Here is a 72,089-nt window from a genome sequence, read left to right as displayed (position 1 = left end):
AAAAAGAACCTCAAAATTAGCCTGGATAGATTGTACCACCATGTTAAGAGATTAACAACTTTTTTAGATAAATGTAATGTCATGAGGTAAGCTACTTAATTTCAGTAAAATGTTTAATATAGCAAGAACCTGTTCTATACATTGGAAAAGATAGGCTTTAGTACAAGACACACCAAATGCCAGAGGACCTCACTAGAGAAGAGATGATGTAGGTCATCCCAAACAAACAGCTGTCCTGGAATGAGATCAATAGCTGAGTTCTCCACGTTTTCTTTTAGGATCAATCTTATTTAATAATTGTACTACTAACCTTGGCACACAACAGTTGGATGCTAATTACATTTCTTCATGATACAACATTCAGTGGGATCAATAACAGCGAGAGAGATGGATATATCATAGAGGAACTAATGGATGGCATTGAAGATGGGGCACAGTATGAGATGAAATTACCTAACATAAAGTGTGAGATTTTACAGTTTACTAACAAGAATTATTTTCTATTCTCATTTCTAACGACAGAGAAAAATATGGATACAACAGTGCACCACAGATATGGAAATTTTAGCTATCCTGTGAAATGCTGATTTTCAGATACTGTGTAATACGGTCATGCAAGAGACGAACGTAATCCAAAGGTACATTAGACAAGATATTTCCAGTAGAAATTAGCAAATGATAATACAGCTATTTAAGTCACTGATGAGATCTTAAATTTTAATTTTGCACAAATTTCTGATAAGCTTTCTTTAAAATTAAAAAGAACTTAAGTTGGATCAAATGAAGTGAAGGACTACTAGAATGACCAAAGGAATATAAAGTGCATCATAAAACAAGAGCCTTTTTAGCCTTGGCTTTCTAGTCTAGCAAAATGGCTATGAGGGAGGTAAATTGGCTTATAACGCTCTCAAAAGGAAAAGACTAGAAAGGAGGTGCATTTATGCATACTAAAGGAAAATAACAGGGTCCAAACAAATGAGTACAAACTGACTGTGAGCAATTTTAATCTGGAAATTAGAAAACAGTTCCCAGTTTTCAGCAACGGGAGAAATGATGGTTAAGTGGCTCCCTGTTTTGTGCGCCATGAGTGGCGGGACCTGAATGACACCTTCTCTCCTCCATAGAATGAGAACTTAGGAGTAATTGCATAGATTTTTTTAAAGAGAGGGCATGGTAAAAGTTGATCAAATTTGCACACCAGGGCACACTACTCACAGTGATGCAAGTGCTATAAAGAGGCAAGAGTAGCTGTGATAGTCACTCTTATACGTCAGTACAACTTCTCCTTCAGTGTGTGGTGACCTATCATGGAAAAGGATGAAAATCCACTCAGGTACTTTCTTTTAATACCTCTGGCACATTGTTTTGATAATCATTTATTTTAGCTGAAGCATGTTCTGAAGTGACTGTTTATGATCACCTCCTGCTGCTACCAAACAAAAAAACCCTGCTTCCCTGATGCACAAATTTCAGATCTCTTAAAAGTTCTGTTTTTGTTCTCATTTCACTCCTCCTCATGCTTTGTATGAGCAATAAAAATACTTTACAGTATTGGCTCCCTTGTTATCATTTAATCCACACCAAATATAGTCACACACAGCCAGAAAGGCTGCATTTTGCATCGCTCTCAGTAAACAACAATGATGGAACAATAAATGGAAGCCATCCACTCACACTGGTTTTAATCCATGATTTCAGGGTGAGATAGATCAGAAAGTCAGAAATAGAGATGAGCATTCTGGTCCTCATTTTTGACTTTAATTTACAAGCTTTGAAGAACAGGGTTTGATTCACAGATCGGCTCTCAAGTGAAAAGCCTGCTATATACCACATGAATAGAAAAGTAACTGTGTTTTTAATTTATAGCAAGCATAAAATGTGTTTTTACTTGTTTAGTGGAGGAAGAGGATAAATACAAATAGGGAAAGAATATATGACAGAAAATATATTTCAGTGTATTATAATCAGAATGTTTAGCAGATTATTATAATCATTCCAAGGAGAATTTAGCTCTTTAGATCCTTACAAGGTGCCATAGATTGTCTAGAGATTTCTAATGGCCCTACCTATTGTCTAATGATAACCAGTCCACTGAAATGTTAAAAAGGCAGTCTGAATCATTCAATCGCCTTTGTAACTTATCCCAATGAGCTACAGTATCCTTGATCCTGTGCCTATTATTCTGCCCTTTCATTATAGTATTACTAGTCATTGAAGCCCTTTTTTTTTAATGAACTGAAGAATTTAGTCTGCAGGAGCACTATAGTATAGTCCATAATTGAGATGCTTTCCCATACTTTATATTTTGATCATGCTTAGCCACACAAGGGCAATAGTCAAGTTAGCTTAATAATAGCCAGAAGTAATGCCTCTAATCCAATTGGTCACAGGGCACATATCACCAAAACCAATTTCTTTATAATTAAAAGGTGCTTGCGGGCACAGTGAAAGCTTGGAAGTTGCCCAGGGATTTTGGGGGAAGTGTGGGGATTTTTTTCCCATAGACAGCAACCACACTGAAGCAATTTCTGAAACACACTGATAAGCTTTGCCTTTGAATTTACATTAAAGAGCTCAATAGTTGCTACCTGTGAGAACAGCTCATGCTTCTAAACTGACTTGTGTCCTGTAGAGATTAAGGACACAAGGCCTCCAGGAGATTAGCACGTCACTTGGTTTAAGTGACATCCAATCCATTTTATTGACATGGACTCCATCCTGCAAAACAAGCACTTTTTAAGTGAAACATAATGAAAATTTTGTGTGGCTTTATGGGCCAGTGTATAATGGCTTTTCATGGGCCATTGCTAGCCGCTATTGGCAGGTCTGTAAACGAAACCAACAGCACTTGTTACAGATGCCTTGTCAGTACATGTCACTGCATACTAATACAGTGGAGCAGGCCCAAAGGAACCTTACATTGCTTTTTAATTTTACTGGAGCACTGCCACAGACTAAGGACATCAAACCTCATTCATTGCATCAGGCAGGCTATTACTTTGTAGTGCTACAATTTGTATTTCAGTACAGTTTTGAATCACAAGGCCACAAAGGTCTCTGATTTGACTACTAATTGTTTGTTTTCAGCAACAGGAACTTGGGTCTTTACTGCAGAAAGAAAATCAGTGTGTAGGTGAAGAGTTCTCTCACTTTTCTCTTCAAAGCCATTCTAATCACGGAGTACAGTTTGGATGCTCAAGTTGCAGCCGAGGAGCTGCAAAGCAGGACTGAGAATAATTGTTGAACTGAAACTGCGCACCAGCGCTGCAGATCTGACAGTCTGAAAGTCAGCCTGCCAGCTACCTGGACTCCATTATTCTGGAGAAATAAGCCTTTTGCTGATACTTTGGAAAGCAATTTGCCATTCTTTTCTCTTCCTTTTGATCTATAATGTAAAGAGACCACTTGTACTGAAGTTGATATAATGCATGAAGCTATGCTATGCTGGTGAGAAAACAGCAGTAAAGCAGGCATATATCCACACAGACATATTATCATTAGAAAGTTCTGCAGCAAACACAAACTACAGCTAACTAAAATTCAGAGATATATATTAACCCAAAATGAAAGGAATGTGATACGTTTCTGTGTTAAATCTTTTCATGTTAGCAGAAGTACAGAAGTATTCAAAATGAAGATGGCCTCCTTCAAAATGCTTGTCTTAAAGCAGGAATGATTTTTATTATTTTTTGTTGTTAATTGAAATGAAACTTTTCATTTTGGCTACCCACCTCATCACCAACTAGTAATGAAATGTTAAATAGGGAATATCCATGTGGATTCCTCCTGGTTCAGGAAATTATCTGAGAGAGACACTGTATCTCATAGAACTTATATAGACACTGCATACACTGTATCTGCAAGGAGACGTAAGGTGTTTAAGTCATTTACGTTAATGTCACAGTCCAATGCTATCAGCATCTGCCTAAAAGCAGATGTTCAGGAAAGGATCTTAGGTGCAAATTAGCACCTGGACAAAGTAAGAATTAATTCAACTATTCACCTGAAAGTAAAACAAAGTTAGTAAAATATAAAATTGTTCTAACTAATATACATAAGATTTTAGAGCTTCTCTGAGTTTCCTGCATCAGAAGCACTTTGCAGTAATATTGAAAGCATGCATAGTACTTCCATCTTGACTAAAAAAACAAATTTGGGGGCAGATTTCTAGCCTGGTTTCACTAACTGAAATTTTTACAAATAACCAAGAATGAAAAAAAAAAAATTCTCTATCATGGTTGCTTCCTGATTTTGTAAAAGAACAATTTCAACAGAACATCAAACCCCAGAGCGCCTTTTCAAAAGTACCCCGTCACGTGATCACTAGGAAGGAAGAAGGCAACATAATCAAGCTTTGAGTTGGTTTGGCTTTCTTTAATCTTTCTTGAAACTTCTTCTGTGATTGTGTAAGATATTGTCAATACTTCAAAAATTGATCTTAAAAAGTAAAACGTGCTGGAAGAAGCTGAGTTTGTAATTCAACTGTAGGCATCATTTTTCCAAGGCAGTATTACTTCCAAATTTCTCATGATGTCAGGAGATTCTGAACATAGCTGACCAAAATATTTACTGTGAATTTGAATATCTCTGAGTCCTCATATATATTTTGACAAATTGTCCATTTTCAAGACGCTGAAATAGCTACAAATCTTAGAAACTCACTAAAATGTTTGCCTATGATATACTGAAAAATACTCTCTCAAGTTTCTCAAAAATCAAAAACTGGAACTTGAAAATTCATGCTGCTTAGTTGGTAAAAGGAGGAAGCAGGGCAGAAGCAGGAGTAAAATAGTCATTACAGTTCAATCCAAAAGTCTAAAAGTGAACACAGAACACAGATTATCTTGACTTTTTGTCCTAATATTCTTTTTTTCTTGGTTTCTGAGGAAGAATTTTCCAATACCTTTGCCTTTGTAAAACGATACAAGAAATGTACCAGTTCAACCAGTGGCTAGCTTATATAATGAGCTGCATTAAGATAATATGTTATTTAATCAGGGAGTTTAACATCCAGCTCACAGAATTCATTCTGCTCTTGGGGTCTCTTGGAGAGGCTTCCTGAAGTCTGACTTAATGGCAACGCTAACTTTCTTAAAGGGTGTGAAAAGCGTGATTAGTGTTGCATGTGAGGGTTAGGCAGAAGCATATCACGCTAGCTGCTTGGTATTCTGGTGCTGCAAGTGAAGGCAAAACATCTTTCCATGGTTGAGCCAATTGGCTATCACAACGTTTGTTCTGGATGCACTCATGTTTGCTTCATTGCTTCTGTTATGTGAAAGAGGAGAACACATCTCTTCAGGGACTTTCTGCACAATGAAAATCATGCTTTATAGAGAGGTCAGAGATAAATATTTAAGTAAATATGAACTGATAGGAAAAGATGTTCTTTTTCTTATCTAACTCCTTTTCTATTTAATTTCCTTAACACACTGCACGCTTTGTACTATTTATGAATTTTTGTCCTACTTATTAACTAAGAGAACTCTTGTCTTTCTTGGCCGGAGAGTATGAACATTTTTATCTATACAACCATTGTTACAGCATTTGTCCCACATAAAAATATCTATAACCTCAACTGTAGTTCCTCTGACTTAGAATGAACTAGTGTTTGAATAGCACAACAGAACATCCTTCTCATGTATTACTCAAAAGATAGCATCCTAGAATCATTTACAGGCTGTGGATTCAGAAAAAAAAAACAGTCTCATGTCAGGACACAATATGTTTAAGGCAGTAATAGTTTCAAGCACAAAACGGCCAGAAACCTGCATGCTTTTTGAAGCTTAAATGCTCAAAGGAAAACTCCTCCTGATGATGTTTGACAATTTCCAAAGGAGAGAATGAGAAAGGAAGGAAAAGAAGGAAAAGAAGGAAGGTGGCAAGAAAGGAAGGGGAGGATGGCAGGACGCAGAAGTAAGAAAGTGGAATAGGAGTCTCCCCAAGACCCCAGTGGAACGATTCCAGATGAAGCACCACAAAAAAATGAAGTAAATCTCTGCCTGCGGTTTGCCCCTTCCAGATCCAGGATTTCCCAATAACAGACTCTTAGTTTAAAAGGATGACTTAATCTTCTGCTACATCAACAAGCCTATAGAATCACAACAGCAGTTTCTATGAGTGGCATCAGAACTTATATATAATTTTATGCTACCTCAGAAAGAACGCATGTGGTCAACGGCCTTTATCTGCAGATTCCTGACCCGGCAAATTTGCAGAGGGAACTTAAAGTATTTCTGCTTGAGATCTTTGGGCTCCTGTTATGATCAATTAAATACGAGTAACAGTATTCCCTTCTGGGTTTTCACTGCATTGTTTTCATTCTTTTCACAGCTATACACACAAATACACTTGCACATGTGTGTGCACGCACACATGCACACATCCATTGGGAAAGTAGCTGTAGTGCACTTGCTGTCTGAACGGACTAAAGCCATGCTCTCATGCTTCACATTGACAATACTTTTCAAAATTTCCTAAGTAAATTATCTGCATAAGTTATGGAAGAGTAAGTATTAAAATGCATCCTTTAAGTCCATTGATATTTAATGTTTGTAAAATAACTTTAAAATTATAAACACCTTTACAAAATAGTTTGCATTTGGACATGAGTTATATAAATAGTTTAAAATAATTAAAATTATTCCTCATCTGCATTTGCTATAAAGCATTCTGAAAAGGTTCACAGTTTAGAAGACTATCTTTTTTCTAATCACATTGCCTAGAGTGCATAGACAGTGCTGGTTGAGAAGAAGTACAAATATAATATACTTCGCAAATCATAGAAATAAATAAGCACGAAATGCAGTGAAATAAAAATCTTTCATAACTCTAAGAAAGAACAGCAGTTTTGTACTGGCGATATGACACAAATATTACAAATTCAAATTTAAAATATGACTTGCAAGTTCAATCCAGAACTGACAAATTATCTGCTAACATTATGGAAATGTACTCAATAAAATAGCAAATATCATATTTTCAAGAGGGTGCATAATATGTTTCTTTATAAAAAATGTGTTCATCCTGTTGTGAAATTGCAAGGAACAATGGGGAATATTTATCCAAAGCTCTCAATGACATTCTATTTTCTTGTGGTATTTACATGAACCTTCTTAGTATCTTACATATATTTTCAGGATTAGTTTCAAAGGATGTCTGACAGCCTGGGAGAAGTGTAATAATTCTAACTTGCAAGTGCTTCAGTAAGCTTGCCTGTACTTACTGAAATTAAAAGACAGGCACACACAAATATACAGGCACAAATAAATAAATAAACACTAGCTTTTTACTGGCTCCCAAATAAAGAGGTTTTGTGGAAGAAATATTACCTTAATCTCTCCATTTACCGCAGTTATTCCAAATACATATACTGCCTCTATAAATAAGAAGCTTAAGAGCAATGAATATTATAAAGCAGTAATAAACTTTGCAAGCAAATGTCGGTGAAATTTACATGACAATCTGAAACCTGTCGCCCCAGTTATTCTGTTATCTGGTAATATTTGAAAAGCAGGATTTGGGGAGAATTTTATTGAACCCTTCATGTTCAGATTGAAGAATCACAATGGCCACAGAAGGCTCAGAAAATCTCAGCTTTGCAAAGCATTAATAGAGGGACAGAAACCTGCCTGTGTCACATTACCTTCTTCTCCGTTGTAATTATAGGAAGCTTTGTTCGTCTCCCCTATGCACCAGTAGTCCATCTCTCCCCACAATGGCTCCTCTTTAAAGGACCAGATACACACTTCATATCATACAGGAATTATAGAGCGGCAGCTGTTATTTATGAAACTATTACACAGAGGTATTTGGCAACCATCTATTTATTTAATCAATAACACAAATGTAAATGTTGCTCTGAAATAACCTCTTTAGGAATGAAGGGGAGCTCTTTTAGCAGATTACACAACCACATCAGCAAAAAATCGTAGCCATCTATTGATACCTGCATTGTAAATGACTCTTCTTCTAAATCATTGCCAGGTGAACCTCAGAATAGCTTATAAATTAATTGCAAACTATTTTGATTTTCCCCCTCCCTCAATCTATTCTAAAATGGCAAATCATTTATCGATGTGACAACAATGAAGCTGTTCTATTAAGGGTTCGACCTCTGTATACCAAAATCCTCTGTGACTTCATAAAAGGAATACAGAACATGGCCGGTGGTCTTGAGGAGGATGATTTAATCCCTCTGATAACCTGCATCTCTAAGAGCCAGGTTTACTCTTTTAGAAACACAGGGTTGTGGAAGCCTCTGCATTACATCAGTACTTTACTCAGGGGCGCTTTTCAGGGTGTCTGAACTGGAATAGTTGGAGAGAAGTTAATGAGGTGAAGGGAAGGATGGAGAAAAGAGTGCTACAGTTAAGCACAAAGTCAAAAATTGGCAATGGATAAATAGGGGTTTATTTTTGATTTCAAAATTTCTTCTTACAGCTGTGATCCACAAGCAAACTTAATTCAAACCTCACCCAGGTGACCTTCAGAAATTCATCTGAGGAGTGAAAGGGGGCTTACTGGTATATATACTGGTGGTTACCTGGCATATGTTGAAATGTACCCTCTTTAGGTTAAAATTGTGTCTTTTGCAATTATGTTTATACTTAAGTTAAGAAAGGCTCTTATGTTCATCAAATTCTTTCTTGGGAATTGATTGGATTTTTTTTTTTTTAATCCATTTTGGAAAGAAAGGAAAAGAAGGATTAGTTGGCAAATTAGGCTTGCACAGGCACAGTTATTCAGAATTACTAAGATTTTTCCTCTTTATTAACTTGTTGTTCTTTGGAATGAACAGAGCAGGTTATGAGCAAGAGAAAAACAAGCTGCACTTTTTCTTGAGGTCTCTTTTTCGTCAATTAAGTGCCAATGCCTTAGAGATAGCTGCAGTGAAATGGCAAATATCCTCATCTCATGCAATGTAGCATATCATATTTCTTATCAGGAATTAAATCTAACCTTCCAGTTCCACAATTCCACAACAAGAAAGTAAAAAAGGAAGGCAGGATAGAAAAAAAGCCATATTATTATTTGTCATGGTACTGAAAACACTGTAAACAGCTTTGGATATTATCATGACATACATAATAAACCAAAAGCAACTAACTAGCCTGCATCCACTTTTTAAAAAGTCAGTCTTTGTTTAGGTTCAAAATGGTTAGGCCTCATTTCACAGCAAGCTGCTCCGGAAGGGCCAAGCAGAATCAAGAGTACTCATGCGATATTTGCAGTTTCTCAAAATACAGGAATAGTGGGAATTTATACGCAGCCTAATGCAGCCATACAGCAACTCTTACCAGCCCAAAAGACTCATTCTGGGGTAATGCCGAGATAGCCTAGCAAAACAGTAGCACGTACCACAGGGAGTAAAGAAGGTGTTTTGCCACAAGAGAGATTATTTGCAGTAGGACTTAAGAGACCTACACTTCAGTTATCCTTTGCAGTGGAATTCAGTAACATAAAAATGATTTCAGCCCTGTATCTATGCTAAAATGAGACCTACACAAAACTGCTGAGAAGGAAGTTGACTGAGAAAGTGATTTTAGGCACCTATTCTTTCTACCTCGTTCAGAAAAAAAAGGTCTATGGACACTACTGATTTCTTGTAAGTTCTTCAAAACTTCCTCATGGGATTGCCAAGAAATGAAAAAACGAGGTTTTAGCTTCACTGTGATTTCCACATAATATTAGACATGATCGCAAAGAGCATTTGGACTTCTCAACACCTGCTTGAACTCAGTTCAATATCCAAGTGATATATCAGAACTTGTCACTAATGAAGCGCTAAAGTGGATATACTAGAAAAGAAAAGCAGAGAAAGAAAGGAGATTAATAGGAAAAGAAAAAGCTGATTTAGATATTCTAAATTAACTTGAATCAACTGTAGTGAAAAGTTTCTAATTACTCAAATTGGACTGAATTAAATAAGTTATCTCACCTTTACTTCTTGGTGTCACTCAAGCTAGGCTTTGTACTGAACTGTAAGTAAACAATCCATGCTGGAGATTCCTCTTGTAAATTGAAATAGACATGAACTAAAACCAACAGTGTTCTAGAAAGAATTAAAATATAGGAATTTCATATACAACTGTACTGATTCTACAGAATGCTTAAAAATAATAATTTCCACATGATTCTACAAGTATTTGTATATTGCATTTTGTATAATTATATTTAAAAGCCTTGGAAAGTTACCCTTTTCTAGTAAATTCTTCAGAACGTTCTCATAAGGTTTCTTTGAAAAATCTAGAGTAACAACCAAAGGAAAATTATTCATAAAACTTCAAGTTGATTTTTACTGTAGAGTTTTGTAATCCCCTTTTACAAGAAAAATCTATTTTTTACTGGAAGTCTGCCCAAATCAAACTCATAAAATATTTGACTCTTACAGTAAAGCAGATCAGAATCCACCTCCTTTTGCATTACCAAACACTGTGAAGAGGGAATGAGTACAGGGCCTCCTGCTATGAGCTGACATATTACTTACATGATTGGTATCGTGACTTGGTGTGTTTATATCCAAATTGTATAAGCACTCTTAAGGCAGATGCAAAACAAGGAGAGGTAGCAAAGAATGACTGAACGCTGAGAAGGAAAAGACAAGACACAACGATGGCTCATGAAATCAGCTTCGTATTCTGACTACAGGTGCGATCTGTAAAGTAAAGGATAATGTTCAAACAGGCAGCTCTGCACCCAGTATTGATAACGGTACGAGCTGCAGAGTATAACGCACATGCTAGGAAGGTCCATGTTGGGAAGTTGTGAGGGCAAAAATCATGAAATTTGGCACGGAAGAAATACTGGAATGATCAAAGGTTTAGATCAAATCTTACTTGTTCGCCGTTCCAGAAGATTGCACCGTGCCAAAATTTCGAGGTAAGCAAGAAATCAAATACTTAGTATTTGGAGTATTCATCGAACATTATGTTTCTTAAAGGTAATGAGGGGAATGCTAGTTAAGCCAGCAAGTGCTCTTGCCAGTTTTGCACGTTCTATTGCACTGGTATTTGCTCTTCGAGAGAGATTTTCTCTGCCCCTGAAAAACCACTCATTGCAATAAATTCAGCTCTTGTAAAATAGCATGGCCTCAGCCAGTTTCGATGTCTTCTGTGGAAATTACTATGTGATTGAGGATTAATCTCATTAATCCTTTGACTTGGAATTTGTAAAAAGAACAATAAAAATGAGGTAGAACTGGCATTGTAACCTCGTATACATTTTAGCTGTCGAACTTCAATTCTCAAAAGCATTTTAATAGTTTTTTTAATATAATTTCTGCAGAAATAAACCTAAAATAGATATCTGCTCCTCCAATATTTCTAAAAATTTGAATCTCAAGCTCAAAAGTTCCCTTCCTCTTTGCAGGAAACAATAAACATGGAGCAGGCAACTCTCAGCATATGAAAGGGTAGAAAGAACAGAAACAGCTTTCTGCCATATTTTCTTTCTCTAATTGATGCAAAATTTTGCTGAGGTCCAAGTCTCCAGTCCAGTACCTCAAGAGACTAACACTCTTCAGTCATGCTCCTGACATATGCTTCTGCTAAGTCTTACTTTAGGTACAAGCAGGAAAAAAAAAAAAATAGAGAGAGAGAAAAAGATTGTGTTGGATTATGTCACCTGGAAATTCATTTGTTCAAGAGGAATCCTCAGATGAAACTTCAGAGCAATTTTCTACCTGATTCACAGACATTTCAAAATGACCAGAAAAGACAACTTTATGTGTGGTTTGTCACAAAACCAGCAACTGAGGTGACAAAAACGGTGTGTAAGGGAGAATATATGACTAGTACAGAGTTTTATTTTGCCATTATAAATTCTGAGAACCTTCTCAGAATTGTGAAGTGAACTTCAATGCTGAATGAAGGAAATAAATTCAGTCCCTAATTTGAGTATAAAATTGAATTCTAACATTATTAAAAGGTTCTTTATATAAATGGGTATTTTCCTTATATTTCTGATTGTGATAAAAAAGGTCTTAGTAACTCCAGTTAAAAAAAAGAAAAGAAACTTGGTTGAGATCATTAATTACTTTTTCCTATCAATGTAAAAATAAGCCAGATAAGCAAATTCATGTTCACTAATATAAAGCTACGTGTTTGCATATGTGTGTATGCCATATATCTTTGACCAGCAGCAGAAGCCTCATTTATTTTTGATTCCCATAGATGCTTCTGAACAAGTACAGCTTCTATTAAATTTCCCTGCAGCAAGTACGATGAAATTTCATACTAGAGGTGCAATTGCTAAATGAGGGATTCATAAGTTTAAAACTATGCATTAGAAAGAAATGAGAATAGTTATTAATCTGAGAAAAGTCTTTCAAATGAAGATGTGAGAAGCCAGATTAATGCCATTCTACAGTGCATATGCACAAAATAATAAGCAATAGGCAGTACGTAATTGCACAGGGTAATGGGGGAGTAGGAAACGAAAACCTTGAATCATAGTGTATCAGAGAGTAGAGGACAGTAATTTCAGCATCTCTGTAAAAAGGTAGTTTGGGCTCAGCCACGCTTATTGGCCTGAGTCCAGAGGTGGTTCTGTTGGACCTGGCTGCTGTGGACCTGATGAGCTTTTGCAGCTGGCTCCCAGCAAACTGTGCGCTAAGATTTATTAGCTATAAGAAATGCTGCCCAAATTCAGAACATCATTTTAGGTCAATTCATTCAGAACCTATGGCACTGAACACAGCACAGCAGAGTTCTGCAGGTGGCTTTCTGCTAGAGTCATCTCATCTCTAACAAGGCATATTAGCTCTGACTCATGTCCAGCCATGACAGACCCAGGCTCCTGAAGAGCCACTTGTCTATGCTTGTTTAGGCAAGAGAACTGATTATAGAAGACATGATCTGAACCAAAGCAGGATACAGAGGCTCGCATGGCATTGTGTTTGACTTAATTAGGCCTCCTAGAGTCACTACCTGAAGGAAGCTGTCTTATCGTTGGAAACAACATGGGTACATTCATACAGTGTTACCAGCTCTAATTTTTTTTATTTTTTTTTGCCTTGCTGACATGAATAATTCACAGCTTGGATAATTGAGACTTGACTCTACTGTCTTTCTAGTATTTCTGAAAATCTATATATTTCTTAGCAAACTGGATCTCCATGGCTGACAAACAGATATGGGCTGTTGTTAGGAATAATCTTGTACACAATCCACAAGCTACTAGTTCTAACCCACACATCACACACATCCCATCACTCTCTCCATTTCTCCGCTCTCTGAATATTTAAATATGAAATCTATGAACAGAGCAAATGAAGCCCTTCCTAAAAATAAAAAAATGCCCAAAGCGCAGCATTTTCAGTGGAGTCTTCCTCCAAAGATGTGTATATAGTAATGTACATCTTGCTAATAGATGATGGATAGAAGTATGAAATGATGGATAGAAAGTTGAAAGTTTGAGTTAACCTGACAAATGGATATTTCTACAAGTTTTAAAACATCATAAGGAACTCAGTTTTGACACTCCTTAACTTTCTAATATTTATCTAGACAAAGTTCCCTACATTATTTGAATGTACATCTCACGAAATATTTCCATCATTAAAAAGTAGAACACAAGGACAAATACATGAAACACACATCTCATATTCTTTTATTTTCTTTCTTACATTTTCTTTCTCTCTCTCCCTCTCCCTACGAGTGGATGTTGTGCAGACACTTTTAAAGGCCTGAAGCCTTACATTAACTTCGTGGGAATGTTCCAACGTCAATTTTTTGGCAAATTCTAGCCTCTCACATTCACAATCTGACTGAAAGATTCCCAGATTACAGATGAGTATTAAAATGCTCTTGAGTCTTGTACAGTACTATTATTTCTTGATGAGAGCACTTTTTGTGTATCTGTATATGTGGATTTGACTATTTCTCAGGTGTGGTATACAGTAGGAACTGTGAATTTAAAGAACTTCTTGTTAGAACTACGTTAGTCTTTGCTCATGGTCATGCCTTATCTTAGACTGCACAGAATGCTTTTAGCTAAATTGAAGCCCCATTGAGTGAAACAATTGGATTCATCCAAGAAGAGAAGAAAAATGATCCTCTTAGTGGCATTCCTTAGCACAGGAGAAAAATGCTTACCTTGTGATGGTTATTGGCAGTTTGTACAAATGACAGTGCACAGGGTTTTAAGTTAACCTGTTTAGTTTTACATGACCTGAGATATTAAAAATATCCTTATTCTGAAGGGCTGCCAGGCAGTAACTCAGTATCACATCAATTCTGTAGGCAATGTCATTGAAATGGTGTACGCTGTTATTGAATTTTTAGCATTCAGTGAATACTGGTCATGATTTATAATAATTTTGAAAAATCAGCATTTGCAATGGGATTCTCTTATCTCTGCAAAGCATATCTGACATGCAGTAGTGCATCACAGTTTTGATTTACTTTTTTTTTTTTCCTGGAACGTATGCCAGCTGCATAACAATATACTGAGATTTTGACATGCTGCCAGTTCTTGCTCCTTAAAGAAGAGGGAACTGTTTTTAACAATAATGATTGGAAAACAAGTAAATAAGCAAGCAAACAAACAAAAAAAAATCAATCTTTCTTGATCAAAGTAATACACTCATGAAGGAAGCTCAGATACTTCAGCCAAAGAAAGCACAGATACAGGTTTTGTGTCGTTATGTTTTAATTTGTTCAAAAATCACCTGCTTGCATTTCAGTGCACTCAGGACCAAAGACCTGGTGACGATACCACAACATTTACGAATGCGTCTCTGAATACTTCACCTCAATCCTCTACATTTTCAAAAGCTTTCATAGCTTCATGGGATATTTTAACTTTTTGGTTAGTAGAGCGGCTATATAATTCCTCGCTCTTTTTTTATGTTTTAAGTCTACTGGCTAACGATCTCCAAACTGCTGGGCGTTATGCCTTATCAGGTCAACAGCTCAAGACTCTAATCTTATTTTCCTGTGCTCATCCTGCAGAGCAAGTGACACAAAACACTCTAATGGCTCTCTCCTCTTCATTATGGTTCATATTAGCCAAAGTAAGAATAAAATGCTACTATTCCTTGCTCTAAGGAAATGCAGAAGTTTGCTACAATCGAGTTTTACATCTACTTTTCGTTCTCCTTACAAATACATAAATTACTATACAAAATTAACATTGTGGTGATTTATGCTGTGTCTTTTACGTAGAATGAAACTCTATTACTGTAGAAAAACTTCAAGGCTTAAGGTTTTTCCTTGCTTGGTCACACAGAGTTTAAATCTTCAGTATATACGACCTCCTGTACACTTTGTAAAAGCCCAGATCTGCTGGCAGAGGAGTATAGCCTTATAGCTTCTGGCACTCTCAAAATTTATTGTTTTCACCTTTTAAAGGACTTTTCAACACATGTTAAGAATCAAGTAGAGCTCTTCCTAAATAACTTTATTAATATAGACAGTGAGTGTGAAATAAAGAGAAAAGTGTAGCTCAATTTAAACACACCCTTTCTGAACAGCATGTTTTCGAAAACTACATAGAGCAAATCTTCTTGCATGTTCCTTTGTGAGGAAATCATACCAATATTTAGTGCCATGGCTAACTGGGACCCTATTTTTTACCTTCTTCACAAAACTCTACCTCCACATGACATTAACAACAGGTAAAATCATAAGTGCCTTGCAAATTAGAAGATTATGCACCGCTGAGGTATAGCATTGAATCTTTACTTTCCTTCTGGTTTTTGGCTTCCCCATGTTCACTAAAAACATCTGTTAGCAGATACTGTCTGCTCTAGCTGAACTGGTCAGGCATGACCTTTCTCATTATCCTTATATTCATCTGCCCCGGTTCAGATCAAAGGCAGTTATAATATGTTTACTTGTGTCACTAGATTGATCTTGGAACGCTGGAATCGTCAACGCTTCAAAATTGATTTATAGATAGAAGATAGTCTGGGAAGGACTTGCAGAAATGATCAGGCTTCTTTTTATTTAATCAACTCTTACATTGAATTCAAATGACAGAGGTTTAATTTTTAAGCTATTTACTTCACATCTGCCGATTACAATAAGTAAAATTTATATTTTCTAGGTACCACTTTTTTAAGTGGGTTTTGTCTGACACATTCATTATCTAAATCTGCCAAATTCAAGCAACTACGCTGTTTTGACTTCTTATAGGCTACAGCAGTATCTTTGTATCAGAGGTTTAGGGTTTTTCTTCCATATCCCTATTGAGATTGCAGTATGAAAGCAAACCTCTGTGAAGTTTTTTTGCTTTTCCATTTGCTTTTGACAGCATGAGAACAACTACTTTTTGATTCAGATGTTATGTTCCTTTCCTCTATCTTTAAACGAAATTAATGTAACACACTGGGTGAAGAGGTCCTTACTGAAATCACTGGAAACATATCTACTCCAGATAGCAACTCCCTGCTTACCAAACCCATGTTCACATCGCAAGAATTTTACACTGAACTCCGGTTTGCTCTGTAAGCATTGTGAGTGTTGAAACTGTAAGTGGGGCATCGCTTTTAATTTTTAAAGCATCCAGTACATTTTGATATTTGTTTGCCTGACAAATTTCATTTTTCCTTGCATGGAACTCAGGTGAGACCTAAGAGCTGAAACTCTGTTAATTTATGCAACACGGAAGTGTTAGTAGGACAATTTTTACTTGATAGGCTTTTCTTTTAAATGATGCCTTCAACTGAAATGTTGTCATTGACTTCAGATGGGGACAAGATTTCACACTTAAGATCTAAAACACACCTTTTCCTTATTTTCACTCAACCTGGAATTGTTGCCCTTCTGAGAACACATCATACCATGTAATTCTTCCTAAGAAATGAAATTTAAGGTGGATGGAGGGACATAGGGATATTCAGAAGGTTTATGATCATCACTCAGGAAGTAATTACCTGAGTAATGAAAAGTCTATTTGATTACTAGACTGATGGTGCTTTATATCCATTGTATGCATCAGGTACTCAAACAAATGAAGAGATAAAAAAATTAATTAGATATCTATGAAGAGAGATATATAATCAGAATGCTTTGTTCATTGCTCTGAAAAACTGAGTCAAATGAAAATGTCTGCATGGAATTCACAGAATCCCTGCATAACAAAAATATACATTTTGGCATGCGAAATCAGGTGAGTAACCTTATTTGCAGCAAACTATGCCAAATCCTTGGCAATAGACAATCAATAGTCAGACTGTTGTGAAAGATCAAAGGATTTACCTAATGATTTTGTGAAACCACTGAATATAAGAGGTAAAAATGTACTTTTAGTGCCACTAGATACCAAACATTCAAATGCATCTTATGTCTCATTCTAGTCTGCCTTTTAATATGCTGTTTAAGTCTTCCACTGGAGAACAGGAGTTATTTGTACCACTAAAAATGAAATTTTGTTAAAACTATCCAAAAAAGAAACCAGAGCTTTCTTGATTCTTGATTTTCACTGTGTGACGCACTACTATATCTTGCAGGCTAAGTAATATAGTTGTAGTGCATAACTAATAAAGAAACTCTATGTTGATAATAAATCCTGTTTCTCGAACTCAGTACATCTTTTTATGTTATTTAATTGGTACAGAATTAACAGTATTCCCTTCTTTCTTGTGCTTATGGGAAAAACACATGGAGCCAAAATGTATGGAAGAAAATTTTCTATGATTTTTTTTTAACTAATCTCGCTTTGCAAGTCTGTTTCAAAATCATCTGTGTGAGAGCTAGAGGGACAGAGAAAGATGAATATTATTTACATAGAAAGTTCACTATATCATTCCTTATTCACACCTTTCAGAAACAGTACGTGTAAGTTTGTACAATACGTCAGGTTTCAGAGCGGTTGAATTCCACTAGTAAATGAAGTTAACAACACATAAAAATTATTAAAACTCTATCACCACATTAAAAGAAGAAACTTATAATGATTCACAGAAGGACACATAGCAGATTATATACAATAAAAATCTAAAACTACTATGAATGGTAAAGAAGTCCCCCCAGTAATCTAAATAAAATCTAATAATCGGCTTATTTCACATAGAAGTTGATGTGCAAAATGCAGAGGCTTATGTCAATTAAATCCATGGCAAGTCTCCCATCAAATTTAACTGGAACTTCATCAATTCCCCAGAAACTTACAGACAATATTAGAGGACCTATTCCTCATTGTCGATAGCATACAGTTTTCAACCTGGTTTTACGCTGTGTCTTAGTGAACAAAGATGTGAATGTTGTTAATAACAGGTTTTTTTTTTCCTTCAAAGTTGGGCATGTTTCATTAATAGTCATAAATATCAGTAACTTGCATGAGAAAAACTTCACTTCAATTTATATAACAATCTCTCCTTTTCTTTCTGAAATTTAGCTTGGCATCAGTTTCTCATAACTGCAAGGAATGTCTTTATTTTTCTTTGTAGTCAAATCAGTTAACATATTTTGAAGGATATGATATAGTGCTTTCTATTTGATCAGTTTAATTTAAAGTTACCCCTTAGAGAATTCATCAAAGAATGTAGACATTTCAGTACATTAGTATTTTTTTCAGTGACAGTAGCTTTAAAAGGTAATGAATATTATTTACTTAAAAAGAAAGGTTTTCCCTTATGCAATTATTGCTGGAGGAATCATTAGCCACAACAAAGGTTCAATGAGTCAATCAAATATATATCTTATTTTATAATTTATATGTCTTTTAACAGTGTAGATCCCCTTAGTCAAATTTATGAGCCATAAAAAGGACACAGAAAACTGAATAATATTCAATATATAACAATGAACATGTAAATTAACTGAAAAATAGCTTGCTTTTAATTATAATTTTTAACATAATAACCCAGTATCTCTTCAGTCTCTCCTAATACACTAAGACATAGCATTGTGAATGTTTCTTAAGCGCCAGTTACAGCTCAGACTTAGTAGACACAGTTTACTGCAAAGATGCCAGGGTAATTGAGAATGTTCTTCAGATTAGGTTATAACACTGCACTAACTTGATTTTTATTAATTTATAAACTTATGATGTCATTGAAAAGCTCAATCACACCACATATGCCCTATGTAAACTATAGAGAAAGTGTTATGGTAGTTTCCAGGCATACCAGACTCTAGATACATTTGTCTAAACACAGGGTAATGAGATTTTTATTATAAGAGAAACTGAGAGCATTAATTTCCAAACCATCAATGCAAGACACATTCAGATTATTATATTTGCCATTAACAAAATCCTCCAAGCCATCTTGAATTTAAGTATTACTTACATTTATGTTAATCCTATCATGATGGCTACAATATTTGAATATGAATCAAAGTATTGATTAAAATATAAAGGATTAAGTCACTTTAGGATGTGATCAATCTGAAAAGACTGCTATTATTTAAAAAGAGCTAGCTATTAAACTGTACTTATTAGATACCCTTTTAAAACTGATTTCTTAATTTCATTTTTTATTTTATATATTTTTTTCATTTAACATTCATTGGCCTTATTTTAGCCGTCTTTCATTTTTCTATCATTTGAGGTCCACTGACCGTGAAGCTCCTTCCTACTGTTTAATGTGTTCACAGGAATACACAATTTTTATATTTCTGACGTTGTCAGTTTTTAAATGTTAAAATGTAATGAAATGTGATTACAATGCATTCAGCTATTTAGATATGAATCCTCAGTTTGAAAATCTTGATCCCTACAGGGTGCAGTCAGATGACAACTGTCTGCTTCGGAGTATCTCACATCAATACATCAATCACGCACATACCTATATTACTCTAAGATCTTGCAGCCTCTGAATTTAGAAACAGGAAGTTTTTGTTTATATAGCAAGCTAAATTCCCTACAAATATTGATTTGTTCCCCATTTTGTGCTGTCTCACCTTTTGCTCATTTTCATTTGTCACAAGTTTAGTATCTTTTCAGTATTTTCTTAGCAGATTTCCCTCTTAAAACATTTTCCCTAACATTCATTTAAGTATTTTATCTGACTAATTTAATTCATTTGTATTTACACACACCTGTGCAAAAATTGCTACCTAGAATGAAACATGCAAGAGATATAACAAGGTGTCTTTCATTTTGCTCTTACGAGCCATAAAACTTTTGGGGGAAATACATATTTTTTGCATACACACACACATACACCCCCAAGCAATGGGTCATGACTGCTACAGGTTATGAAGGCAAATTTGCTATTCTGTAAGAAGTCTCTACAAGAAATTCAAGGTCATCTGTCCCCAATAGTAACACAATCTTTAAGGACTGATCTGTCGTCTAATACTTCCTTTGGCAAATTCCAGACTGCGGTGACTGTAATAAAGTATATCAAGAATTTAAAGCACCAGAACTCTCTTGAAATAAATATGGGATGGCGAGTTTACACATAAACTTCCCTAGTTTCTGTTGATAAACACAAGTGAGCCTAAGGGAATCGGTTTAGGGTGCATCCTTTCAGTCTACATTGCATGCTTCTAATGCTAATTTATAATCAAATTCAGAAAGGAATTTAAAACGATGGTGTAGTATACACTACCTATGTATGTATGCTGTCTGAGACATAATTAGGTGACCGGCAAAAATTAAATCTTCATAAGAAGAATTTATTATGCTCAAAAATTATGTAGAGAAGAGTATTTTTATTTGGACGGTAGGATTATGTCCACTGTAAAAGCAGCCTAAGAAGCAGCCTGCACACTCCTTGCTGAAATGACAACAGGCAGTGAACAGACAAGTCCAAGCGTCTACAGAAGTATCCAAACTACTTAATACAAAAAAGTAACATACTGAGCTGTGGTGTAGCTCACCGTGCACACTGTACGCTCAAGAAAGGGACCTTCAGCCATACCTTAACCATGCATGGGTTTGGTAGATGCATAGATAGTCTGCTTGACCCTGAGACTTCTCCTGAGTCCTTCCACTAACACACATTGTCATCAAATGTAATCTGTTAGATTCCCTCTTCCGCTTCCATTTTTATACACTTGTGTAGTTTCCGATTTAGAAGATTTCTAGTAAGTCAGCTCAAATGGAAGGACATGCTCTCTAACCTTTAACAGACCTTTTGATACTTCTGCTATCCTTTTCTAAAACATTTAATCTACAATTTCTCTCTTTATCTGCTTTAGTCTTCTCTAAAATAAATATGTGAAATATTTCAATGGAATGTAAAAGGTTTTGCTTCCTATCTAGCACATTAAAAGTTGTATTAATGCTGCATAGCCATGCAATATACACTATTTTATACTATCTAGAACCTTAACAACTTTGTTGATTGTAATGAATGTGATTTTTAAAAGGCAAATGTCATGTAAAATGCTTAATTAGTACGTATAGAAGTGTTTTAATGAGGAGCAGCAAAGATAAATCCAAATGTAAAAGGGTAAATCATACTGTCACGTCTATAACAAAATGAAAGGGTTCTACCCTTCCCAACTTGATTCAGAATGAAGATGAAAACTTGAGGATGTATCTGAAGAAATAAGAAGCCAGAAATAAAGAATAGCTATATATTTCTATTGTTAGGATGCTAGGAAATCTCAGCTCAAATCCTTGTTCCAAATCAGGTGAATAAAAGGTCTGGAGTCTATGATGTCTTTTGGCAGTGACCTATTTACTGAGTTAATATTTACTAAGTTAATCTGAAATACGGCTCCTTCAGTCTAGTCACTTAGATGTAATGCTGTCTTTAAAATTCTTGGCTAATATTCCTTCAGCTGCACTGCACAACCTCATTCATATGAAGAAACAATTGTTCTTACATATGCAAAGCTCTTCAGCCGATTCTTCTTTATCTGCCATTTAATCTGACTACCAGGAACGTCAGCAAAGCTCATCTTCTCCGGCCACAATCTCCACCACTCTTTCCATTAAAATAAATCATTGTAAAGGGAAGGGATCTGACTGAACTTAATTGTCTATTCGGGCTATAATAGAAGACCACTCGGGCAGCACAGATATCCTTTGCTGCAGATGTTTCAGACAAAGTAGTAAGAGTACTTTCTCAGTAGAGAAATTGAACAGTGCAGTTATATTGCTTCACTTGTCGTCAATGCTCATTTTCCTCTTAGCTCATACTAAAGAACATAATAGATCTATAGTATATATATGAGATGAATAACTCATGGGCTCTATTTATATACATAGTGCTTATTATACTAGTTCCTAAGCACTATATAAACATAGCTGTACTGTGTATATTTGACATGAAGATGATCGATCAGGGCTTCATAGTAAACCTGACTGTTTGTAGGAGGCCACAGTAACTGAGACGGAGCGGGTGTAAATACTAAGAAAATCATTTTTAAATAATCATTTGCAATGGTCTCACACTTAAGCCTATAGCACTAATTCTGCCTTTCATTTCTTGCAACAGTTGATTATTAGATTTGTTCTAACCTTCTTCACAGATGGCACTTGAGAGAGAATTTGTTTTTTTTGGAATGATAGTGGGAGTGTGTGTTTATTATTTAGGATCAGTTTAACGACTATTTCTGTCTTGAAACATTCACAACATATTGAGCAAAGGAGAAAGAAGGGAATGGCAGTCATTGGTGAACTTCAGAACACAGCAGCTGGCAAATTTAGGAACTTCTGAAATGGTGCTTATCCTTCAAAGCAGACATACAGAGAGAATTCAGGCAACAATCATATCTAAGTTAGCTCGATGGTGCTGAAGTACATTTGTAGTTTTATAGGGCAATGTGCAATGCAGAAGTTATCTAATTAATTTGGCAGTGTTTTTTATCTCAATTATACTCAGCTCCTTTATACCAGGGTCTAATTTATTTCATTTCTTTTATTAACAAGACTTCTAAACTTGAGATATGCATCTCACATCTAGGTAAGCAATCATTTTCAAGTCAGATGTTGCCACTTACAACTGTGTTTTTTCTCTGGTTTGCTATTTTAAAGTGTGTATATATACATATATGTCTGTACGTATGTTTGTACATATCATTGCATACTAACATACTTGTTGGTTTTGTATTCCCCCTCCTGACCTCGGCAGCAAACTGTTGGCAGTTTGGTTTATGACTTAGTGTGACAGGTCTTAGTGCCATGATTTATAACTGGTGCTGCAAGGTCTTTTTTATTTCTAGATATCACTGCAAGTAGGCTTTCTGACTTTGTTACCCTCTATATCCGTATAGGAAAGAAGAGGAAGGTGCAACAATACTTGTGGTCATACTCTTCAAATGTATTTTTTAAACATGACAAATATCTTCAGTTAAGCATAAGGGAAACAGTGCCTATTTTCAGCATAGTCTTAACCATATACTAAAAAAAAATAAATCCTTAAAAGTGGGTAACTTTTGTACTTTTCCCATTAGATTTCTCTTAACACAATCATGGTCATGCTTCTGGACAGGATGTCCATATATTACCCTACTACATAATCACAGAGTGTAGTATGAACTGTTATTTGCCCTTAAAGTCTACTCCAGTAGATTAACCTAGCACTCCAAGCAGAGACAATGTAAGATGAAATAAGCTAACACCTGTGATAATATACAGCTCCAATAACTACTGGAGATAGCATCTACACTGTACAGATTACTTTTCTTTCTAATTAAATAAGAACTTGAAACAGTGAGAAATGCTTTATCAAAGGTGTAATTTCTATAAATGAAGTAGTCTGCAACCTTTCTTACTTCCACGGAGGTTTGCCTGTCATAAGGACATTAATTAGATACAGCTGTTATCTCAGGGGAGGGGGGGGGGGGGAAGTGCATGGACAAACTACCTGTTTGAGAAAACAGTGTGTTTTAGATCCCAAAGCTATTAACGATATTTCTCCCAGACTATGAAACAATGATGTCTTGGGAGTGCTCCCAGCTTCTCCTTCACAGCACCTCTTTAGAATAGTTTGTTGAGTTTTCCCTGTTTTTTCCCTTACTTTCTCCCAGTGAATCAGTTTGCCAGGTTTCAATAGTCAACAGGGCAGTAGTTGTTTTTTTGCATAAGTAGCTATAGTGTAGTTTTTAATATTCACCCCAAAATGAAATAATCCTAGCCCACTGTGTGAGGCTTTTACTTTCCAGTATATCCCTTTCTCAGTACCCTGGTTGCTATCCTTGCGGTACAGGTGTAATACTCAGCAGATTACTTATTAGTACCAAGTCACAGGTAAGCTTGGGTTCAGTTAAGCACTGTTCTGGAGAGATAAGTGATAGCTCGTAGAATATGCAAAGACAAAAAAAAGTATCTCCATATCACAGCAGCATGCGCTATGACTTTGGCCATCAAAAAAGATGTGTGTTTTACCCCTATCTACTACCTCTTATTTGCAAGGTGAAAAACTCTACTTGCATGTTTGAAAAATGGATATTAGAAAATATCACATAACTCAAAATCAAGCATCATTTCCTCAACTGTACAGATTCTTCTTCTGAGACCAAAAAATTAGCATTGAATGTTTCACCAGTACTTTCAGAACCACAGCAGTCCTGTTATCCTTCAGATATCATACACCAGCATCGCATTTGGCAATGATTCCAAATAAATCACATCAAATATTACAATAAAACAAAATAAGTACCATTGCACAGATTTATTCCATTGCCTTTACATTTTCTTCCATGTATGAGTTATTTAAGACTCCCATTTTAAAATGTTAATACAACCACTTCCAGTATTCCAGCCTGTAGTATATCAGAGATTTTACTAATATCTGCAATAGGATTTAGATCTGGCTTTCTGCAAGCATAAAGAGATTTGCATATCTATAAGTAGTGAAATATTTTTATTATACCAGCCATAGTTTCAGCTTTCTCAATTGTTTAAAATTGTTTAACATTTCACAAAAATTCAAGTGATATCCTGATTATTTTATATTTCTGACCATTACTTTACTTTAAAAGGATTTATTATATGCTTGCTCTCTTTTGTTTGTATTTATATAGCACAAGATACAATGACCTCTGCAATGAGAGACAACACAATCCAAGAGAGTATTTGGATTACTTGGATGACAGAGTCTTTTAAAAAGCAGTACTATACTGCTATATGTACTATACTGCTACACAAACATGTAACGGACACCATTGCTCAACTTCATAAACAGAAACACAAGCTAGTAAATGAATTCAATTATAGTCAGGCCTGCAACCTCGGTCTTTAATTTACTACTCAAGTGACCTGCCAGTGAGCTAGAGAAACACTCCCATCAAATCAATTCATGTTAATCAGAAACAATGGGCTACTTCAGAGCAGCTTCATTTTAAATCTTCTCAAGTTTTATCAATGAGCCCGCTACGGAATAACATAGGACCAAGAAACACAGTCTTCAGGATACATAACTCTACACAGTTATACAGTTCTAAAGCATCCTGAAAGTGTTAAAGTAATTAAATCACAGAAGAGTGCCATGACGTTACAAGGCTGTAAACTGAAAAGATCCTATAGCACAGACAGCCAGAATAGAAAAGACATCTACCCTTTTCTGTTTTTGTTGGAAACCTGCTACAGAGCGTATCAGTTTTATAGGGGGCTAGGCAGAAACGTGATGTAGTGTATTACTAAAATGCACTGCCTCCCCATGCTGTGAATGGAAGGCCTGTGGGCTAACTACTGTCTGCAGGAGAGCAGCAGAGAGCAGGGCCGTTTATAGCTCACTGACTCTTTGCCCCAGCCTTGGCCCTGGCTGTGGGCTGCTGTAATTTATCAAAATCCCCGAGGAACACTGTACTAGACAAGGTAAGTGTAGCCTATGTCCTTCGACCACTCCTCTTCCTTGACATTGCATGACCCTTTCTCCTGGCATAACTGTGTTAGAAATAGGACTTTCCCGCCTGCTTCTTTTTTTAAGTGATACAAAGTGATAAAGAGAATTTCTGTACAGAAAGGCAGAATAAAAATTTTGTATGACCCCATCCTCTCCGAAACATTAAGTTCTAACAAGAAAAGTTATTCCTGAAGAAATTCTGATGCAGAGACGTGGAAAAGCTCATGGATTTGTTAGGGAAAAAAAATCAATACATATGCATTTGTGTTGAAAGACTGAATGCTATTACTGATCTCTTTCTCAATTTATTACAAAATTGCCTCCAAACAATAACAGTAAACAAAATACCACATCAATAAGCTTTTTTTCAAAGTAACATGCAAATAGTGTTTTTAAATAAAGTTAATTTAATATTTGATTACATTATTTATTCATCGTCTACGGTCCACCCTTGCGGAGAAACACTGTTAATCAAAAATGACTTCTTTGAATGCAAACCACATTAGCATTCCAAAGGGACATTTTTTTCTCTTCCTTTCTAGTATTTCTCCCTTAACTTAATATTTGTTTTATGTATTTTTTAAAATATTACAAACTTTTATTTTTTTTTTTTTTACGTATTGAGTCCGAAGTCAGAATTTTGGCACTGCGCTGTTGATTTAGAAAGTGAAAGGTTTATTTATGGAGTAGCAGCAATGTGTGTACTGTTCTAGATTGCAGAACACAAAGACTTAGTAAGGTAAAACCTTCAGAACACTTTTTTTTTTTATTTAAATTAAGGATTATTTTTAATTACATGGTTAATTAACCCCTCTTTCTCCAACCTAGCTGCCAATATAGCCCTTATGACTCTCCCTCTCCACACAAGAACAAAAAAGAGAAAGGCTAAAAGACAAAACAAATGGAGAAAAAAGCAGGGCAGTCTTGCAGAGAGTGGAGGCCAGCACTTTGCATGGGCAGCTAAGCAAGAGGGTGGGTGCTCTTTCTAGAGAAGGGCAGAAACCATTGCTTTAGAAGGTGACATATGGAGGAGGAGCAAAACCTGCTTTTCCTCCCTTTCCTCCTCCCCTCGTGATGGCCAGGGAAAGGAGGGTCATGTCTGCCTGGCTGAAACCTGACTCAGCCAGCCCCAGGTATTCACAGCGATCTGATGGGCTCAGCATAGGGGCAGGAGATAACTCTTCTTCAAGTCAAACGTTAAAGATTTAAACATATAGATTTCAAAAGAATTTAAGCACACATTGCTTCTCCCTATTTAGCATCTATATGTGCCAGATTTCTGTTTTGCTAGATTAATTGACACTAGTAAAAATATTTTACTGCAAGCTTTACAAAAAGTTAATATAGTGACGTAAAATCCTTGTTGATAGAAGAAAATATACATGTTCGGCTCCTAGGTGGATTCAATAGACTGTTATTACAGGCAGTGTTTTATAGGCAGGCAAGCAAGAAAATATTCATTCTATCACTGAGACATCTAATGGATTTTCCTTGCCTAAGGGTCTGACCAACCAGGTCCCAAACTGCAGTAAAACCCCACCCTACTGCTTTTCTTTTGCTTCTCTAATACTTATTAGTTGTTCTAATTATTAGTAATGACTCAGGAGCCTGGGTAAGAGGCATGAGATACAGATCTACTAGGTAAGGCCTTGCTCTTACACAGCTACTTCATTAGCAACAAGAGACACAAATAATAAAGGAAGCCAACTAACACCAAACTGGTATTATTTTACGGTAGATTAATATTGTTTTACAATGCTTAAAGCATGAGAGGAAGAAAAGGGCTTGTGAACTTCCAAGTAAAGCATTTAAAGAGAATGCAGAATTCTCTGTATAACTACTGCACACAAAATATTAAAGATCATAGTATATGGTCAACTACATCACCATGCACTTGACTTATATGCTATTGGACAACTTTTCAGATTCTTCACATAGCAGAAGGAAGTTAACAATTATTTCTTATTTATTTAGTCATTTTTGAAATTGTGCCTACAATAAGTGCTTAAAACCTCTTAGAAAGGAATATTTTTCTTTGCAAACTGTAGAAAACCACTAATCACTACTACATTGGTTTTAAACTCAATGGATTTGGCAACAGAAATACAAGATTTTAAAGGTATTAATGAAACTATATGTAAAATACTTTTATTTCTGAAACATTGTATTTTCTTGTTTACACATATACTATACACAGCATGTTTGGAATTATTAGAAGGGCCTCAAACGTAATGCTGTGTGCTAACTACATCTGTTCTGTTCATAATAGAGAAATATAAACATCTTTGGATTCCATCTTTTAGTATGGTAAACACTTTGTACCTAAACAGCTATCCCACATTCCGAGTTTTCAGGTGGTCATGTCACTCTCAGTCATTTCTGACTGTCATAGGCACCCCCATCTGTATCTAAGGTCAACTATGGTGTTTTGGAGCTTCATTTGTTAACCTTTTTCTTCCTTGTTATTGCAACAAGCGTTTGGTTACTTATACCTTTTCCTGTACTCACAGTCAAACTGCAAGTATGGGGGGATGGATGTCTTCTTTTTGTTATAATCACTTTTGGAAAAAAAAATATATTTTATCACATATCACATAACATATTTTATCACATCTACAATTCTAAAATTCTAATACTTTTACTAATATTTAGCATCTACTGTTTGAAAAGCTGTCAAAGGAGAGAATCGTCACTAGTCTGCCTTACATAAACTAAAGGAATTAGTGGGTGCTGGGGATAGGCAGAAGGAAATTGTCTATTTTTTAAACTTACAGAACAGTGGCATATCAGTGATTTTGTACCAGATAAATTATTAAAGTTGAATTCATCCCAGACAGATCCAGCTCTAGCTCCATATTCTTCTTGTACTTTATGCCTCTGTCCATACATGTATAACACTAAGGGAAGCAAGCATTTTAAAGACTGTCTTCAGACAACAGATTCTTTTGGTTTTTGAGATCACAACCTAAATTTAAGACACTCCCTCTGTGCACACTGGTAATTTTGAATCTTCTAACTTCCCATTATATGTACTGGAATAAACTGAAGAGAAAATATGGAGAGATTATGGTGGAGGCTCAAGCTGAAACATTCCACTGTACGTTCTGAACTCTTTACTCTAATTCCTAACATGTGATGCTGAATCCTCTCAGCACCCCAGCTGTACTTTTCTCAAAACATAAATACTTATTTTTCAAGCACTTTACTTTTTACTCTTGGAATGTGTCACTCAACAATTTAGGACTTTTCTCTGCAAATTCACCATTTAAACTACTCATATTTACTGATAAGCTGCAGAACACTTGATCTTGTGATAGAAATTTTAGCCATCAAATTTAACAATACCGTAGGGCTCATAACCAATAATTTCCTTAACTGTAAATTGTCAAACTTCTTAAGAATAATGGTATGCAAGCACCTCAGCAATGTATTCATCCAAAAACGTCTGTGCAAATAAACCTTAAGCAATTATGTTGTCAAATCTTCAACATGGAATAACTTCTCTATATTCTTATCAACAAGACCCACCAGCAAATTACAGCTTCCACTTGATAACTTATGTCACATGGACAGCTGCATAACTTACCTGTGATCAAGCAATCTGAATTGCACCCTGATCCAGGACAATGCAAGTCATTTCTACATATTTTTCTCTTTTCCTATTGCTACCTGCTCATGTCTATTAGACTTCAGTGTTCTTGCATTAGGACTGAACAACTGAAACCCTCAAGATTTAGGAACACAAATTGCATTTTTAAGCTAGGTGGTTTCTACATATCTGTTTGTCATTTGCTTTTATTTGCAATTCAGAAATACTATTTCAGAAATGCTTAAGAAAATAATTACCTGGATTGGATAAAAACGCATCTCAGTAGCAGATTAAATTCCAGGTCAGCTCCAATATATCACATTTACAGCCTGAAAAGGTGCTGGCAAAATAAAGGAAAAGATAAGTCTTTTTAAATTCCAGAAAGGAAGTCTGAACATATACCTCTCCCCTGTACTTCTTTTTCAAATAAAAAAGTGAAAGCTAAAATACTTCTTTTTTTGCCCAGAAAAAAGGTATTCCAGTTTTCCCTGTCATCAATGATTGCCTTAGTTAATTCAGAAAATCTTAAGTTCCCTTGTCAGTATATTCAGGATTCCCATAATAAAAGATTCAAAAATCTATTCACTTACTTTTTCTGTATCTGTCATTACAGCATGTTAGATTTTGGGGAAAATGTCACTTAAAAGTCTTACACATCCTAATAAGGGAGAAAAGATGTGGCTCATCTTAAGTGACATAACTATTGTATATATTTAACTTCAGACACTGTGGATGCATACTAGCTTCATATAAATTAACAGCCCAAGAAAAGAGAGGGCTGGAGAACACAGATACACCTCAACTGTTCCCAGTACGGCCTGATTCTGAAAATGATCCAGGGAGAAGTTCTCCAAAAAGAAACAAGCTTAGGTTGAGGATTGTTTCATTATTTAGCAAAAGAGCAAGCCACAACGGAGAAGAATGGGCAGAGCGCTACTTGCGCAACAGGAATATTAAAGATATGGTGACTGCATATTAGCTACGGGCTATAGCTTCAAATTAAAGTAGGTACTGAAAGAGGTTACTAGACCAAATTTTGAAAGCAGTACCTCTGCTTTTCAGGGCAAGATATGATTCTATGTTACACAAAGACAAACGTGCTATACAGTTTGTATGAGACAGTGTGTTATGTTGCTTTCTTTATGCTGACAATTGCTCATTTTAATTTACATGTTCAGGCTGTAAGGCCAGCTGTCTTTCAGGACTATTTTCATATTTAACATTTGTGAAAATAGGGGAAAAAAAAAAAAAAAGCCTCCGTGAACTTTTAATATGTGTTTCACCCAGGAAAATACAAAGTCCAAACCTAATACACATTCAGCACCAATCTAATCAGTAAAGGACAATGATACTGAAGGATATAGAAAAGGAATAAACAAGGACACCTTGCACCATCCTTGTGGTAACCCCAGTACAGCCAGCATAGTTACACCACTCCATCTCATACACTACCATGCATTTTGGAGAAAACAGCTTAAAACTTTCAGGAAAAAAAAAGTTTGAAAAGATAAACGTTTTTATGAGGGAAGAGTTCCCTAGAAATGCACTCTTATTAACAAAAATAATTTCACTTTGCAAATATACATTGTTTTACAGCTTTCTGACTCAAACCATGAGGCAAAAGAGCACTAAAGGAGGTTTCTATGTTGCTGAGGTGAAACAGGCCTTCTACTGAGAAGAGGAAAGAAACTGGGTTATAAATTTACAAAGAATATGTTGCTCAGTCCTGCTCGGAATTATGTTTTGTCCCCCACCTCCTTCCTTTCTTGGACTCACTAAATTATTAACAGAAACCTAATCCATTGCCAGATCACCAAAGCAAGAACACTTACTGTAAAGAAAGACAAGAGAGAGGCAAAGGCTGCTAAGATAAAATAGCATAGTGCAGCTTCTATATACAGCACTCACCTGTATGAAATACATGTACATACTACAAACACTCACATACACATTTGTATATATACAGGAAAAATAACAGATGCCCACCTGTGGGAAAGAAGCGCTAAGCACAACATTGCAACTGCATAATGCAGTTTTATAGCACCACAACTATCTATTTGAGATGATAACACAGTCATGTAAACATTTTGGAGTTACAGTAGGTACCAAAAGACAACACAATAAACGTAAACACATGCCATACTTCTGGACAAAGTAACACACCAGAAGACTGTGCTGCCATTCAGAGGGACCTGGACAGGCTGGAGAGGTGGGCGGAGAGGAACCTCCTGAAGTTCAACAAAGGCAAGTGCAGGGTCCTGCACCTAGGCAGGAATAATCCCATGCACCAGTACAGGCTGGGGGTTGACCTGCTGGAAAGTAGCTCTGCAGAGAAGGACCTGGGAGTGCTGGCGGACAACAAGTTAAACATGAGCCAGCAGTGTGCCCTTGTGGCCAAGAAGGCCAATGGGATCCTAGGGTGCATTAGGCAGAGTGTTGCCAGCAGGTCGAGGGAGGTGATCCTGCCCCTCTATTCAGCCCTGGTGAGGCCTCACCTGGAGTACTGTGTCCAGTTCTGGGCTCCCCAGTACAAGAGAGACATGGCACTCCTGGAGAGAGTCCAGCGGAGGGCTACCAAGATGATTAGAGGGCTGGAGCATCTCTCCTATGAAGAAAGACTGCAAGAGCTGGGCCTGTTCAGCCTGGAGAAGAGAAGATTGAGAGGCGATCTCATCAACATGTACAAGTATCTGAAGGGGGAGTGTCAAGAGGATGAGGCCAGCCTCTTCTCCGTGGTGCCCAGTGACAGGACAAGAGGCAATGGGCAGAAACTGAACCACAGGCAGTTCCATCTGAACCTGAGAAAAAACTTCTTCACTGTGAGGGTGACAGAGCATTGGAACAGGTTGCCCAGAGAGGTGGTGGAGTCTCCTTCGCTGGAGATATTCAAAAGCCGTCTGGATGTGATCCTGGGCAATATGCTCTAGGTGACCCTGCTTGAGCAGGGAGGTTGGACTAGATGATCTCCAGAGGTCCCTTCCAACCTAAACGATTCTGTGATTCTGTGATTCTGTGGACCAAGATTGCTAACACACCAAGTCTCTGAAACAATTTCCCCTGCTGCTGGAATAGATTTGTGCAGAGTAAACATCTGCAATAGGCTCCGGTGAGCAATGCAGCGGGCATCAGGGTGAAAGCTGGCGACTGTCTGATTTCTGACATGTGAAGCTACCACAGGCAGCGGGGACTGCTCATGGCAAGGCTTTTAGGAAAAGGAAGGAAAAACACAAAAAAAGGATCAGTGAGTTTTTTTCTTCTGAAGGAGGGGGAGAAAACATTACTAAATAATCTGAAATCAAAATGCATCCTGATTCCTAAAGAGAAAACTATCAATTTTTGTAGTGGTAAGCCAGAGGATGTTGTGTTGTAATATTTAAACAAAGTTTGCAAGCAGCTGGTGTTCAGTTAGACACACAATCAGAAGGTCTGTAACAAAGGGGAAGCAAAAAGAGAATTTAAATAACTGTCACATTCTGAAAATTCTGGCAAGCAACCTGAATTCTGAATATTATTCTACATATTTTTAATGGCTCGTTTTCCTGTTATCTTCAACAATATCATTAGTAAAGGCCTGGTGGAAGAGAAGTTCAGCATATCCATTAATTGGGATAGCATATAATATTATGTTATGGTTATGTTTTATGTGTTGTCAATGCAGACTATTGGCTTTATGTGTGTGTGCGCAACATATGCAATAGGTTATGTTCAAATTTGTAATTTAATCAAACTCTATAATAGAGTACAAATATTTGGGGGCTACACAGGTGAATCTCAGTGCTCCAGGAGAAGTTTGCAAGTGTAATTATGGAATTTACCGCAGGAAAGACAGAGTCCACGTTTCTTAAGAATTTAGGGTCTAGTATTTGGTAACAGAGTTGAAGCAAAGTCTTTACACTGACCAAATTTTTCTTTCCTTCAATGAAAACTTGAACTTGAAATGAACTTTGTAAATAGAACACCTTGACGCCTGGTCTATTCCCATAGGAGCTCAACACATGATTGCACCGAGGACTTTATAAAGGAACTGGGAAGAGTCTTATGACTTAGCTGAAGTCATACTGAAATAGTCTTTACTTTTGGGAATGGTATGATGTTGATCAGGGTGGGTCGACAGAGAGACTGATTTACGTACTCCTTTTCAAAGGACTGTGTTTCAGCGATGTGTAACTCTCTTTACTGGCTACAGCGAGAGCTGAAGTGCCAAATTTCAGGTGGTCAGCGTTAGGCAGTGAAAATTGTGGCCTCCTTTTCACTTTAAGAACTCTCTTAAGACAAATTGCATTATTTGTGTCCTTGCATTTTTCTGGAGAGTTTCCTTTTAAGTAGGAGCTTTCAGACTGTACGGTTTACCCACATTTCTTCCTTTCTTTTCAGTACCTGCTTGCCAAAAGTAAAGCAGCACTACTTTTGGAGAGGATACTTGCTGTTTGCCCTCAGAGTCCAGGAACCTAACCTGAATTCCTGACAGCAGATCCCACTAGTTTACAGTTAAATGAACTTCAGTATGCAAAGCCCGTTTTTTAAAATTAATTCCCAGTTCAGCAGTTTTCAAGTTCTGAGTATCATAAAGTAAAGAGAAGCCAGCAGAGTAAGATAGGGAAGTTATCCTCATGGCCCTTCTTTAGAGATTTCATCTAAACCCTGGGGATTTGTTGTCAGAGTTCAGTCACATGAACCTGGTGGCACACAACTATAAGCCTATTTAATAGTGTATCTGCTCTTCAGAAGAAAACTTATTTGCAGCTTTGTGCTGAACAATACTGAGGAGCCATCCATTCTACTTTAAATCTTTTGGTGCTTTCTAGATAATGCCTTTCATTATCTTATAGGATGGGTGAGCACCGAAAAAACTTTTCTGCTTTTTTTTCAAATCAATCTGTCAAAACAATCCTTTTGTAATTAGACAGGTCAAGTAAGAGATATTTTTCTGCTAAGTTTAAACATTTTAAAATGTTTGGACGTTTTCCCCAGTCTTCATGGTATATAAATATATTAAGTCATCGGACCTTTTCATTATTTTTCTTCATTCTCACATTGTTTTCACAAGTATTTCACTTTTAGTTTTAGAAACAATTGAAATTTAATTCTTATATTCCTAATTCTGCTGGAGGATATTTGGAAGAGCATTAGATCATGTTTACTATGCTATTCTAAGTCAACAGAAAGAGGAGAGATTGACAGTCTCTAAACACATATTCATTTCTAAAAATATGGAACACTAATTGGCACTAACTAAATCTTAAAAGAAAAAGCAAACTAAAAATCAGAAGTCCCAATGGTGCATGCCATTCTTTTTAAATTAGCCTGGTGGCTGTCAGAAAGTAGGTAAGAACAGGTTGGAAATTTCTGACTTTTATTCAGAAATTAGTAGAAAATATCAGTACCAAAATCAGTAGAAAATATCAGTACCAAATTGTACGTGTATGTTTGTTTGTCTGCATGTACATACACATATATGCATAAATATATATATAGATAGGCTGATTTATACCAGTTTTGCTACTGGTGGCTAGCTGTCTACATTTCTAATATAGTTCATAGCAGCCCATCATCCAGGGATTTAGGTGCTGGAGTACAAGATTTATGATCAAAGCAGATAAGACACTTGGATTTCAGACTCTTTTGTCCTTGGCTAAAAAGTTGTTGGAGAGTCTTAACCCTGACAGTCTTTCCTTTTACATAAATAACTGCAATACTGAAGATGAGCCTTGACCTTTGCTGGGCCTGGTGAACACTCTTACCATTGGATTACAGTCAGTCTCTGTTACTGTCTTTGAATGAAGACTTCCAAAACCTCAGTTTGGACGTTTTGGGAAACCTCCCATAGAATAACAAAAAAGTAATCCCAGGAATTAGTCATCCCCTATTTTTTGTTATTACAGGGTTTTTTTTTTCTGTTTTACTCTTGGGCTATGATTGCCATTAGGCATTTTCAAATTTTCCAAAGTTATTTAGGCAGTGTAAAGTACAGATAACGGTTAGGTGTGTTCAGAAACATCACTAGGTGAATCTCACATGTTTATGTGCTTTAGTACTTTTAAAGAGCTGGTCTCGCACAACCCAGCAAAACAGTGGGGATTAGAAGCCAGACTCTCAAGAATTCAGACCAGAAAAGCAACATTAAATCAGGCTTTTTACTGCTAGGAGTGTGATTAGATACAAACTTGACAGCAGCACTGGAAACAGCTGGAACACTTCTATTTAAAATCATATACGGTGCAGAATGGCACTGTTTTTTGATTGAAGATTCTTTATAAACCCAATACATGTGTTTGTCATAAGGTAATTATACAGTGTGAACATCTCTTTGCATGATGACATCGTTGTTCTAACTGTGCTCAAGTATTAAATATATTTTCTATGCGTTCATATGAATCTGGATGAATTCATATATGCTCACATGTTACCATTATAAACTATCTGACTGATATTAATTAAATTAAAAGTAAATTTAAATAGTAAAAATAGTTACAAGATACTATGCTTTACATGGTATGCCTTGGTTTATGATATTATTTGTTTGTTTGTTTCTTTGTGCTCATGGATGTGTGGGAGATTCATATTCCCTTATTACCCACATATATCACTTCTGTCATCTGTTCCCTGTACTTCTCATTAAAGGCCTTATTTAAGCCCCCACAAATCTATTCTACCTCTTTCACATCAATTAGAAATTATGACATACATCTTAATCAAAGGTATTAAAATACATTTCAAAAGATGACAACCGAAATAGAAAATGTTTTGTATGTATCACCATCATTGGCTTTCCAATCATACAAATTATTCTCAAATACTTTATTTTATCCCTGACCATCTTTTACACGTGCGCAAAGCACAACGAAAGTAATACACTCAGAAATCTTTAAAAAAGAAAGAAGAATAAATGCTTTCATCTGCAATGACCAAAACTACACAACCTTTTTATTAACATACTGCCATTGCAAAGATAAATATGTTTAATTTTCGTAATTGCTAATCAATATATGACATGCCAGTTAAATATCTTCTATTTATTATCTCCAGATGCTCCATCATCAAGAGACCACAAGTAAAACTACCATCTTGTTTGGCCAGGTCTCAGCTGACAGGCAAATGAGACAACGGTAACAAGGGAAATAGAGGACAGAAGAACTTAACTAAGAGCACGTTCAGGTTTCCTAAGGAGAAGGATGCCAGAGCTCCTCCTTGGATGAGAAGGAATACAGCATGACATTCTGCGTAGCTAATAGACCCTGCAGGTGTGCCTGCACTGTTTTTCTCGTGCAGATTTAGATATACCCTAAATTATGTATCAGCTAGGATCAGAGGTAAGCACAGACTCTCAGACTCTATTCAGAGTCAGTGCCATAGCTTTAATGTTTTCAAAAAGAAAATCTTTTTTTTTTCTAACCATTTTCATCTTTGCTACCGTTCTGGACTTACTTTCTCACAGAATATTCCATTTCTCAACTTAGACACATAGCCAAGATCCATGCCAGGATTTGAAAGTCTGAAATGGGACATAACCAGAAAAGAATAGCCTGAGGAAAAGAGTGTGAAACTCAAAACTAGTCCAGTCTTGAAAGTGCCAGCCAGTTTTCCTTATCTTCAAGCTATCTGAGCTATGAATACCAGATGGAATGAGATGACTTAAAGCCTTGAGTTGAATATTATAGTCCCAGGGAATGGTGGTACTCAAGACAGATCGCTGTTACTATTACCATTTCATTTGGAGACCCTTAGGCTCCTCACTCCATGCACTTGCCACTGTCAGTTCCTACCCAAGACGGGACGAGGTAAGCAGGGTCTGGGCCCTGCAGCAAGTCAGGATCCACGGCAAGCTGCCAGCATCAGCCACAGCTGCCTCCAGCAAGAGAAAGAGAAAATGCCCAACAACTATGTCTCGTGCTGAAACGTAGCTGGAGGGTTTACTCAGACTAGGTCAGAAATGCGGCGTTGTTTAGACTGCTTTCTCCTCTCCCTAGTTTGTACTCACAAGCCTGCTAAAAATACAGCACTGACTTCTGTTCTTTCTTGGTAGCCATGCACTTTAAAGGTTTTATTATAACAGGTAAGGCCATATGTATTTAAGAATCATTTTTTTTAATCACAGGCATGGTTACCTCTGACAATTCACCTTTGGATTGCTCACCTTGTTATCCATTCTTATGGTATTTATAGTATTTCCCATCCGAGCCTTATAAAATTGATACATTCCCTCCTGAAACATAAAGCAGATTTCAAATTCAGTAGTTTTAGTTTATGCTCAAGGAAGTAAACATAGGCAAATACTGAAACACAGTTAGGAGATCATAAAACATAATTTTTCCCCATCTCACTTCACTCCAGCTATCTGCTTCTTTTCCTTGGTGTACCCAGAAGCCGGGGAGGAGAAACAAAGAGCAAAAACTGGGGTCCTTCCGCTTAAGAACGGCTGCTGGAGGGATCAGTTTGGAAGCTCTAGTCTGAGATCATGTAGCTCAGCCACGCTCACCCCCACCCCAGGCAGAACAAACTTACTAAGTGCAGCTCACAAGACTCTCTGAAAACTAAAGTCTGCCGGAAAGAAGCAGCTCTTCCTGCTTGCTGTGATGTTATTAGCTGCCTCTGAGGAAGGAGTGAGCACGTCCCTCCCACTCAGCAGCTTCGGACTCACTTTTCACTAAACAGAGCTTGAATCTCAAAGGGTTGTTGATCTGTCAAGCGGTTTCAAACCAGAAATGATCAGGCAGGTTCAGGTTCCTCCCCAGGACTGCATCCTCATTTCTAATTTTCACATTTTATGCTTCATGCAGGTGTTAATTATGGAGATGAAAGCCAACTTGTCTTTATTCATCCATTCTTAGCACATACACAAAAGGAAAGTAAAAGTACATATAAAATTTGCCAAAAACGGAAAAGGCGGATACAGCTCGAGGAACGGAAATTAGAACAGTGATTGATGCAGTACAGAAAATAGTAATATTCTAATGCAGTAGGATTTGGTTATGCAAATTTTCTGACTTTGTCTGATCAGGACATACGTAAAATCAGATTTTGGAATTCCATTAGATTTGCTATTATGACTAGTAAAGACAATGTGGAAAACTAATTTATAGCCATAGTTAACAGTATCATTGAAAGAACTACAGCTTTCATACAAATAGCACATAGTTGGTTTTTAGGTTAGTCGGCAAAGTCTCAAAGAAGATTAATTAAGATGATTTTAAATTTCTGTGGGCCTCCTTCAGATGGAAAAGGATTTTAATTACAGATAAAGTGATTGAGGCAATTAATAAATAAATACTTGAAAATGGTGTGCTTCCTGTAAAAAATATGCTTATTTGCATGGCCCAGCATGGATATAGAAATGGATTTGTATCCACCAAGTATTTTGAATGATTGTTGCTATCTCTGGCTGCGAGGAAATTGAAATCGTGTAATACTGAAACTAGAGCTGCGCACCCTCTAATGAATACAGCGTTTGCAAGAAAAACACTGTTTTCATCATATAAAAGACATTTACAAATTCAAAGCAAAAAATTTGAGGTAACAAATAATTCGGAAGGACAGACTTACAAAGAATGATGTGATACCACCTTTTAACAAATACGCAGTCCACTGATCAGTGCAGGTACCCAAAATTTGTGAGACCTAGGTTTCGTTACCTCCTCTACCCGAGAAAATTCAAACCTACATATCTTACTTCCTTTGATAACTCCCCTAAACACTACCACAGGAGGTAGCGGAGTACTATTTTGAAGTAAGCCTGTTTATTTTTTTAAAGCTCCCACTCACTGTTGTTGAAACTGTTCCACATGTTATAAATAATTACACATTCATCGGAGAACTATAATCTAAACATCAGGCTGGAAGGCATTTCTGTGATTCACAGACTTTTTTTGCTTTTCTTTTTTTTTTTTTTTTAAACAAAATGAAACAGCTCCATCACATTCAGTTAGACAGAGAGAAAAAAGTTTGTCTGCCTGGTAGAATGACAGTAGAATGAGAACATCTGTTTGCGCTTCCTCTTAGCATAATCTTGTTAACATAAATAAGAGTGGCACCAGCAGCCTTGGCTTTCACATGCACTAAGAACCATCATGCAAATTCTCCACGGACACAAAGTAGGTACATTGGTGCATACTACGGTACTATTAAAACTTACCGTACCACTTCCTCACTAGTTTTATTCAGGATGTTAGCTAGAGGTGGATGTTAATATGTGCTATTGCATGCACCTTCACTGTGCATACCCCCCAAAAGATATCTGAGAGACTGAATACCTGGGCTCTAGACACCTCTTCAAAACACTTTCAAAAAGGATGAAAAAAATTCTTAGGAAATAGTCAATGTTTTTGAACACAAAAGACTAGAGATTGGCTTTGTGGGGGTAAGAAGATTTATATGTCCTTAAACTGGAACAGTTTGATTCTTTGCTCTTTGTTTACTCTTTACAAAAAAATTGTGTTGCACTTATGTAATCTGCTGTTATCAGTGAAGTTACCTCAATATTGATGGAGAACAGAAATTGGAATTTAAGATATTTTTGTTTCTGTCAGTATTATATGCTGTTAACAATGTTTTGTTTCACCTGAAGGATTATCTCAACAGAAGAATCAGTGCTGACTTTCATGGTGACGTTTGGGGGACTGTTGCAAGTAAAAAGAGCTCATAAAGTAGAGCTGTGCACTCACAAATTCCCCCTTTCCTTCAAAAAGCTAATTACTATCTGAAAACAATTCTTTTGAATGTGCTGTGCAATGTACATTATTCCCACACATGATATGACTCATATAAGATGAACATAATTTTTAAGCAAATATAGTTAGTTTTTTTAAAATTATATTTTAATAAACTAAAGCATGGAAAAAATTAAGTATTTTTAGCCAAGAGAAGTTTTAGGACCCAATTTTAATTTGTAATCTATGCAACCGACTCAAAGTCAATGAAACTCTGAGATTTTAACAATCTCACATTTTTATTCCAAGGGCCAAAGGAAGCCAAAAAAGAAGACGAGAATGTGTTTAATCACGTTACTCTTTGTGTTTCCTAAGATGTGGACATAATCCTCCTGAAAATAAATTCGTGCTTTAAGAGTGTCCGATTTCCAGGAAGAAAAAGACCTCTCAAAATTATGCCTAGTGCTGGATTTCCTTAAAAACGTCTACCTCAACGTTAGGAGTGACTGTATTTCTGTTCTGGGCAGGAGAGAAGCTTTTTCCAGTGCCTAGATCTCAGTCCTCTTTCACAGGCAAACCGTCCCACCCGGGCTCTTCCCACTGTTCTGATTTGTCACGTCTACTCCAAAGTCCCCTCTTGTACAGATAACTCACATCATTACGCTTTCATCACACAGGGATAACACCTATGTCTCTTGCAATGCACCGACGTCAGCCTCACATAACAGAACACCCTGGGCACATGTTCCATGCTGATCCAGGCACTCAAGGACTCATTGATTTGGGCCATCGCCATTGCAGAAAAGCAGTGTGGAAGAACTCCAAATCACCTTTTCTTTCTGTGCACATTCTGCAGGTAGCTTAAGTTAAACATAGGCTTCACATAAAAAAATATACATACATATATAAGTCTCAGTCCCTGCTTAAGGTTCATCAAAAATCTGGTCTGTTCAAGGTCACAGAGCTTTCCTCTTGCTCCCAAAGTTTCCAGTGTCCCGGAAATGTTTCTCACCCATTCTCACACGAGCTTACTTTGCTAACAGAACTTTAGGCATCAGGTGCTACTTGACTGACATTTTATAAACAAAATCAGTGAGATTTTATATCTTGTGTTAATTCGTAATGGCTACATGCATTGAATTCAGATTGTAGCCTTCAAAGTTTGAAATGAGACCTGCAGTGTCTGTATAGCGTATCTCCTCTAGGATATCCATCAGGGATACTCTGCTGTAATTGATTTTAACTTTACAAGCCATGTTAATTCAACTGTAAAAGCTACTATCAGAACTAACAGGAACAAAACAATGTCTAAATAATTGGAGGAAAAAAAAACTTGATGAACATATACAGTAGCATAAATGTATTTATTTATTACCTAGAAGAACGGCTGCTACTTTATGTAGGAAACTTCTCACTGGCTTTACCTAATTGGTAAGCACCATGTGAACACAGAAGCTGTCGAAACCTTTACAGAGGGCTAAACACTAGGACATAAACTTCTGACATGTACAGAAGCCTCGGTAATCCCTTGGCATCCTCAATGAGAAAAAAAAAATAGTCAGAAGAGATGCATGTTTTTCAGATTGCTGAAATGTTGTTGTATTCATTGGTGCAGGCTTTTTGGTGTATTCTTGGTGCGTGCCTTTTACTCAGATTCATAACCAAAGGGTGACAGACAGTGCTATTAAAAATGAAGCTCATCTGGCTTACCTAAAACGTGGCACAAGCTATGAGTTTGCCCTGAAAACCTAGCTGTTCCTTAGCTTCCAATTTGCCCAAAATGGAAAGCGTGCTTTTTAGTTAATGTTTGAATTACTCCTGTAGGAGGGAATAATTTGCAAAACTGTACCAACTGCCACATTTTTGAGAAATTTCACTAATGTAGGCCTTTAGTAAACTGTGCCTTAGGTTTTTTACTGGTCCCTGGTAGCTCTCAGGAAACTTTATAAATAAATGGAGAAGAATATGTTATGAGAGGGATTTATGAGTTGCTGAATTAAGGGAAAACAACCATCTACTGTGAAGACATGTCCAAGGATAGTACAGATCGGCATGCTGAAAAACAATAGTGGATATAATACAAAACGGCAATTTTTTAATAAACATTTTTGTGTCTGGGCTCTAAATTAATATTAGGAACAGAACAGTAATACTCAGGTCATAACAGTAACTTAACTGACAATTCAAAGGCTTCTTGAGTCAACCCACACATATTTCACCAGACTTCAAGGGCTGCTTTTAGGCACATCGACCGAGATTCTACGCTGTAACTTGATTCCTAGAAGATATTGTCCAGATACAATCAGAAAGTAGCATGAGATCTGTTTTTTCTTCTAAGGTATACAAAAAAAGAAAAGAAAAGAAAATTAGATTTCATCTGCAAGGAGTATTTTAAAATTCAATACGCTACAGAAATGGCCAAAAACTATACTCATGAGACTGGCAGAAAAAGCTACTATTTTCATTCTGCAATTAAATATTTATCTTGACTTCTGCCCTTCCAACTTAAGAGCTCATAAGGAAATGCACTCTAGCTATCTAGAGTGTATTTGCTTTACAGACATCCAAAACCAGCAGGCACCTGTCATGTGTCTCCTTCCTTCTACTCTGCTGTGAAGATTCCTAGATGAAATCTGTAACGCTCTTCCTGTTGGACTGAGATAGAGACTTCAGGGAGGTGACTTGCCCTCTTCACTCAGTTAAAAGCATCAAGTGAGCTGGGCAGCTGGCTATCAGTCAGTGATGAGTTACTATTAGAGCAGTACACAGGCAAGGCAGGTTGGAATCCGATTGAGAAAAAAGGTACCAAATGTGAGAAGAAAAACTGTAAAAATCATATGAAAGTATCGGGGGAAAAGCATTGGCTTTATATTCCTGCCGAGATAGAGAATGAAATACAGCATAACAGACTGTAATAAATGATAATTTCAGCTTGGAAAAATATAGTTTTACTTATTTCTAACCTACACTAATGACACATAAAAAAATAATTCCACTGACAGCTAGAGAAAATGAAAAATTATTTATACAGATGATTTAGCCAAGGTGAGATGAATACGCTGTCAGAAAAACAGGAGAAAAAATGAGGTTTTGGAGATGAAAAAATTCTCAAACCATCCCTTTGGAAATGAGGATTTTAATAAAACTATTGTTTTACGCATTAGAAAATGAGGCCATCAGGATATCTTATGATGTATTGCCCTTCAATAAAAAGAAAGCGCACTGTGGGAGGTGTTAGGGAAACTAGATGGGAATTCAAGGCATAGGGTGAATAGAGAGACAAGAAGGAGCAACGAGCATGGATGGAGCATTTCCCAGCAGCTTCCAGGAGGCGTGATACCAGGACTAGAGTGCTTGTGTTCTGACAGAAGGAATTAGATTTTGAATTTTCACCAAAATTTCAAGGTTTTAAACATGGAGAGGAAAACCAGAACACAGAGTTATTGGCTCTGAGTTTACTGCCCTGGTGTAACACCAGCTCTTCATCACTTTTTTTGACCATTTTCTCTCAGGTGCTGAGAGCTGCCATTTCTGCAGAAATACCATAGCTGTACCATGCAAAGTAAGAAGGAAGGTACTGAGAATGCACTTTATTAAAAGGGGAAAAGCAGCAAGTTCAGCATTTACTAGATATTTTTCCCATATGAGGTATAATCCCACAGACATCCTACCTAAGGAGAGTTTATATTACATTTTCTCCAGAGAAAACACTCTATTTTAGCTAATAATAAGGAATTAGAAGGCGACAGTAGTATTGTAAGGAACAATGACATAATGCAGAAAAGAAGGTGCCTGCATTTTCGAAAAGCTGCATTCGTTATAGAAAAATACCACAGAAATAAAAAAAATTAAAAAAAAGTGAAAATTCAAGGAACTGACCATACAGGTTGATAAGATACTGAAGTAGGGATCCTTCACACTGGAAGCTGGCAGAGCCTCCCTCTCAAAGAGTCACCTTAGGTCCAGTGGACTCAGCAGCCTTTGCTTTTATCATGCTTCTTTTTAAGTCACACTACATAAAAGCCTCTGGAATAGGAACCTGTGGAAGTGATAGCGTAAGGATATGTTTTTCTGGACTGTGGAATAGCTGAAAGACAGCTTTCAGAGAACAACCATTAAGTATATCAAACCTGATCAGCTCAGACAAGCGATCTGTGCAGACTGACACCACTGAACAACACAGTATGCCCAGACTCCCCTTTTTCTCAGCTCCTTAGTCCCCCATGTTATATCTTTTTTATTTTGCTTTGGGAGATGCTGAGAACTACTTCAACCTATGCATATAATTAAAATTGCCATGATATAATTTTAAGCAGTAGTGCGACTCCAAATTTGGATGTTTGGGAACTGATGGTTGTAAGTACCACAGAGAGTCTAACTGACCGACGCGATGCATGGACACTGCTTGCGTCCAGCAGTGTACACAGGCGCATAGCTAAGTGAAGAAAGGCCAGGCTCACAGTGAGTATAAATACAGAATATCTGAAGGTCTTTATCATCTCCAGTTTCTATCTTTATACAACTGTTTATCAGCTATGTTAAGTATTTGGAGCTGATTTGCATTTCTATCTTCATTTTACATGCAATGCTTTTTTCCCCCCACCCAAATCAACAGCATTTAATACTCCTTCCTTCTCTCTCTTACTGAGTTGTTTGCCTTTCCCGAGGCACTTGTCAGGTGCTGGAAAGACAAGCAAGCAACTAAGTCATTGTTAGAAAGCTGAAGTTGTGCACTGCTTTGTTGTGTCAAATTATTTGGCTTTTTCTTCTAATCATATGGAATTCCAAGTGCTACAAAGACCACATTTTCTCTGAAGGGGACTAGAGAAAACAGCTATTTCCACGTTTATCCAGTCACGCTTCTCTGTTCCTCTGCTGCTATTGCTCTCTCATGGAAATAAAACACAGAATGCAAGAAAGGACTGCAGATGCCCCGTGTTATTGCAACAGGATAAAAACAAGTAACCTAATGTTCCAGCTGCACCCCTCTTGCAAAATACTGTAGAGTTAGCAATAGGCAAGACACTGGTTATATAGTACAGTATTTGCAGCCAGGCATTCTAAACAGAGAAGGCAAAGGGAAGGATTTTCTCTGTCTAAACTCTTCACAGTATTTCATAATTGTATGCATTTTTTAAATCCTCTTTGCTGTTCTCTTTTGTCTGTTTGCACTTCTCTCTGTGCTACTTGCTAGCAAAGTGGGAACAGGGTCAGATAATCAAGTAAAATACAGAACAAACACAGGTTTTAAGGTTCTAGAGTTTTCATAAAACAGCTGGTTCTTTCTCTGTTTATTTTAATGTCTGGATTTGTGCACTTCCTTGTTTCAGCCAGGTAGGTAGCAGGCATACTCTTATTCAAAATATTTGCCTTGTACTGTTTCTAAAATCAGCTGTAAATGAACTGTGACTGTGTAACTGTCATGGGAGCCTGTGCATCCTACTGTCGAGAGAAGAAGAGAAGCTCAAAATAAAAAGAAAAATGTGAAAAACTAGGAAAAAAGAAAGGCTAAGACAGAATGCCTTGTAGGTAGCTTCTAGCTATTAGGAAGTGTGCTTTCTGCTTTGGAAAGCGTACTGAGGCAGTGTTAGGAAGGAAGCCAGATATACTGAAAAGCTGGCATCACACAGACCCAAAACCCAGCAGGAGGTCACTCAGCAGTACTAATATGCTGAAATAGCCGTCCTGCTGTTCAGACATAATATACAGGGTAACTGTTGAAATTACTGAGTTTTCTATTTTAAAAATTATGCTTGAATTTGAAGTTCATAAGGGTGACCTTTACACTGATGTCCTTTACATGGTCTGACTCCTGAAGCTGCTCAAGAAATTAATGTTTGTTTGTCTGAACTATGCCTGCTAACACAAGTAAGAGGGTATCTTACTTTAAGTACTTTACCCTGGCCATGGGCTGAGGTTAAAAGGTAATGTTAAACTGCAATAATTGTTCACATGGCCCGAATACTTAAGAGAATGCTGTATGCCCTCTCTTATTCTCCCCTCGAATAGAAACCTTTAACTCTGACTCTCTACTCAGCCAGAGTCATGACATAGCAAGCATGTCCCTAAACTCTTCACCAGGATCCTGCTCCTCAGTAGCTTCCAGGACACAGCGCTGAGCCTGACTACTTCCTCTTCCTCTGAAAGTAGCAAATGTGACATGCACAGCACAAATGTGGGATATTTCCTCTTATTTTTCAATCAGTTATTTTTGAACACCAAAGAAAAGTAGGGGATGTGAAGGGTAATTTCCTTTTCTTTGATTCCTAAGTTCCCTTGATTTTAGCTGATGCACACATCTGATCAAGTAATTCAATATGCTAATCAGTACCAGAGAGACAGCAGTCCGCTCTGTCAAGTCTCAAAATTTCAAAACCTAAAATAGTCAAAGATGTATTACCATCATTCCTATAAAACTATGATGACTGAGAGTGTTTGCAAAGTCACTTACACCTTCAGTACCTCTCATCTCAAGCTGGCAGCTTTCCACGTTAACCATCAACTTGACTGCCAGCACTATTTGCCACCAACAGATCTAGTCCCTTGTTTCTCTGATCAGACTTTATTGTTTCACCATGATCATCTTATGAACAAGTAGAAATAAACACTAAACGGAGCAAAGCACACAGGTTTCCTCAAGATTCCTCCCTAGAAAATTAGTTTATTGTGCAACTAGGTTGGTTTCTAACTTTAGTAACTTTTAGCCCAAGAAACAATTCTCAGAAGTCTTCAACTTTATACTAAGTGCTGTCCAGTCAGAGTTTTATTTAACTGTTGATTTTAACAGGAGTGGACTTAAGACAACACCAAGCACTCTGAAATTTCACCCTAAAAGGGATCAGTTAGTGTTTTCTCTGTTAAGTTCTCCAAGGGTAAATGAAGCTTTTGGCTCAGTGGATGCCGGCACACAATCCTAGCAATGCTTTTTGTGTTCTCCGTAGGCCTGCTGCGCTGGCAGCTCTCTCTCGCCCTGCCTTGTGGGCAGGCTGTCGAGCTGGAGCCAGGGCTGTGGAATCCTGAAATACGGTGCCCCAGGTCGCTCCTTACCCTCTGTTTGACGTTCTTATAGCTGCAGGATGGAAAGAGAAAGGGGCCTTTGAGAATATCATCAAAACGTACAGGAACTTCATTTCAGCAGGACGTGCAAAAAGAATGTGAATTTAAATCTTGCCAAAAATTATACCACACAAACAGCCAGAAACGATTTTCAGAGTGTGACTTTCAGCTTAACTATCCTTAGCATCACATAGAGATATCTTCAGAGGTCTCCATCGACATGGAGACGAGCCTCAGCAAAAGTGTCACTGCACGTGACCTGCTTATGTCTGCATCAATGTCCTCCTTTCCAACAACTATGTGAAGCTTATCGAGACACCCCAAACAATGTGTGTCCTCTACTCAAGTGAAAGTAAGCTTCACTCACATCTTCTGGAAGACTAAAAGCTAATTAAAAGATTCTTTCTTCAACAAAAGTTACTTCAGGAAAGAAAAAAACCTCTAACATAAAAAAAGCAAGAGGCGTTGGCTGACAGAAGCAATGAGGTTATTAGCAAGAGAATCAGAAACACTAAAGGTAAAAAAGAAAGAAGATAAATTAAACATTCATATTTTATCTCAATTTCTGAAATATATGTTCTTAAGCCTACTTTGAAGTACGTGATTAAATTTTCCAAAACCTTTTTATCTTTCCTTGATTGCTAAAGTTTTCTATCAGTGCAGAGCGTGTAGCTGATATTGTGTATCATCAAACTTGTTTCTTTATCTTCAAAAATAACATCTAAACTTGTTATGAATAAACATAAACAGGGTGCCTGTTCCTCGTTTATTAAATATAAGCTGTAATAGAGAGAGAGAGAGAGAGAGAGAGAGAGAGAGGAATGAGAGAGAGAGGAAGAGAGGGAGAGAGAGCACACTCTGTAGCAAAGCAGCAATGGAAAATGCTGTGTTCTCAGCTCATGAAGAAACGTAGGCTACTGAATTTGGGGCATGTGGAGGAATATGTGGCCTGAGATGAAGAACAAATGGGGTTTTGAAAAGGGAGGATGACTCCAGAGAAGTCTCATGCTAACAAAATGACACATTATTTTTACCTGTATATTTGGTGGCCTTTCTTTCAGTATGTAAAGAACTGTGAATGGTGATGTTGCTTTCTTGAAGTTAGGACTCTGAGGGTGCTGGTAAGTACAAAATGCAAGAGAAATGTAACCACAAAAATAACCAAACAAAAAAAGCCTCGTAAGACCCATAGCAAAATATTCCAATATAATGCAACGTAAATGTATCAATAAAGTATAATGAACAATTCCACATTGCTGCATAGCTATGTAATTTACAGAGTTGCCATAAGATAATAGTTTTGAAGAGCCTGCCAAAAGACTGGTAATTTGCATATAATTGTCAATAATGTTTTCCCATTTACTAGATGGAGGTTTTGTTTTTCATAGGATAGAGTTATTGGAATTCAATCTGCAGTCTCTATTTTCATGACTTTTCTATACAGTACTGTATTATTTAGAAATAAACATGGAATTTTAGATGCCGTTTTCTAACTCGTGCCCCAAGGCAAAAAATACAGATTACCCTTTCACTAGAAATTAATAAATAAAAATAAACAAAATAATATAAAAAGAATCGAAAAAATTCACTTCTTTGGGTTTTAGGTCATCTATTTCTAAACATTCATCCAATTATTTATCTACAGTTCCAATGAAGTAAACATCCTTATTTATCATAGAGCAAAGTCAGGATTCAAATTCTGATTTATTAAACCCATGGAGTTGAATTTATCATAATTTTGACCAGTTAATGGCTACATTAACACTAACACATTTGGAGGTGAACGACTGAACAGCGTTAAAAGCGTATTTATATTTAACATCATGTTTGATATGGGATAGTGATTTACAGTATCACGAACAATATTCTTTCTCTGCAGAAGTATAACTAGGAATGAAATCCTCGTCCTATTGAAGTCATGGTAACCCTCCCACGGACTACCAGTCAGAATCCAGTCAGGATTTCAATACAGAAGATTTATTTAGATTTAACTCTTACTTTTTTTGTCTTTCATTTTGTCCTTGGTTTTTGTTCCTTAGGTATCAGGATAGCAACAAGCAGGTGATGGATATTTTCCATAGCAATCCTACCCATTTCTGTACTTCACGTTGACTTCAGGGTGGAAACTTGCATAAAGTTAATAAACCATAGCTGATATTGGGATCATTCAAAGGATTAAATAATCAGATGCTAACATCAAATTTTAAGAGATTAAATTCTGCCCTTATTTCATCATTTGGTGAACACCAGTGGCAATCAATATTCATTCTGAATCCCTTCTTTGGCAAAATTGTGACTCATCTATACATAGTAAGCAGGTTTCAGAGCATGATGCAAGAAATGCAGCTTCCATAGCCATTTTTTTCCTTAGGAATTAAATTAATTTAGTTTATTGTGTAAAGATACTTTATATCTCATGTAAAAGTAAATATATCCTATAGCATTTCCATGACATTTCAGGTATATATTGTGATTTCTTTATTTTATCCAGCTAATCTGCTAAAAATACATAAGTTGTATAGCACATCTTATTGCATAATACATATTTGATAGAGTAAACTGATCTATCACAAGACGTTGTAGTGAATAGTCACTATTTTGTTGGGGAGGTTATATAGTTAACTCATGATAATATATGTAAGTATACAGGACATACAAAGTATGTATTTGCCACCTGAAAGCAGCAAAAAATATTTTTACTTAATTATCCACTATTTCCTCAGTTGTTTCTAAGAAACCACAAATAAGATCTTTTCGTCCTTTTTCATGTATTGTGGCAGAATGAATAAAATAAATACCAATCTTATACATATGCACACAGCCACTACAGTATACTTTTTTCTTTTACAACAGTACATCTGCATTTTGTGCATCTCACTTCTGTAGTCTCTGCAATTAAGTATGTAAATTTGAAAGCTTCATCTATAAATGATTTAATAAATATCTCTGTAGCAATCTGTGTACTTATACTTTCCTGACAGTTTGCAACTGAATGAAACATGCATGCAAATAAGGCTCACACCTTTGCGTATGAACTGAAGTTTCCAAAGTTTGCAAAACTCAGGCAAAACATGCTATCACATAGTACAGTTGCAGTCTAAATTTGGAGTCTTCCAAACATCAAATGATATCTCTTTAGGGGGTTTCCCTAAAACATCTAATCTGCTTTAGCTTTAAAATGTGTGTGTTTCAGTGCACCCTTCAAAAGGAAGGGAGGAAATGCAATGAGTGCTTCCATGTTTAACGCTTTCTTTTAGTGTTCTTCTAGTCAATCTTCTCCAAGGCATAATTCATTTGACATTCATGGATAGCAACGTTGCTGATATTATAACTTCTGCCTCCATAGATGAAACAGCACAAATACTGAAAAGTGTGTACAAATATAGACTTGATTGTAGTCAGGTATCAGTAACCTTCTTTGGATGCTTGTTCCCTAACACAGTATGACCACACAATACCTTTGTAGTTACCAGCGAAGTGCAGTGGAAATACATAGCTTCTCAAACAAATCGTATAGCACAGCGTAGGATGATTCCCTACTAACTTGTAGATATGAGCTGCAAAAAAGGTCAAGCCTCACATCGTCCTTTTAAGATGAGATGAACACCGGCTCTGAATAGAAAGATTTAATACCAGTGAGCACCTACCGAGATAAAACTACAGGGAGGATACTGCTTCAAAAATATAACCCTTCACTCCTTCATCAAGATTTTAACTTTATTTACTATTCTTCTGCCTCAAAAGAAAAAAAAAAAGACTAGGCTCTGCTGAAATCTTATGATTGTATAATACTTCTTTCATAAGTAATAACTCTATGCACAGCAGTGTTTTAATACGTCAAGTGTAACTTGGGCTGTGTCCTTTAATCTATCACATACTGCGCGCATGCTACAAAAGAAATAAATAATTTACGAGCACAGCTCTATGTGATATGTTTGATATATGAACCCTCCTCTGAAGTGGAATATATGCCATATATATTATGGTACAAAGATATGATTTTTTTATTGCATAAAAAAAACTATTTAAATTTTATTCGTCTTTCATGACACACTAGGTGCCCATAGGGCATTGAGTATTGAGACTATTAATAGAATATAGATTTTTTTTTTCCCAAGAGTAGTCCATTATCTGTAGTATCAGTCAATTTGTGAAAATATTTGTGAACACTGGACAAATTTAGTAATTACTCAATCAGTAAAAATGGGATTTCTTTCCAGAAAACTCAAAACAGTCTCTTTTGACATTGCTAAGAAAAATACATAGACTTTTCACTTCAGAGTATTTCTAAATATATTGAGCTATTTTTATTCAAAAGAGAGAGAAAGAGAGAAGGTAGGGGATAGTAAAAGACTAACTGACTCAAAAAATAAAATACCATGGTGGTACACTTCTCCATCTTCTCCCACAAGCTTTTCTCTTTAATACTGCCACTATATGAAAGACTCATTGCTCAAAAAGCTACTACTCTCGACTGCCCCTCTTAGACACCAAATCCCTTTCTGCTACTTTTCGCTCTTCTTGGTTCCTTCATTTTAGATGGGTTTGACAATTGTCCTATCTTTACAGGGCCTTGTCAGTAGTCCATTCCTCCCTTCCTTAACCTTGCTGTTCATCCCAGCCAGAGATGCCATGGCCTTCGCAGCCAAAATGCTTTCTTCTCATCTGTCACTGTATTCCTGGGGGACAGTTTCTGAGTGCTTTGCAACATTTCCTTCCTTCTCTCCTCCCTCTTGTATGTCTTTTTTGTTTGTTTATTTGTTTTTTAAAGATACGTCCCTTTCTGATATATGTAGTAAAGGAGAAGTCCATGACAGTGGATGACATGCAGCGCTTGTAGGAGGCAGCAAGGCTAGAGAAAGACTTCTAGGGGAGCTAAGAGCGAGTTAAAACAACAGCATAAAATAACAGTCAGAAATCCTAAAGCTAGCTAAACCCAAGAGAGATATTAAATGTGCACTTTGATAAACTGTACAAGCTTTACAACTTCTGCCTCACTCCCACAATGTCTTAGGAACAGATTTTATCATGTGTTGTTTGCATATCAGACATCTGTAACTCCATAAAGATGCCCTAGAGATCAGTTAAGCAGCAATAGGAATGTTTTTGTGGGTATGTTGGGTTAGGGGGTTCAGCAGATGAGAAAGACTTCAAGAACAAAGCAAAAACGGGAAGAAATGGCTAATGGTAAGAACAATGGCTATTCGGGAGCATCGACTTGGGGGTTTCTTATCCAGCTTGTAAATAGCCGACATTTTCTGACAAACTTGCTGTTTTTTAACAGCTGTAGTTTCTTAACAAAAGTGTTTTGTTTTTCATGTCTTTTCTGTAAGTTTCAATTTTTAATGTATTTCTATTACACATAGACACCTGAGAAAGAGCCAGAATCACTGTTACAGTTTTCATGCAACACATTGGCCTTTTAGATACATTTTTGTTAATTACTTTTCTTGTTAACAATAATGCCTAGGTATCCTCACTGTAGCTCCTTCAGGTGAGCTCAAAAGAACAGAATTGAACACTCCAAAAATACCATACAAGCAGCAGATGAACTGCAGTGACAAAAGTTGTTTCAAAAGCAGACAGGACATATTAAGTGCTGGAATTAAGAGTTCTTAGGTTATATTGGTAAAGCACAGCTTATGCGGGTGGCCTTGTTTCAACGCAGCAGTGTCCCAAGATACCCTTCCTTTCACTGAATTTGGCACCCAAAACCTTATGTCACCCTCTTTTCATAAGCTTTCCTTACTATGACTGTCTTCTGTGTCTGCTCACAAGTCTAAAGTCGTAGTTTATCTACATATGAACAGTTTTTGCTTTGTACCAAGGTGAATAATATCCAGGTGAAAAATACTATCTTCATTTCCTGCTCTGAAATAGAAACTGATTTCTTAAGTTTTATGGGTTCACACTGGAGAGATGAGTGGGTAAAAGCTGCTCTAGTTTTCTTAACAATAATGTAAATGTTCATAAGACCCTGGTGATAAAATCTCTAATGCTGTTATACTTTTTACAGCCAATACTGCATGTTTCTAATAATTCTGAAAAATGCTTGGATGGCCTGGGTTCCTTCAACATTTTAATTGCCCTGTGAAATGTCATGATTGAGAAAGACCTAATGGTTATATATACTAGATGTATTAGAAAATGCCTATGAAAAGTGCTGGAGTTAGGAGATAACATCATTAAAGTAACTAATTTCAGATTCCTTCCTTTATAGAATATTATGAAATTGTTGTGGGAGAAACTTTCCTTCTTTTCCACTGATAGTATTTGTCATAAAATGTAAAGATTGTTCTCCTCTATTTTTTCAATCCATCAGTACAGAAGAATAACATATTCTAAAAATATCATATTAAAAAGGGGGGGAAAGCGATTATTTCTACTATAGGAGTTGTTACAGTGCCAATGTTCATCAGTTTTACAAGATATAGTGACTGTTTTAAATATGGACACAAAGCAGCAGCTCATGGCACTTGCTAAGAGTGAGTACTCTGTCTCACTGCTTGTCTCTTTATGCCTTCTCATTTTTACAGTATCAAATTTTGGTGTGATTTATTGTCCGTTTCTCCAAGACTTCACTGAGTACAAAATTCAAATTTTGACTGGAATTTCAGATATTGTAAAGGACACTGAGGATCACAAACTTCATTTGGATGTTCCTTCACAACTACCAGTTCATTCGCATAATCTCTGGTTAATAAAGCCATCTTGCAAATCTTTTTCACTGCAGCAAACTTACGAGATGATGTTTTTGCACCACATTGTTGTTCTTCTTCAAGATGCTATTTTTGTTAGCGTTTGTCTAAAAAGATTAACATTACAAATTCTTTTGGAAAATAGTTGGGTATCTACTATAGACCTACAAGTTTAGATTTCAATAGGGTGGTTATCTCTGTACCAAAATAATATAAAGAAATGCTGGAAATAGGTACCTACAGGATACTTCATCTTTGCAAGTAAAGGCCAGAGAATCAAAGTTTTAAAAACAGCTACTAATGATGAGAAATTGATAATGGGATAGTCCATAGTGACAAAAAAGTCACAGATCCAGGAGAAGACTTTATTTTAATTTGACCTTAGCATATATTCAGTATTATAGGATAGAATAAGAATAAATTTTATCTAATGCAGTTATATGATAAAAAACTAACAACAGAGCACACTGACGGCAAGTTAATTTGGTTAAGTAACACAAGGTTAAGGGATTTTTAAGTTTTAAAAGGACAAGCTTTGACAATATAGAGAAACTAGCTAGTAAAGATAAGGAGAGAGAAGAATTCAAGTACTTGACTACAGCAGAAAGCAAAGGTTTATAAAGCTAAAGTTAAAAACTTACTAGAAACTGCCAGCATGAATAACAGGAAAAAAAGCACGAAGGAAAAGGCTCCAATTACAAAAGAATACAAAACTATTCCAAAAAGCAGAATCAAAACAAGCATATATTTTGAAGATCTCAAAATGTACAGATAACTGAGAATTAACAGAAATGAAGTTGTGCTATACCTCTGGAGGGAGGTTTAACAAATAGAGAAAGTTTCTTAAGTCACAAAAGGGAGCAATGGAGAATGAAGAAAAAGCAGGTTTTCTATGAAGTTCAGTCAAAGTTATAGCCCCTAAACTAAACAACACACTGTTCTATATTCATTGAGGATACTGGTACTTAACAATGGAGCAAACTATGAATAGGAATAATGTAAGAATAAGAATAAAATAGGAATAGCAATGATATTAGGATTAAGAAGTGTAAATGGAAATTGTAACATCTAAATGAAAGCAAAAAATCAAGCACCTAAAGGTCTTGAGCTGGGAAACTCAAACAATTGCCATTGCAGATATGAAATGAAGGAAAAAGGCACATGGGAAAAGAACTTTTAATAAATATAACAAGTGAGGTGGTATTTCTGAATACAGAATCGCGTCTGCCTTATCTATATTTAAGAAAGGGAAAAACAGAACACATACAAGCTTATTAGTCAGAATGCAGTAGTCTATCAGCTTCAGAAGATTTTTTAGGAGAAGAACTGTTTGGATGAAAATCAAGATGGGTAAAATGAATAATGAACAGCCTAGAGACCACAGTGGGTTTTGCCAGAAATAAATGTATTGTGCTGGAAAGATGTGAATAGTGAAGTTTTCTGAATATCTATTTTATCTGTTCTGAATGTCTGTTTTGCTCTCACAAATATTTTTGCACATAGATGTTTGTAACTTTTTCTTAAGGATGCAAAGGTTAAAATTATTATCAATAATAAAGAGGATAAGAATATGACACAGAGAGCAATGCAAGACAATCAATATAGGACAATCAATATAAAATGAAACTTGGTCATATAAAAGGTTCACCTGTGGCTTCTACAAGGATTTTCTGCTAGACAGTGGGTACACATTATCTGACAATAATTCAACTTTGGATGCATTAGCTGATAAACCACATGACTGCGAGCTATGGTTTTAGAAAAAAGGTCAAATGGTTGCTCTCCATGCAAGCACTCACTGGTTGCTTTAGGCATAGGTGTCCCACAGAGCAGTCTCTGACACACACGTCCTGAACAGCCAGTTAAATCTGCCAGAATCTCTATAAACTTCAGGTAATTGCAGACTGCTCAGAACCCTGGTCCTTGAGCCCAAGTTTCTTCATGCTGTCTCTTGCCACTCTTTTTCTGACTTCTGCTCCAAACACATCCATCTAACTCTGTTGCAGTTTTGCCTGTTCACCACTCCAGACCTTCCTTCCACAGTAATGAGGAAAGTTTATCTTTTATGATCCCTGAGGAGATTTATAATGTCTTGTCATGCTTTCAGTATCTAATGCTTCAAGAACTTCATATTATTTTACTAACACTATTTGTAGAGATGTGTTAGAAATTAGCACACAGTGGTATTATTATTCTTTCAGAAGCCCAGGAACAGACGAATTGGATATTCTTCTCATCTTCAAGCACATCTGCCTAAATAACCATAGGGCACTGTGCCACAACTCCCTAGCGTACGATTCTAGTCACTCAAAACTATAATGCCTCTTTGCCTGAAGTTTCTGGTGACTACAGATACATTGCATTCATCAATGCATTTCCTGCCACCGGCTGTGTGTGATTGCACACAACCTCAACAAGCCAAGCACTTCAGATAATTAAAGGAACGAAATAGATCCTGTGCAAAAAATGGCCCAACTGCCTGTATGAGAACAGAGTGAGAGAGACGGGAGAGGGATGGCATACACAGCTGGTAAATAAAGAATTGAAAAAATACTTTCACAGTTTCTCAGGCTCTAAAAGAATAAACTGGTCTCTCTGTTTTGTTATGCAGCTTGCGTACAACAAAACTCTAGATATCTTTATGTGACAAACTCCTCCTATGCCAGCTGGGGTTTCCACTCTGCTTCTACCTAGCCCTATTGAGTGTACCCCTCCTACCCAATGCAACAGAGCTGTACAACACCCAGTTAGTCTTAGGAAATAACACAGGTCAAGCTGATGAGTTTTAACAAGTTTGCAGGTCATCACTGTTAGAAACCTATGATTTTTTGCTGACAGTGTGTAAACAAGGTTAGTCTTATGTATCTACAGTCCATTTACCCATCAGCTGAATATTTACTTTTCAAGCAGTGACTAAGCTTAGGTACAAATTAACTTTGTGGCATATGCCCTGTACCTGTCAGTCTGCTAAAGTCCAGTCTCTCATGAATTGCTGGCTACAGTGGAGTGAACTACATTGCTGCTTAAATGGTGTAGGAATAATCCTCTTCCTCCTGTTAGCCCATCATCTTGCCTGCTCCCTGCCTTGGATGCTGTGTGTCCCACATACTGCCTGGTTTTCCCACTTTCAGCCTGAACGCTAACTGTACATCTGACTTGTGCACAGAGATTCCCTGAGCCTATATCCAATTTTTAACCATTTTCTTGCTTTTCATGCTGGGCTTACATCTCTCCTCCTCAAGCTGGTTCTCCAGCTCAACACAAGCATCCCGTTGATTGCTGCTGTCACCATAATTCTAGCACAAGATTAGCCACTATTACTGAATGCCTACACGCCAGTTACAGAAATATCAGAGGGGACAGCTCCTCGCAGATAGAAAACTATCATATTAGGAAGCAATCATATTAACTGCATATATTTACAGTTACCATGATGGGAACCTTCTGGAAATGAAAAAATAAAAGTGGTATCTTATAAGAGCACAAGAATGTCATTTTTAGAAGATTAAAATATTGATTCACATTACTGGCCAGAGGGAAAGACAATACAGATAGCAATGTTATCAATCTGTGACCATGTCTTATTAATCTAAACATTTCTTAACATAAAGAGTACATTGAATAAAAAGAACATGTACTGAGTCAAAAATTAAATGATAAATAGTGTGAAAAAGTGTGAATATTCTGCAAAAATTAATTGAAGATCAAGTTAAAATCAACACCAAAAATGTTGATTTAATCAACTAAATCAACTAAATCAACTAAAAGTTGATTATGCTATTAATAATAAGCAAATTCTAGAAATTCTAAAAATACAGAAGATACCGAAAAGGAAAAACCTTTTAAAACTATTTTTACTATATTAATAACTCCTACAGTTTAGGAAAGAAAAAGAGTAGACACAATTTATAAACAGAATGGATATTCTGGGTAAGTCTACAAAAGGAAGCGAACTCATAAATGTGATTGTACATGGAAAAAAGCATGTGCAAAGTGGCTTTCATACTTGCTGCAATCTAAAATTTAGCTCACTGGATTGAGAAGTAGTGGTCTTGCATTAAATTTTTTGCCCTAACTGACTTGCAGAGAGCCAGAACCAGTTGTTTCAGGGATTTTTTAATTTGTAACATAAGCAGTAAAAAATAAAAGGCATACTTGAGGCTCTGTATATAAAAGCAGCAACATACCTGAAAAAAACCTCTAGTTTTGATCTACAAGGTTTTGCTTATATAACAAATTATGACGAACATTTTATAACTTTCGTATAATACTACAGAAGAAGGGAAGACAAGCAGTATTTGAGATATGTAGTACTTTGGAGCAAAAAACCCAAACAACAGGATTAAAAAGAATCCTTTTTTACTTCTTTGTTTATAATAAAAGATTAGTATGCATCCAGTTATGGAAATGATGCAGGCGGAGAAATACAAAGGCAAAATCTGAGAACACCAACAGGAATTAGAGATCTGTATGTCATCTGCACAGAAGTGATAACATAAGCCATAGGAAGGAAGCAACGCATGAACAGGTTGGTAAAATGAAGCAGTCCTAAAGCAACAAGCAGTGAAACAACAAATGAGGAATCCCACTGTCCCCCCCACCAGAGAAAATCACCTGAAATTCATGTTCAGAAAGATACAACTCAGAGGAAGGGAGTGTGCTGCCCTGGCCATGAAATACTGATGACAGCCAAGGTACTGTAAGAGCATTTTCTGTGCATGATCCAATATGTTGAACGCTAGTGACAGGTCAAATAAAGCCAGAGCAGATGATTCTCACTTGCATTAGCTACATGAAGGTCATTATAAACTTGTAAGAAGGTAAATTCACTTGAGTGCCCTGCTTTGATCCCTGATTGAAAAGGGTTGAAACACATCTAAAAAACGCAAGGAGAGATAGTTTAGACTATATGTTCCATGGTTTTCAAGAAAACAGAATCACAATCAAATAGGACAGCAAGTAATACCAGAATTAGATTTCTTCAATGCTAGTGTGTTTTATTGTACCTTGGGGTAGTGCGAAGGTTAAACAATTATTCTGACTAAAGCAGCCAAGACTGTTATCACATGAAACTGGGGGAAACTAAACAAATATTCCCAAAGGTGTAAAAGATGTTTCATGTCGTATTGTATCTGTCAGAGGACATCACAACACAAACACTGTTAATTTTATTAAAAAGAAAAATCATGAAATTCTGGAATGCAGGCCTAAGTTTTATAATGGAGAACAGTGACACAGATGCCTGAAGCAACAGTGAAATATTGAAGAGCTAATCATGTGTTATAGTTACTTAATTCGGTTAAAAAATACAGCACTGCATTCAATTCCAGCAAGCGTTCACATTTCAGTTTAATTGCGTAGTCCACAAAAGGTTTATTCGCCTCCCCACACTAGGCCGTGAAGCCGGATGTGACAACATTCTGCTGAGTCAGCGTCGCATCTGCAAACTGCGTTTGCTGCCCTGAGCGCTGGGGTGTATGTGCACTTCTGCCAACCCCACAGTGCAGGCTGCTTCAATGCATTTCAGAAGGAATAGTTCCCATAGGACAAAACAGCAGCTTGGGACTACCAAGACAGAGAAAACTTGGCGGTGCTCTTTTCCCCAGGTAGTGAGCAGAATACATAATATTTGCAACACCTACAAAACATATCAGGGTTACCTTCCCCTAAGGTGGATATACTAAATTCGAGTAGGAAAAGGACAGATCAATCCCAGTATAGCCTAAGAGATGGCTCACTTGGGACAGAAGTGAGAAAATAAAAAACAAAGAAGAAAAAAGGCCAAAAAAAATAATTGTTGAAAAACTAAATCGTTTTAAATAACTGCTTTTATTTTGAAAATAAAAGAGAAAAAAATAAAATTGACATATAGTATACACAGATGATATTATTTTAATCAGAATATTTTCCAACTTTTCCATTTGCTGTCAACATCTCTCTAAGTGCTATTGAACCATGGAACCATCAAGTAAATGAAAGCAGGATGTTAGACTGAAGTGGAAAGTAAAGACATAATCTGAAGGTCATGATAACAAAAGAGGCAAAAAGTGACCCTTGTTATGAAATAACTTCAAACATTGAATAGTCAACAAAGCTATCATTTTAATTAAAGCAAAATTCTGCTGCTACAGTCCACTACAAAATCAAGTATGACTCATATGAAGCAAATATTAATAAGGAGTATCTGAAAGTCTCTTACATGAGACACATCTCTGAAAAGTGTTTTATATGTAAACACTTTTAAAAGTGTTTTATATATAAACATACATGTTTCAGCACACAATAGGATCCTGTGGAAGTATTAATTTCTGGAAAGTCTTCCTTTTATATGTATGGATATTTGATGCAGCTAACTATGTGTATTTTAGATTTCAGGTTACACATCAGGGCTTAAAAAAACTTACGGGATACTGAAGAGTTACCAACAGCTAGAGTATTTGGGAGTATTTTGATTCCTTTTCATTGTTATGGTACACACTTATTCCGAATCTTCCTCGTTTCCTAGGTCCAGAGAAACAATAAGAACCATCTCCTGGTTTTCCTCCACAGAAAGGAGGGCAGAAGGGGGAGAAAAACCCACCCATCTTTTAATTCTACACACAGCACACACAGGAAGATGAAGATGTCTAACTTAATACACCCTTAACTTTTCCCGTCTTCTCTTTTTTTCCCTCTCTGCTCACCTTTCTCCCAACGCACTCAGCAAGCCATGCAGACTTGGAAATTCACCTGTTTTTCAGGTGCACCCATGGACTGCTGACAGAGTTAGAAAATAGAAATAAAAGAAAAGCATTTGATGCTTTTCTGAACAAAAGTCCCCTAGCTAGCCAAGCAAAAATTGTATGTGGATGTGCAGCATGCAGAGCTATATAAGGCAGCATCCTCACGATCTCAGACCTCTATTTCTGTTCACATTACCATTTACTCCATAACCCCTGCAGGCACAGTGAATTACAGCTTTCAGATCTGGGACGTCATGTATTTATTTAACGGGAATACTGAATGTAGTTGTATAAATTCTTAGCAGTAAGTAACTGTTCTTTTCTACAAGAAGCGGAAATGCTATATGATCTATTAGTCATGTTTACATGGTGGCTGGCACCCTAACTTCCCACAAACTGGCACCCACAGGTTTATAGACGTGTGGCAGAAGAGATAACAGGTCTTTCAGTTTTGTTCATTACTTAAAATAAGAAAATAACTTCTGCAAAAATAGTCCAATGGGAATGAATGACACATAAATCAGCAAGATTTTTTTTCCAAACACTTCTGCTTACTGATTGAATAAGCAAAAGTCTTAGAGTCCTTTATGACTAATAACCATGTTGGGCATTTCATAATGTTATACCTGACAAGTTTCTCCAAATGATAATTTAAAGCTGATGCACTCTATTTCTACTAAATCTGCTCATCAGAATTATTGCATAAAGGCCTTTTTATAACAATGATACTGTCTTCATTAATTTTCTGCAGCAACGGACCTCTTTTATTCAGTATGGTGGAGAAAAAAAGGTTGTTCTGATAGTAAAACTAGTGAAACATCTGCCCACTAAAGAAACCAAATCATGTTACAGGCAAGCCATACTGTGCTAAAGCAGAGCCTCTATCAGGGTTTTTGCACAGATGGTGTCACAGATTTTTAAATTACTATTAGATTATTAGATAATTTTTCTCCTCTTAAACCAAGTAAAGCTCATCTTCCAACATGTTTGGAGCATTGCTGCATTATAAATGGGTTCCAGAAAAGACCAGAAACATTACTCTCACTTTAATATGGAAAGTATGGAATTTTAAAGACAAGACGTGGTGTTCTAGTGTGTTAAAATAACCAGAAATCAAAACAAAGATAGTATATCACTTAAAAAAAAAAAAAGAAATTTGCTAACAGTGTTTGCCTGCATACATATTAAGTAAAATACAGGAATTGAAAATAACATTTTATACACTGTTAATAGTCAATTTCTGAATTATCAAAACACTCAGAAAGGAAAAGCCATGCATTTTTTATTTGCGTTGTACAGGTAGTTGCTGCATTTGAAAAATCTCTGCTGTAATTTCTAGCTTTTTAGAGTAGTCAACCGTTAAAAGGAAAAAAATTTACTGAGCCGAACAGAAATAAACAACAAAAAGCCCCTTAGGATAGTAAAAAATGTGCCCGAAGCATTAATTTTTTTTTTATACATCTAACTTCCATCTCTTGTGTTATGTGTGATTACTCACAAATAGATCCTTATACATTTGCTTTGGTATCATCATTGCTCTCCACATTTGTGTCTGACAATCTTTTATCATATTGCTTCTTGATACTAGTTGTGCACTGGTTGGAACTTTGTGTTTTGTAATGTGTTCCCAAGTATAAAGGATTTTGTTACTTTGAAATTATGTATTTTCTACACCCTGGAAAGCACTTATTCAGTGAAAATTATTCCATGCTGGACAATTTACTAGCTTGTTAACTTGCTCATGGCAGCTACCTCTATTATAGTGAATGTTGCCGCAGATTGAGAAGTGGAAGTAAATGACTTAGAAAGTGATAACAGAGGTCATGCCATTCAGCGGGACGCCACTTCTTGTTCCACTTATCATGATCTAGTTCCTATCTATCCATTCCTCCCACCTCTTCTCTACAGCAGCTTTGGTGGTCTGTTGCATACTGAGCAGCAGATGTTCTTTTTTTGATATTACATGCAAATTTTTCAAGCAGCTGCACAGAGCTGGTATTATCATATGAGAAACGTCATGACTTTGACTTTCCTTGCTGTCACTCACTAATTTGCTTTCCTGCTTTTCTTTTGAGCCTAAGAATTTATAACGAGATATATATATATACACACACACAAAATCTATATAAAAACTATATATAAAAAATAATTATTTCAATTTATCTGCTTGACAGTGAGACACACAAGCATTCCTTGCCTTTCTTCCTCATCTAAAGCACTGATTACTGTATTCTCTTTAGTCCTTGCTAAGTTTCTTTTTATTCCTTGACTTAGAGACTTTGTCTCCTCTGGGTCTGCACTTACAAGATGTCTGTGAGTGAAGCTCCACTTAAGTCAGCTAGCGTGGGAGACAGAACCCTCTTTCACTGATGAAGCTGAAACACAAAATACAACATCATGCAATTCCCTTGTTTTTTCCTGCCTTCTTCCTTTTCTTTTTTAGTATAACAATTTGAGTAGCGAGAAATTCTATTTGGTTTATAATTGCCATATTTTTAAACGTTTGCTTTGATTTACAGGAACTTTTCATGAACACATAAGCACAGATTTGCTGCAAAAAATCTTGGTACAAATCAGTCCTCAATCCATTGGGAATTATATCAAGAAATAACGCATTTTGACTTTTGCATTGAAAATTGTGGCAGAATCTGCCTTTGGGAAGTGGCATACTTCTGCATACTGTAAGTCCATTTTGAAGCAGTTTGCATACCCTAAATGTTGACGTAGGCTTAAGTTCAAATTTGTACCCACAGTTTTTCCCTAACAAAGCATAAATGTTGCTTGTTAAAGATACCAATATTCTGTGGGAAGCATTTTAAAGAAGAAAACAATTTGGTGGAAATAGAGAACTCCAATACATATTGTCTGGCAATTTTCTTTTGTATTTTGCCACCACATGCCTTCTCCTTTAGGTGAAAGGAACAAAGCCTTATCTAATTACTTCAACTACTGTGACTCCCTGCTGTTAACTGAGATGCATTGTATAGAAAAGGGACATTTCACAGTGACTGCATTTTATCTCTGCCCAAATCTCCTCTGCCTGCTAGTAGAAACAAGACCTTTGTGCTAAGCAAACTGTGCTCTCTGTCCCAAATAACAAGCTCGATATTGTAAAAACAATGCATACTAAGCACAGAGAAAAAAAAAATCCACGAAAAAGGCACTATCCCTATATGAAAATCACCTCCCCTCTATGCATACAAAAATGTTGAGTTGAACAAATGGTATGAGAAAAGCCAAGCAATTTTGTCCCAATTTACTTAAAGTATTCACCAAGCAAGCAAATATTTCGTATTAAAAGTTAAAGTTGAGGATTTCTTATTTGATGAGAGAAGTCAAAAGCCAACGTTTGGCACTTTTTTTTTTTTTTTGCGCCCGTGTTTACATGTATTATTGGATAAACATTCACATATTCTATCATGCTTGATAACATTTTCAGTTACCTCATTTCTGCTCTGATGATCAGAGTAGTCTGTGTATGGTATTAATCAATCTCATGACTTCAGAAAGACAGTACAGTTCATGGCAAGCTAGTGTTGTGGACTGTAAGTCAGTCTCATCAAGTGGAGTTTGCGTGCAGTGAAGGAAATGGTGCAGGTGTGAATCCTTCTATCACAAATTTGACTTCTGGATGACAAACCTGTACCATTCCTGCTCTGCGCCGTCTGTGTGATGGATCATCTAAGCTGCAGAATAGTTTCTTACTCTGATAAAGCATATGCATATTTTATACAAGGGTGGTTGTGGGAATAAAGCCCTGTATCTCATGAAAATCCAAATATGATTAATTAACCAAAGAAGTGAGAATACTACTTTTCTTCTCCCAGAAGAAAATAGTAAGTAATTGCATGCATCATTTTTAGCTAGTGAAATCTCTCTCTGTAGATTTAATTAATATATATTTATACTGAAGTGGTTTTTAAATGTTGTTAACTAAACTTTTGAACAAATACTGTATTATCAGATATGGTAAGATTTTTGTTTGATAGCCATTTATGTTTGAGAGATTTCAGTAGCAACCATTTTACTAAGAAAACTTTCTTTTCTGATCTTTCACTATCTAGCTAGTTTCTTTAAGATTTTGAAGAGCAAAACAGCTTACCTGGAATCTCTGATAAAACAGGATTAAATTCATATTTAATCGTGGATTAAGCTAATTATTATTATTATTATTGACAGGATAAAGTAATGATGTAAATGATGATATTTCAGAGACAAATTATGAATGGTGAAGAGGCTCCTTCTTTCTCTACAGTCAAATGGTATTTGATGTCACATTCACTTGGAAAAAAAACAATTTGTTTTCATAGTCCTTCATGCACTCATGTTAGTGCAAAGGCTAGTCTATCCAACTAAATGAAATTATCTCTTTGGAATATTTTGATTCAAGACTAAGATTCTTGAATCTCAATAAATTCCAGATGTGGCTCGTGTCATCATCCATGGACAGAAAGATGATGTTTCAGTCTATGTGAAAACATTTTTTTTGGCTAGGACCATCTCTAGTTTACACACTTTCCATTTTCTTGTTCTTAGCGCTTTCTCTTACCAATCTATTTTAGCTCAGAACCATAAAGGAAGAAAGACACATATAATTTGAGTACTTATAAATAGGGGAATAATTGCCACTTTTGACAAACACAAATCCTTTCAACCACATATAATGAAATAGAATAATGAAATAAAGGTTTAATTTAAGATTGGGTTTGTGGATCAAATATGCAAATTAAATGTCCATTTCAGGATAATCTTAACTGATTGCCCAAAGAAGTTATGCAGTCTCCATCCTTGGAGGTCTCAAGCCCTGAGTGACCCGGTTTGATCTCACAGCTGAGCTTGCTCTGAGCAAGGACTAGAGACCTCTTCAGGTCCCTTCCAACCTGAATTATCCCATGATCCTGTGAACCTATGTAACACTACCTTCTGCTCTTGAAGATAATTAGGAACACTAAAAAACAAATTCATTACCATCTTATACTTCTCATTTTGCCTCTGCAAAACCACCAGTGCTAAACTTATTCCATTGCACAATGCAGAAAACACAGAGCTCCTAAATGCGTTTGACGGTAAACAATAAAACTGTCCCTAACCATGCTGCAAACACTTCCAAAATTGGGAAAAAATGCTCCAGTCTCGGTGACAAGGTCCAGAACTAGCATGCTCTGATACGAATGGTATGAATTCTGTGCATGAAAGCAAAATCTCAGTTAACTTAATGGTGAATGAGAAAAATTGTTATCTCTGTATGACTAGTTCATATTTTTCCCTCCATAAATGCAAAATACACACAGCAGAAGAAAATTTTATACAACAGTATTTTCTATAGTTAAAAATGTATAGATTTAATATTGTGCTTATGAACATAGTTATCTGAGTATCCCCCACTGCAACATAAAATAATGTGATTAACACTCAACATATTTTTTTCTCTTATCCTTTTTTAGAATAAAGAAACGTGTGCTGTGGAATGTCTTATTTTGGTAGTCTGCTCTGGGCTTATTTTTCTTTGTGTTTTTCTTTTTGAATACACCCATCGCTACTTAGTTATGTCATATCAAAGAAATATGCCTTCTCTCAGTAATAGAAGATGAAAAACTTGGATGGAACCCAATTCCTGGGGAAAATTCATTGCACACACTCAGATTATTATCAAGACTTACACTTATGAAATACCTTCAAAGGAAAGTGATGGCTTGGCAATGAAGAAAAGTTGGGGACCACTTTCTTTAAGCTTTTGATAAACCATCTTTCGATAATCCAATTAAACAAAAGACAATTTGTGGATAAGGACCAAACCCTCACTTTGATTTGATACCCTGCAAGAAAGTGGCATGAAAACCAAAAGACAAATCTATCTACTGCTATATGATGATACTATCATCATATATCCACTGATGAGAACCACTCTTCAGGGTTCTTTGCTGGCTGGAAGTTCCTGAAGCCTGAAGGCTTCATTCAAGCTAGAGGCACAAAGGCATTTATGTACTCTGAGGTTAGATCAGACTACATTAAGCTATTATGAGACTAATACTAGCAAGAATCTAAAAATATGCTTAAGAACAGACTCTATTGATCAATTGTAGGTACATGCATCTTCAACCAAGGACAAAGTGCAGCTGAATAGAGCTCTCCTCTTTCTGTTCTGGTTTGCAATATCAGCTTGAAGATGGCTAACAGCACCATCACTCATTTGATGGGTGAACCTGCCTCAGGGGAATGAAGGAGGACAACTCCAGTGAAAGAGTCCATGGCTCTTTCCCCATCCTCTTCTCCCAGGACAGAGGGAGCAGTAAATTCATGTAAATCCAAATTTCAATTTGCATCCTTAAGAGTAATCCTGAAATGGCCAGAGAGTGTCAAGGATAAATTAAGGGATCTAAGTAGAATTGGAATGCAGGTTTGTGACCTGGGCATAGCATGCAGGGTAAAAGTACGCTGTGTCTTAACAGCCTGGCTTCAAGGTTTGTGAGGAAGTATCATTATAGGAAATTAAAAGTATTAGGCTGGCAATGGGGCTGCAGTATTTCTCCATTTTTCTTTCTCACTCCATCCTTATCTGTTCAAAGACAGCAAGTAGCATGCGAATTACAACTGCCATGTTCTTTCTATACTTCATACATGATACTCATCACACAGTCTTTTATTCTGTAATCTATTCTCAGTTTAAAAAAGGAGATGATATTTCATCTCTCTTGGTTCACTAAATCATTTTTGCTAGGGGTTGGGGGAGAAACTAAGTTTACAAATCTTATTTTCACCTTGGTGCATGTAAACGTCACATGGGAAGCAGAAAATCCAAAACAAAATGTGTAAAGAAAAATGTTCTGGCATTTAGTAATATTTGCATTTTATTTTTACTAATGACTTCATTTTTCACTGGTTTAGATAAGCTTTATGACAGCCACATCACTGTGATTCATCAAGAAAAGCCTGCTTTATCACACAGTTGTATTAAAAAAACCTTTTGTAACGCTTTATACTTTAGTGGTTTTAAGAGATCAGCATTCATCATTCTGTATCTTGTTGGGCAACACTTCTCTGAGAAAAACTAGAAATTGAATTGATCTTCCAACTTTATTAAAGTATTGGTAAAGTGGTGAAGTGTTATTGGTCATGCTTGTCTTGCTGTCTGCTTTCAATTGCTGGTCTTATTGTCAGTGTACACATAAAGCAACTGCAAGTGCAAACAATGTAGTAAGGAAAACAGCAATCTCTCTGGAGAACGTGGAATGCTCTATTCAGGACCTTTCTTGAGATTTTGCTCTTAAATTACGATTGTATCTTCAGTTATTTTATAAAAGTATTTTCTCTCTATTACTGAAATATAGAAACTGTTTCTCTCCAGGAAGGGTTGTTCATGAAAGTGCTCCGGTTTTGGATTACGAGGATTTTCTAAATTATGCAACAAATAGAAAAGAAATTGTACACATCCCCTGCAGTCCTGATTTCCTAAAGAAGGCTGTGTATGCAGTATCCTTATATAAGAAAAGTCACTTCTGTTACATTTTTGCTGATCATTTAAATTAGATATTGTTATTATTCTAAAACAAGAAACTTCTTAAATGGAGAAAACCCAGACTTCCTGAATAAGAAATCAGAGAGTTTAAAAACAATCCCTACTGCGTCCCTGCAGAGGAGGCCCTTTCCTTATGTTTCTTCTTTGACAGGAAACTTCTAATGAGCTGCAACTTTCTGGATTGCAAAAACGCCCACATAACTGCCTCTAGATCCCTATGAAAAAATGTCCTTGTGCCACTTCCACCTGTGTAACTGCTCTGCAGTCCAGCTGTATTTCTGTTCTCTTCTTTTTACAACAGTCACCACTCCTTCTGCAAACTCTTTAATCTTTCTTCATGACCCACCATGTGCTCCAGAAGCTTTGCCCACTATATTCAACCTCTAAGAAACAACAGTTTCCTCTCCATTGCAAGGTTCCACCTTAGCCAGAGCACAGTGGTCAAGATTAGGCAAAAGAACAGACTCTGAACATAGCTCTTGAAACAACAGATAAAAAAATAGATGAAATAGTTGCATTCCTCATACCTCATAAAGCCAAAACAAAAACCACATTGGATGTTGAGCTTCACGATCACTAAACTGAAACAAACACAGGACTTCAGCTCCTATCTGCTGTTTTAAGAAGGACTAGGAGGAGGATAACAGGGTGGCTTTGTAGATGTTTTCCAGGAGCTCCTTCGTAGTAAAAGAAAGAAGTGGTATTATCCGAAAGCCAGTGTTGTGCTGGTGGATTCAGGAGATGTCGAAGGAGCAAAGAAAAGCACCTATGAGAAACAATCTGTTGTGAACTCTCCTTAGAAAATCTGAACAGGAATCCAGGAATCAGAAGTTCCTTCAAATGGCATATTGAAGGAAGAGTTACCAATGGCGGGGGCAGGTGGAGGGGGCACAGATTCACACTCATCAAGGGATTATGATATTTCAAGAGGAGCATTGCTGACTATGTTGAAATTAGCTGACAGGTCAAGGATAGCTGTATGAAGACATGTTTAGAGCTTTTGCTAAGAATAAAAGTTTCCCAGGGTGCAGGGGAAGAAAGCTGGAGTGGACATAGTCTAACAGGGATGGACAAAACTGTCAGGTCAAACGGAAGCAAACCTAGCATACTATCTTACTCCTGGCACTTACAAAATATAGGCAAGTAAATTGTATATAGCAGTGTCATAAAACTCCCTGACTGCAAAAGACACTAATTTAATCATTTCCAGAGCCAGACGTTGCATTTGTTCAGTTGTATTTAACAACCGATGATGGACCTAACCTCTGTGATTTTTTCTTCTGTTCCTCTGTTTGAATTCAAGGATGCCTTTAGGCCCACTCCATTTATTTTGTGACAATATCTTCCATGGTGTAAGTATGTTCTCTGTTTCCTACTTTGTAATCAGCACAATATCTATATCTTGGTTTACCAAAATTAAAAAAAAAAAAATCAAGACAACACTAGATAGGGTGAAAATGATTTATAAACCTTCAGCATAAGGATGATTGGCCATAAGCCATCTTAAGGCTTCCTCCACAGCTAGTTCAACTTACTAACTTGGATAGCGAATACTCCTCATTGGAGAAAAGGCATATCAAGCTTGGGAAGTAACAGAAAAAGGAATATAGAAAAATCTCCAGCAACATCAGAGAAATCAGGTGAAGCACATAACTTGTGTTTTCATCCAAACCTGTATATGTGATAGAAGAACAAAAACTGTGGAGACAGCAAATCCTCTGCAATCACTGGGGAACTAGGAGAAAAAATATATTCACTCACGCCACACATACACACATTAACTTCTCCAAAGGAACAATTTTAGAAGTCATTCAGGCTACACACACATACACACCAGTATGCTTTTCTGGATGATCCTTCTGTAAAGGCTGAAGGGGAGAAGTCCTATATATTTTACTATGCAAATATTACATGCAATTTATATTAAGTCTAACCACTTCAGTCCAAGTTACTAAATAACCACTATTAGAAACTAAACTAAACACTCAAGTGAGTGCACAGTAGCATAAAAACAGTTCTCCCTCTGTAAGCTGATTGATCAGAAGTGTGACTGCAATTGCAGGAAACTGCAAGAAATTGTTCATGTAATCTGAAACTGGCAAACATAGGCTCATAGTGCATTTTATGGAGTGTGCGTGGGAAAAAAATCTTTTCTAGTACACTCTTAATGTTAGTGTCATAACTGAAAAATGTAGTTTTGGTTAACAAAAGGGCAAATTTAAGAATAAAGAACAGAGTAAACTAGTCAATTCAAATCAAATCTGGATTTAAACTTTGGCAAAGCTGGGAATGCTTGGATCCATGTTTGTATTTGATTTCACATGAGCCAACCGCAACATTTGAATCCCAATTCATATCAGAATTACAATAACCTTGGAGGATATTCAGACGGAGCTTTCTGGCTTGAGACTACGGTTAGTTTTCAAATGGTATGAAATTTGCTGTGAATTGGGACTTTTCCATGCCTGTGAGACAATAAATGCTGCTTCTTGGGATGTTATGTGATTTTTTTAAAGCTCCTTTTCCCAGAAAACTTAATATATATACCACAGGGAAATGCAGAGTGCTTACTGTTGCGGTTGCAATTTGGTTTTTAGAAATAAAGAGCCTTTACTTGGATCCATGCCTTCATTTCTGTCACACAGATGCACGAATTATGTTGAGGTAGAAAATTCATGTCTCTAGGATATCATAAGACTTATGGTATATTCTGAGTTTCATGTGCTGCAGGTGAGCAATACAAATAATTGTAGATACACAGCTACACTTATGAGTATGTCTGTCTACTTATCAAGAAACACCATAAGAATATTTTGTTTTAATCCTGCATCACTGTATTACATGTATTGACAAAGTTTATACTGCAGCTTGCATAAATTGCACCTATAGCCTTCTCCAGCTCTGAGAACCAGCTGCCTGCCCTGTCATCAAGGCGCATTCTGGCCATGTCCTTTCCTCCCTCCAGTGCTGCCCATGCACGCTTGCCCCCTGGGCACAGGAGCCTGGCACAGGGACTCAGGGGGGCCATGGGATGTCCAACATCTGCCCAGTCTTGGAGGGCACTAGGAGTCTTGGGCAAGGAACAGAATATTTTTGATGTAGCCATTGCTAATCGAGATATGCATTGCTGAACTGCTTTACTGCCCTGGTTTTTGGAGTTTGGGTTTTCTTTTCATTTTTTGAAAGGTAGTTAAGACTGGAAAACTGCACAGATGCTTCTCTGTAACTCATCTCTTCCCCTAATTCAATAGGATTGTTGGTCTCTGTGAGACAAGAGAAAGATGTCTGCCCTCAATGGTGTTAATAGCTTTTCCTAGATCATACACATAGGGACATACGTTTTAAGACAGGGGCACACACTCACTGTTATCTTCTAAAACTGGTCAGAAGTTTTTTTAAAGCTTTTCTTTGACCAAAAAAAATGTTCATTTCTCAAAATAATGGGAGGTTTCTGGTTTTAATAAAACCTTTTTCTAGAAAGAGTCTTCAGGACAGAGAAGGCATATTTACATCCTACAAAGCAGAAGGTCCTTCAATGGCTGCAAACTACACCTCCAGAACCAGAGTGTGAGATGAAAGATTTATAGGCTTAAGCTACGCTAATGCTCTCATAGAATTGCTGAATTGAAGCTACTATAGCCACACACTATACCATTTAAAAAGTATCTGCTCAGACTGATACTAGCTCAAAGGTTAATGGACTGAGAGCCACTGCACTATGTAGATACAGGTAGGGAGGACAGACCTCCACCAATCACTCAGTGTTTAAGAGACTCATCTGGGAAACAGGAAAATCAGTTTTGACAGGGACGTCCACATCCCACATAAATGTACGAACTATTGGGCTGCTGGCAATTCAGATGTCTTCCTTCCTCTTTTGCTTACTGGAACTTGAAAAATGATTAACTTTATCCCATTGCAGAATTTTCTGGATTAATATATTTTGTGTGTGTACGGCACAGAATAAAATTCTTATTAACTCCAGTCATTTCCACAAGAGCACAGGAAAAAAGTGAGTACAACACTTCAGTTACTCCTTGAATACTGCAATTTTTTGTTGTGAAACCAATGGTGCAAAACAGGACTTCAGCTGTAGTTATAGCACTGTGACTACAGACTACACATCTCCATGAGCTCTGTCACTCACACACACACAGCATATCCCTTGGTAATAA

The 72,089-nt window shown here is 36.6% G+C and overlaps 1 long non-coding RNA gene across 1 annotated transcript; it reads right to left on the bottom strand.

The window, feature by feature from the left end:
- Window positions 1-29,536: 29,536 nt before the first annotated feature.
- On the bottom strand, window positions 29,537-37,870 carry LOC138067040 (uncharacterized). Its single transcript, XR_011140711.1, has 3 exons — window positions 37,782-37,870; window positions 37,414-37,482; window positions 29,537-29,619 (listed from the first exon to the last, which is right to left on the bottom strand). It is a non-coding gene; the product is annotated as an uncharacterized lncRNA (long non-coding RNA).
- Between the last annotated feature and the right edge of the window lie 34,219 nt (window positions 37,871-72,089).

The sequence above is a fragment of the Struthio camelus genome, chromosome 4, assembly GCF_040807025.1.
Source record: "Struthio camelus isolate bStrCam1 chromosome 4, bStrCam1.hap1, whole genome shotgun sequence".
NCBI lineage: Eukaryota > Metazoa > Chordata > Aves > Struthioniformes > Struthionidae > Struthio > Struthio camelus.
The sequence above is the reverse complement of the archived record's forward strand: the minus strand, read 5'-3'. Positions and strand labels throughout refer to the sequence as shown.